Source organism: Camelus ferus, chromosome X, assembly GCF_009834535.1.
Source record: "Camelus ferus isolate YT-003-E chromosome X, BCGSAC_Cfer_1.0, whole genome shotgun sequence".
In the NCBI taxonomy this organism is placed as follows: Eukaryota; Metazoa; Chordata; class Mammalia; order Artiodactyla; family Camelidae; genus Camelus; species Camelus ferus.
Genome location: NC_045732.1, coordinates 57,009,496 through 57,076,407, shown reverse-complemented (window position 1 = coordinate 57,076,407; position 66,912 = coordinate 57,009,496). Strand labels below are relative to the sequence as shown.

The 66,912-nt window shown below is 35.3% G+C and overlaps 1 long non-coding RNA gene across 1 annotated transcript; it reads right to left on the bottom strand.

Moving 5' to 3' along the window:
• Positions 1 to 31,921: 31,921 nt before the first annotated feature.
• LOC116661863 lies at positions 31,922 to 57,914 on the bottom strand. Its single transcript, XR_004317841.1, has 4 exons — positions 57,904 to 57,914; positions 55,054 to 55,060; positions 40,202 to 40,211; positions 31,922 to 32,013 (listed from the first exon to the last, which is right to left on the bottom strand). It is a non-coding gene; the product is annotated as an uncharacterized LOC116661863 (long non-coding RNA).
• Positions 57,915 to 66,912: the final 8,998 nt, after the last annotated feature.

Sequence of the window (66,912 nt, the reverse complement as noted above, 5' to 3'; positions counted from 1 at the left end):
AAAAGCTTGCTCTCAGAAGACAATAATGCACATATTGTTGATGATGATAAAGATGATGTAAGAAAACTAGGAATGTTATTTGGACCAGTATACTTCAGTGTGCTGAATCTCAGTTTTGTCATCTATAAAATGGTAATATGAAAATGGATAAGAATAGCTAATAATTCCCATCATATACAAATATTTATTACTATCTCAGTGTGCACTATCTTTATGTGTGGAATTTTATATTTCACACATCTCTTGATTACAAATATTAATAACCCAAAATTGCAAAAATAAGTGGAAAGTAATTTTAAAGTTTATTCTTATCTCAATAAAATATAATTCTTGCTTCTAGAGGTGGAAAGTTTTGTTGTTTGAGATCCTTTTTTTTTTTTTTCAAAGTAAACAAGTATCATTGCAAAATTCCTTCTTAATACTGCTTTTGCTGTATTCCATAAGTTTCTTTTTGTTCCTTTTTTCATTTTTTGTTTTTTTTGTCACTGGTGGTGGTGTCTTTTTGGGGGGTGGTGATTAGGTTTATTTATTTATATAAATGGAGTTCCTGGGAATTGAACCCAGGACCTCCTGCATACTAAGCATGCACTCTACCACTGAGCTACACTCTCCACCTCATAAGTTTTGGTATGTTGTGTTTTCATTTTCATTTGTTTCAAGATATCTCCTAATTTCCCCTTTGATTTCTTCTTTAGCAAAATGGTTGTTCAAGAGTGTGCTGTTTAATTTCCACATATTTGTGAATTTTTCAGGCTTCCCTCTGCTATTTTTATTTCTAGTTTCATTCCATTATGTTCAGTAAAAATACTTTATATGATTTTTATTTTCTTATCTTAAGACTTGTTTTTTGACCTAACAGGTGATCTATCCTGGAGAATATTCCATGTATGCCTGAGAATAATGTGTATTCTGTTGCTTGGATGGAATGTTCTGTGAAAATGAGTTGATTTTTTCATTCTATAGTGTTGTTCAAGTACACTCCTACCTTACTGATTTTCAGTCTGTGTGTTCTAACCATTATTGATAAGAAGTATTGAAGAATCCTACCATTACTGTTTTATTTCCTTTTTCTCCCTTCAGTTCTCTCAGTGTTTGCTTTTTATATTTAGGTACACTACTATTTGATGAATATACATTTATTTTTTATATATTCCTGCTGAATTGACTCTTCTGTATTATGGAATGGCTGTGTTTGCCTCTTATGACAGTTTTTCACTTAAAATCTACTTTTTCTGATATAAGTGTAGCTACCCTTGCTCTCTTTTGGTTACCATTTCTTTACCTGAAATATCTTTTCAGTTTTTCATTTAAAATCTACTTTTTCTGATATAAGTGTAGCTACCCTTGCTCTCTTTTGGTTACCATTTCTTTACCTGAAATATCTTTTTCTGTCCCTTTACTTTCAGCCTAAATGTGTCCTTAAATCTAAAGCAGTCTCTTGCAGACAGCATATAGTTGGATCATGGTTTTTTTTTTCATTCAGCCTTACTATATTTTTGCATTGGGGAGTTTAATTCATTCAGATTTAAAGTAATTATTGATAGGGACGGGCATACTATGGGCATTTTTAAATTGTTTTCTGTCTGTTCTTTTAGTTCTTTTTCTCTCTCTTCCTTTCTTATTTCTTTAAGTAAGGTTTCTGTCTCTTTTTTTTCTTCTTCTCTGTTTTTCATAATGTATATATTGATTCACTTGATAGTGTTGTGTAAGTCTCTTAGGCTTTCTTCACTCACTTTCGTTCCTTTCCTATTTTTATTCCTTGAAATGTATAATTTCAAATAACCTGTATTCCACTTCACTGACTTTCTTCTGCTTGACCAAATGTGCTGTTGAAGTTTTCTATTGAATTTTTCAGTTCAGTCATTGTATTATTCCTGCTTGGATCTTTTTATGGCTTCTATTTGTTTGTTGTTCTATTAATTTTGTTCATGTATTGTTTTTCTGATTTCTTTTAACTGCCTATCTGTGTTCTCTTGTAGCTCACTAAGCTCCTTTAACACTGTTATTTTGAATTTTTGTCAGGCAAGTTCATAGATCTCCATTTCTTTATGGTCAGTTACTAGAGTTTTATTTTCTTCCTTTTGTAATTTTATGTTTCTCTGATTATTCATGATCCTTGTATCCTTGCATTTGTATCTGCCTATTTGAAGAAGCAGTCACCTCTTCCCATCTTTATAGACTGGCTTCAGCAAGGAAAGCCTTTCGTCAGTCAGCCCAGTCATAGATTCTGAGCAGGCATCTTGGTGGGGTCCACGGTTAAGCCTGCTTCTGTGGTCTGCAGGAAGGCCCATTACTAGGATCTGTGGACAAGCTGTTCAAATCATTGTGCTGGTTGTTGAGAGCCCCTGCCCCTTTTTTTTGGCTCTGAGCTACTCCCAAATGTTCTGTTCATGCTTATTTCCTCAATGTTCTGTGTAACGTGTGACAGAGGCAGACTGTCAGATAGTACCCTGGAGAGTGGTGAAGTTGAATGCTCGCATTTCTCTCTCTTTCCCCCACAGGAACACTTGCAGGTTATGGGAATGTCTCTTGGTGTACTGGCTTGGAGTTGGGACTGTGATGCAAGTAAAGTGAAACTTTTCTCCTTCCACTTTCAATGCAACTTTCTTGTTTCTGTGTTCCACTGGGGTGCTGTAACCTCACACCAGGATTCTGGAGCTCTTATGAAGTTATTCTGTCCAAGAAAAGTTATTAAATTGGAGTTTTCTCTAGGAAAGTAAGAGCTAGAGCTCCTGACCCATCATCTTGCTCCTGTCACTCCCTTAGTAATACACTTAACAAAGGAGGTAAAAGACTTGTATGCTGAAAGCTACAAAACATTAATAAAATAAATTAAGGAAGACAAGTGAAAAGGCATTCTGTGTTCATGGATTGTAATACTTAATGTTGTTAAAATGTCCATGCTACTTAAAGTTATCTAAAGAATCAATGCTATCTCCATCAAAATATTAATGGCATTTTTTACAGACATGGAAAAGCAGTCCTAAAATTCCATGTAACCACAAAACAAGCCCCCAAAATCAAAGCAATCTTGAGAAATAAAACAAATCTGGAGTATCAAGCTTTCTGAATTCAAAATATATTACAAAGCTACAGCAATCAAAAGAGTATAGTACCCTATGTTGTACACCTGAAACTAATACAATATTGTAACTCAACTATACTTCAATTAAAAAAACAATATAGTACTGATATGATGACAGGCATATAGAGAAGCAGAGCAGAATAGAAATTCCAGAAATAAACTCATGCATATACAGTTAACTGATCTTCAACAAGGGAGCCAAAAAAATACAATTAAATTAAAGATCCACAATAAGTTGCAGATACAACAGAGTTTTCATGTAACCTTCATCCAGTTTCCCTTAATGAAATCTTACATAGCTATAGTACCATATCAAAACCAGGAAACTGGCACTGTTACAATGTGGGTGCACCAGTCTATGTCAATTTATTATATGTATAGATTCATGTAACAACCATCATAATAAAGATACAGAAGTATTCTGTTGTCACAAGTGTATGTTGTGATATCCTTTTACAGCCACATCTATCTCAAAGCAAACCCTGGCATTCTCTAACCTCCTCTCCATCTCTATCATTTTGTCATTTTGAGAATGTTATTTAAAGGGAATCATACAATGTGTTACATTTTGAGATTTTTTTTTTCACTTAGCATAATGCCCTTGAGAGCCACCCAAATGTTTGTGTGTATCAACAGTTTGTTCCTTTACATTGCCGACTAATATTCCATTAGATGGATGCATCACAGTTTGTGTCACCATTTACACCGCATTGGACTCTTTAGTTACTTCCAGTTTGGGCCAATACACATAAAGCTCTGTGTACAGGTTTCTATGTGGCTATAACTTTATTCCTGGGAAAAATAGCCAGGAAAGCAATTGTTGGATCATATGGTAAGTGTATGTTTAAAAGTGTATGTTTTCAAGAGTGGTTGTACCATTTTACATTCCCACTGACAATGGATGAGAGATCCAGATACTGCATCTTCACCAGCATTTGGTATTGTCATTTTGCTTTATTTTAGCTGTTCTAATAAGTGTGCAGTAATAGTTCATTATGGCTTTAATCTGCATTTCTCTAATCACTAAACATCTGTCATATACTTACTTCCATGTGTATATCCTCTTCAGTGAAATGTCTCTTCATGTCTTTTGCCCATTTTCCAACTGGATTATTTATTTCTTTGTCTTATGTTTAAGTTTTCAGAGTTTTTTGTAAATTTTATACATGAGTCTCTTATCAGATATATAGTTTGCAAATATTTTCTCCCAGTTTGCTGCATTTATTTTCTGTTCTCTGTAAGACTCTTAACAGGGTGTAACAGAGAAAAAAAGTCTTTAACTTTTGAGGAAGTCCAATTTACCTTTTTTTTTCTTTTATGGATCATTCTTTTGGGGTCATATCTAAATACTTTTTGCTTAGCCCTAAGTCCCAAAGATTTTCTCCTGTGTTTACTTCTGATCATTTTATCCATTTTGAGGTATTTTTGTAAAAGTGATAGCTTTAATTCAAAGTTCTTTTAGCCTACCATTGTACAAATGCTTCATCACCATTTGCTAAAAAGTCTATCCAGCCTTTATTTATTTATTTACTATTGAGGTATAGTTGATTTACAATGTTGTGTTAGTTTCTAGTGTACAGCATAGTGATTCACATATATATTCTTTTTCATATTCTTTTCCATTATAGGTTATTACAAGTTATTTAATACAGTTCCCTGTGCTATACAATAGAATCTTGTTATTTCTGTTGTTTATTTATTTTATTTATAGTAGTTTGTATCTGTTAATCTCAAACTCTTAATTTAACCCTCCCTGCCTTTCGCCTTTGGTAACCACAAGTTTGTTTTCTATGTCTGTGCGTCTGCTTCTGCCTTGTAAATGAGTTAATTTATGTCATATTTTAGATTTCAGACGTAAGTGATATATGATTTTGTCTTTGACTTATTTCACTTAGTATGATAATCTCTAGGTCCATTCACATTGCTTCAAATAGAATTATTTTGTTCTCTGTTATTATCTGTCCTCCGTTGAATCACTGTTGCACTTACATCAAAAATCAAATGGCCATATATATATGTAGTTATATTTCTGTTCTCTCTGTTTGGTTCCATTAATCTATGTGTCTATCCCTCCAACAATAACACACAGTCTTGATTACTGTAGCTATATACATCTTGTAATTAGGGAGAGTGATTCCTCCTTGATTCTTCTTTTTTAAAAATGGTTCCACCAATTCTAATTCTTTTTTCTTTTCCTGTGACTTCCAGAATAATCTTGTCTATACCTATAAAATATTTTGCTGTGGTATCAATAGCATTGTGTTAAACCTATTTATCAATTTAGTAAAAATTGATATCTTTACTATGTTGAGTTTTCCAACCTATAAACATGGTATATATTTCCATTTATTTATACATTATTTGATTTATATCAGCAGTATGTTGTAGTTTTTGGCATACAAGTAAGTACAGTAAGTACACGTTTGGTTAAATTTTCACTTAACCATCTCATTTTTTGAGTGATTTTAAATAATATTATATTCTTAATTTTGGTTTCCCCATGTTCATTGCTAGTGTATACAAATATAATTCATTTCATATTAATTCCATATCCTGTGAGACCTTCTCCTTTGGATTATGTTTGACTCTAGATTCTCAAAGTCCATGTTTTATCACAGAATAATATTCTCTGTGACATCAAGAATGTGGTTAATGCAGCATTATAGTGTTCCCTAATTGTCTCCAAGAATTCACTTGAGACTTTGACAACTATTCTACAAGTTTTATTGCTGGAACTATCTTGATCTAACCAGAGGGTGTAAACAGAAGATTTTAAGTTAACAACAAATTCACATATTCCTACTTGAAAGAGTCCCTAAATGCTTTGTTGTCTGAAATGTTGAGGAGTTCAAGTTGTGCAATCAGTCAGTGAGAATAAGAACTAAGTCACTACGCTTTTCAGCAAGCTTATTCTTTACTGTTAAGATCATGTCTACAAATGCATCAAGAATTAACATCCTTGATGAGTTTCCAAAGGATTCTCAACTTCTTTTCCAGGAGGCTTGCTGCCCATTTTATCTCTCATTCTCTCTTTCTCTAAGTACAAGGGACTCTTTTTCATTTGAGTCAAAACCTCTCCCTTCCTATCTTTGAAACATTCCACTTTGCTTGTGAATTACCTTCCATTAATGGGTGAGGTTTTTGTCAGACAACGTACATAACTCAGTTGAATTTAGTGCCACACAATAAACTGTTGCCAAATTCACACATTTACAGACCATTAGGCAATGAAGCAATGACAAATGCATCACAACTGCCTCATGGTCCTTTGATTATAAGATGTATTATGACTTCAGATTTTAAAATGTGACAGATGTATATCTTACAATCTATGAAACGTTTTAGTAGGAGGAGCTCTTACCAAAAATGTCCCCATTAGAATTTAAGCTCTAAGAGAGCAAGGGTTTTATCATCTCTTATATCACTTTATTCCCAGTACCTAAAACAATGTCTCACATATAGTTAATAACAAATGTATGTTGATACTTTAATTGTAATTAGAATCATAAATATTCAGATTATTCAGCTTCTTCCACATCAACAGCTATTAATCATTTTCCCACTGAGAAATAATTTTCAACTCACAACTCACATTTTGATGTTCACTAACAAACCAATTCAGAACTTACATCTTCTATTTTGAGTAAATTATCACTCACAATTACTTACTTTAATCTTTGATTTCAATGTGATACTCTATAGTAAAATATTTGTATCATCAGAATGGATGTGCAGTTAAGGCTGGCCTAATAATTTGGCCCTGAAATGTTATGTGAAATAATTTAAGATACGGACATAGAAAAGGAAAGAAAAACACCAGATTTTATTATTTCTTCCAGATGGATATGAAATGTGTTTTTTGATGGTTTTATTTTGGGTTTGCAACTTAGATCATTGCTGATACACAAACTCTCAATTAATCATCTTATCATTCAATTGTTTCCATTTCTTTAATTACTAATTATTACATAATCAATAGTCTCATCTGTACAATTGATCTGCACTGTCATGAATTCAGCCAATATTGCTAAAAGATCCTGATTCTGATCCGTTCTTTTTATCTTTGCAATGGTTAAAAAGTGAACACTGACTAATAGCCATAGCAAAAAAAAAAAAAAAAGAAAGGCTAGTGGTTTCATGAGGTTGGAGTTCCATTTCCTCTTCTAATGCCAGGACTAATTAAATAAGAAGCCTTGCCTCAGTTGTAAGTAAAATTAAAATATTTCAATTGCTCCAAAGTTTTCTATTCCCCCATAATGAGACAAATTTTTTTTCTATCCTCATGTGTTAATCAAGCAGAAGACTTTGGTTAATCAAGCTAATTTTAAAAATAAAGAAAAATATAATATGCTAACCTACTACTTGGTGTTTGATTCTAAGTGGATCTAAAGTATTGTGGCTGGTAGATGTAACCAGTCTCCAGGTTCTTGTCCCGTCCTAGAAAGAATTCAGAGATAAGATGCAAAGGTTAAGAAAGTAAAGTGGGGATTTATTAAGGGATGGATAGTACACTCTCAAGGGGAGAGCAGGCAGGCTCAGGTGAGCAGCTGCCCCAAGTTTCTTTGGCAAGTTGGTTACACAGAGTGTAAAACTGAATAGGCAGAATATTCATTAGGGAGGAAAGGGTCTGGGGTCATTATTTCCTGATTTTCAACCCAACTCCACCTTCCCAAAGGAGGAGGTATTTTTGTCCTTATTTAGTCTGCATTGGAAGTGTTATGGTTTCGGTGCATGATGGGTACTTCTAATCTGCAAGGCTAATTTTATTGAAATGAGGGCATAATGAGCAAAAGGTTACATTCAAACACTGGAGATTCCTGCCTTTTCCTACCTTTCTTTGATGGTCTCCAGGCTGCTCATCACCCTAAAATATGTGACCACTTGTCAGCTCAGATGTTCCTGCTTTTCTTTCTCTGCCCAGGGATCCCTGGTGCTTACATGATGTATGATTTCCTGCATTTGGCCTCTGCCCCTCTTTCCTGCGCAGTCCCTGTCATTTGGTCTGCGTCCCCCTTTCTCTGCTCATATCTAGCTCTCTGCCTGCTCTAACAGTATCACTGTTGTATCTGTGACTCAGTCTCTCTTTAATTCATGTGTGTGTGTGTGGTAGGAGCTACTACTGAGTACTCTAGAGAAGCTCTACTCAAAGTTTGGTGCCAGAGCCAGTACAGACCCACCAACTATTATCAGTTGGCAACTAAATAAGCACAGAATTTAAAGGAAGTATTTAAAAATATTTAAAGCAGTCAGACAGTAATTGTATATGTATTGAATCTAATAAGAATATTTGGAATTATATCCTGTATGTTATTTTCTCATTCAATTTGTATCAATTTATTTTTATTTTATTGTACAAAATGTAAGTCTGCAACAAATTGAAAATAATTGGAAATTTTGTTCTTCCACACAGATAGTTTAAGAACTACTCCTCTAGACTTTTGGTGGGTTGTTTCTGTTTTGTTTTGTTTTGTTTTGTTTTTGGCTTGTTTTAAACTAAAGTGCAAAGCCTTCAAATACTAATTTGTTAATAAGTGCTCAGGACAATTAGGTCCTCTTTTTGCAAGCAAATATAATTAAAGATAATTAAATTTGATTGTTTTACATTTATGCTTAAAGCTGAAGAATAGCCAGGAGCTCAATTACAAGACATATTCTCTTAAGGTTTCTTATTGTTTGAAATGTCTGATTCTCTGGCATTTGTTCATAATCTGTCTCTGGCAGTGGTACAGTATCACATCTACATCAGCGTATCCAGTATACTGTTTCATGAAGTCAGTGGTTGAGTGTAATCAAAATGTGTAACATTAAATTACTTCCTGATACTTCTGGACCTAGGAAACTACTAGTGTTTGGAGTCAAATTATAAGCATCTTAAAAGATATATTTCTTCTTTACATATCCTAAGATCTGCTTCATATTTTTAAATTGAACCAAATGAATAATCTACCCTGTTGATTAGATTGTTATTTTGATTTTTATATATTTTTTAAATTAAAATGAGGTGTTTCAATTGATGATGCATATTAGTGGCATTTAATAGACTATGAATATCTGGCATGAGCTATAAAAATTAATGAAAAATAAGCACATGACAAATAATCTTTAACAAATGACAAGATTTACAAATATGATAGTTAAGGTTAGTCATCAGTAAAATTATGAAGTTTGTTGATCATCTCTTTACCCTTTTACTCCCAGATGCCCAGTGCCTGAACAGCCCTCTGTATACCTGGCTGTCTTGTTGTCATCATATATCACCTTTCTTCTACCTCATTCTGTCAGGGCGCTAGTCTCTATTATGAGGCAGTTTAGGTATAGTGGTGAGAATCTTTGGAACCAGACATTTAGGTTTGAATCCCAGTTTCTCTACTTAACTAGGTGGGTGGCCTTGAAAAAAGTATTATTTAGCAATTTTATGCCTGGATTTTGACACTTGTTAAAATGAACATAATTGTAACTTACCTCAAGAGCTTGCTATAAGGATTAAATGAGTTAAATTTTAGTAAAGCACTTATAAGGTGACTGGCACAGAGTAAACAAGGGGTAAATGTCATCACCAGTAAGTAGAAATGAGTTATTCAGGATCATGACTGGCAGTTGACTAAAAAGTAATGTCTTTCAGATAACCCAACTAAGGTGATCAAGCATCTGCTGTGCTCTGAATGCTTGTGTCTACCCGAAATTCATATGTTAAAATACTAATGCCCAAAATGTCACAGTGAGAAGTCCGCAGTCCCAAAGAGGCCCCTCACTCAATCATGCTGGCACCCTAATCTCTGACTTCCAGCCTCCAGAACTGTGAGAAATCAATTTCTGTTGTTTACAAGACACCCAGTCTATGGTATTTTCTCATAACCACACAGATGAAGATACCGTCTTTACCAGGATGTAAAACTCACACACCTACTTTTTCCCACACTCCTACTTTCTAACATCACCCTTATCAAGTGCAAAAAGAAGTCATGGAAACAAATAGTTTTGGCCACAATATCTTTTTGTCAGACAGGACACTTGTATGATGCTATTCTCTCTCCCTATAGATAACACTTTAAATTCTTCCCTCCAAGAAGCTAAAAGGCAAATGATTTTCTGTACACAGATTTGATGTATCTAGCTTTCATCAGGAATAACCAGTTGTGATAGGAACTTTTTTATTGACATACTTTTGATCAAAAAAAAGGAAACAGACTAGTATTAAAGGAGGCTATAAATGGCAGATTTTTGGTTCTACTAACTGAAGTTATCAATAGATAACTCAAATAATGCCTCAATAATTTCTAAGATGAAATTTGTGATAATTTAAACAGAGTATGTGGATATTCACTGCTGAATTGTCTGTGTAAGTGGGAAAACTTAAATTAATTGATTAATTATGAATTGTTTATGAAGCACATTAATTATTGAAGAAATTAATAATTAATCACTTGCAGAGCAAACATGTTTTCAAATGCTTAAGCCTTTATAATTCTAAAATTAACAATGATTCACCATAAATTCATTATAAATTAAAACATGTCTGCTTGGTGTCCATTATTAGTCACATTTTTATTTTTTCTTTCATTTGACTTTGTTATAGAACACTTACTCTGTGTCAAACACCACGCACGAGGCTGGGTGTACAATATCGAGCCAAACCATGCACCATACCTACCCTCAGAGATATTGCAAGTACGTTTAAGAATGATTCTTATTTTAAATTTCTCTCCATTTGACTTCAGTGGTACTGACTTACCTTTCTTTCCTCTCTCATTCATTCAAATTAATGAGATTTGAGTATTTTGATCCAGACTCCCACTCTCTCTGTATCCCACCTCTACTGAAAGAGAATTTGAAATACATTAAAAAGGCTACAAACCATGCATTAATAAAATAATGTTATTATAGAATCTCCAAGTGAAGTTAATCAAAATGGGTTTCCTCAGCCAAGCTTCATTCTCTTGTGCCATATGTTTCCATATAGCATCTGAGAGACCAGCACATTCTCTGCCTTAATGGGAAGTCAAAGCACAGTCAGAAAACTATTCAGTGATCATGGAATCAGAGCAAGGATTTCAGTGTGATCGTTGAAAATGTTTAGTGGTATCACACTCAGATAACCTGAGACAAACATTCCTTAGCATGGCAGAAAGACACTTGATGAAGGGACTGTGGAAACTCTCTAAGTCAAGTCCTTGGACCAGGGCAGTCTCAACATCTTATTAGCGCTTTAGGTACATGAGCAAGTTCTGCCATTGAAGCTCTTCATTTTTCTAATGTGACTATAAGTATCAACTTGTTGGAGAATGATTTCCTCCAGATTGGCCATTCAGAAAAGGAATTGGTGTCATATCAAATCCTGGACAATTGCAAGACTTAGAGCCTACTTACCATAATGTCAGAGGAGGAGCCGGCACTACTCTCTATCAGAACAGGGGAGAAGCCATGTTCTGCCACGCTGCATGGTTATTGGACATCAGCCCCTGATCACACTAGGGACTGGTGCTTCCTTCATTCTTCAGCTTAAAAGTCCCATAGTCTAAGAGTCAGAGTCACTCTCCCAAAAATGTGATATCCATCCCAGCTAGATTTCTATGCATTATTTCTCTCTGGAGTGCAGGCTGACTGGCCATCCACTTTTGTTTGCACCCTGTCTCATTGTTGACTATTTTCCTCCTGCTGCCTGCCTAAACCTCTTCCCTCAGATATGTTAATAACACCAATTTGCTCTGTAAGCCCTTCTATTCATGAAAAGTTACTGTGCGCTTCTCTGTTTTCATCCATTGTGTGTTAAGTTTAACATGAGGCAATTTCTTTCCCCTAATCTCAAGTGTCTGAGGAATTCCACACTGTCTCTCACATGCATACATCTACATGTACCATTAAATAAGTAATATACTCAGGCAAGGGGTTAGGCATATATGATTATCCTTAGGTTTCATGGCCATTTGTAGATAATCTTAATGTCATTTTTCTATTACTTCTTAAGATATCTATAAACTCCTGACTTTAGTGAAAGTAGACCTTTTGCTATACTTCTTGACCATGGACTACTATTATTAAACTTTTCTAAAAAATTAAGAAACTTGAGATATTCATAACTCTGTTACTTTATATAATAACATAAAAACTGATTTTAATAACATAGCTAAAGTTACTATTACACTGACTTGTTTATTAGTTCTGATAAATTTGGTATTTTTCAAGAAATTTATTAATATATATTTAATATATTTGGGACTTAGGAATATAATAATTAGTAATAAATAATGGCTACTTATTTTTTTACAGTATTTTTAGTGTTTTATACATTTTTAGTATTTTCTCATTGATATTCACAAATACTTATGAAATAAGTATCATTAACTCCATTTTTTTCAGGGTTAAGCAAATGGAAGTTTGAGAAAATTAAGTTCATGATCACATAGTAATATTGAAAGTCAAGATTCCAAACCTAGATCGATATGCTTTGATAAAGTAAGTGGGGGAGAAAAGGTCAAAAGGTAATTAATGAGGAAAAAAAATTCCATGTTTCTCAAAGGTATTTTTTAAAGTAACAAACTTTATAACTTATGATCAGATGGTTAGGCCAATAATATTATTGGGGGGGAGATAAAACATGAAGTGAAGAAAAACAGCACATGGACGACTACTAAAAAGCTGTATCATGGCAAAAAAAAATGATAGTAATGAATGTCCAAGACTTATAACAAGTTATACCCATGTTCTAAATTTTAAAAGGTGTCAACTGAAATAAAATCACACAAGGTGAGAGTTGTAGGTTAAGTTTTATTTGGGGCAAAATGAGGGCTATAACCCAAGAGACAGCCTCTCAGATAGCTCTGAGGAAATGCTCTGAAGAGACAGAGGGGAAACCCAGTATTATATATGATTTCAGTGAAGATGGGTACTTGCAGTCAAGCACACATTTAGGCAGAGACTTGCTGCTAGTCATGAGGAACAGATGTCACCATTAATGATTTTAGTGCTTTTCTAAACATGAGGAGATGCAAGGTTTGGGGCTCATAAAATCTTTTCCTGAAAATCTCTAACTCTCCGAAGGTCTGTATTGCTAGTTTTCCCAGAGCACAGAGTGCCTCATTCCTGACCTCCATCCTGAACTCCTTTCAGGGAGTGTTAGAGGTCAGCCACTGCAGTGACTCATGATTTAATTTAAGCAAAAGTAGATGGAAAGTGCCGATGTGATTTAATCTTTGTAGAGGCAGGTGGCAAGTGCCAATTTTTAGTTGACAGAAGACATTAGTGTCTTTAGGGATCTGTATTTTTCTATAGTTGGTTTCTGAGACTGTGGGTATTCCTTATGGTGACTTTGCAGTATCCCAGCCTCTCTTATAGCTAACAGTGGTCACTAGACCTAGTTGTGTCTATTCTGACATAAAGGGAAGTCAGTCTGTGAGATTAATTCTGCTGGCATTTGCCCTTTTTCTCTCTGTTTTCTTTATTTTTTGGAACATGGTTATGTACTGGAGGGAGTTCAGTCATCTAGTGATCATAAAATAAAAAGATGTTTCTAAGGATGGGTAAATGGATAGATGGGGGAGAGGGTATAGCTCAGTAGTAGAGTGTCTGCTTAGCATGCATGAGGTCCTGGGTACAATCCCCGGTACCTCCATCTAAATAAATAAATAAATAAACCTAATTACACCCCCTAAATTTTTTTTTAAAGTTTTTAAAAAATGAATAGATAAGAGGTGCCAGGATCTCTGCTGACACTGTGGTGTTACTGTTTCAGCTCAGGGCCACCTACTTCCAGCCTTCAAATTCTTGCTTTGTAAAGAGCATTGGATCATATGGTTTTGAGCGCGAAGCATGGCTCTGCTGTTTATTAGCTGCAGGACCTTAGGCAAGTTACTGAAACTCTCTGTTCCTCAGTTTCCTGTGTAAAATTGAAAAGAAAAAAAGTACACCTCCCTCAGCATTATTGAGAATATTGGCTAAGTTAATTAAATGAAAACATGTATAATATAGCACCTGGCATGTGGGACGTGATTAATAACTATTAGCTACTATTCTCATTACATGGCAGACACAAAGCCTCTCATTTCTTTAAGTATTTTCATTGTATCTGAGACTTGTAATCAAATGCAATTTTTAAGCGATGTACTCACCATCAAGTTTTCCTTCATCTGACCCTAAACCAGAAAAAAAAATTGCTTTTGTGAAATTAATATAATTTTTAAATTTTTTTGGAGGGAGAGGTAGTTAGGTTTGTTTTTTGTTTGTTTGTTTATTTTAATGGAGTTAATGGGGATTGAAACCAGGTCCCTGTGCATGCTCAGCATGCATTCTACTGCTGAGCTATACCCTCCTCCCAGTATTTTTAAATTATTTATTTCTTGCTACCCTTTCTCTAAGGCAGCATGATGTACAGCACTCCCTAAAGTGTGCTGTTCCAAATACTGGGCCTTGAATGAAGATGATATTGATAATAACAAGAACTAATGTTTTTCAGCTCTCACCATTAGCCAGACATTCTTCTAGGAGCTTTATGTATATCAACTCAATTGATCTTCCAAATAATCTCATGTGGTAGACACTTTTGTTATCCCCATTTACAATGATGAATGTTTAAGGAACAGAAACTGCATTTGTCTGCTTGAGCTGCTAAAACAAAACATGACGGACTGGGTGGCTTAAACAATAGAAATTAATTTTCTCAGAGTTTTTTTGTTTGTTTCTTTGTTTTGCGGGTGGAGTAGTCAGCTTTGTTTTTTGTTATTTTAATGGCTGTACTGGGGGTTGAACCTTGTGCACGCTAAGAACACACTCTACCACCAAACTATTCCTTCTCCCTATTTTCTCAGAGTTCTGAAGACTGAGGAGTCCAAGATCAAGGTGTTGACAAATTTGGTTTCTGTTGAGAGCTCTCTCCCTAGCATGCAGAAGTCCACCTTCTCACACTGTCCTTACATGGACTTGTTTTGGTGCATGTGCGTGAAGAAAGTGGGAATAAGCAAGTGCTCTGATGTCTCTTCTTATAAGGACACTAATTCTATGGGAACCCCATCTTGATAAGTTCTTTTAACCCTAATTACTTACTTAAGGGTTCCACCTCCATATGCAGTCACACTGGGGGTTAGGGCATCAACATATACATTTTGAGGGGATACAAACATTCAGTCTGTTACCGAAACCCAGCCTCTGGACACTGATAGCCAAACTGAAACTTGGAGCTAAAGTTTTGGGTGAAGTAGAAGAAAAGATTTCTTTGCTAGGCAAAGAGTTTACAATAGGCTAGTGCCTTAAAGAATGTGAGCTTCCTTGGGGAAGGGTGGTAAGGTGATTTATAGCAAATGTCCAAGGAACAGTGATTCTGATAAGAATCCGAGTATACACAAGGATGCATTTTTTTTTTGGTCTCCTGACACAGCTGCATCGACATCAAGGAAATCTGGTGACAAGTCCTCCTGCTCCTGAGGTTACAGACCATGTCCTCCTCCTCCATCAGGCTGGGGTCTGGTGTTTGTTTCCTGTTCTGGGAGTCCATGAACCATATCTTTTCATATCCCTGTGCCTACAACAAAGCGTGCTCAGGGACGGGGACTGTGACTTGTGTTCTAAGGGAAGGAAAAACACATGCAGTTTAAAATCAAGCTAGTGTGTGCTTTAGCCTGAGGAAAGCCATTTTAGGTTAGCACTATGCAGTTACAAATATTATGCAGTTACAAATTCCCCATTGTTAATCTATTCCTTCCATTTGGTGACGGTTTTTAGCATCTGAAAAGCTCAGGAAATATGCATGAGATACCATTACCAGGGTACTTCAGGGAGGAGCTACAGCAGAGGATGTGGGGGAGGGGTCTGTCCTGGGAACAGGACATAGGGTTCTGCTCGGTTACAAGTCTACAGAAGGAACACTAAATATCTTGTCTAAAGTTATTTTACTGGTAAATAGAGGAGTCAAGACTTAAACACGTTTGTCCACGCCTAAGAACAAACGTTTAAGCATTACATATTAGAACTCTCTCTTGAAAGTTCGTAATGTATATGAACACATGAAAAGCTTTTAAAGGTCTTTTTTAAAGGCTCTAAAAAAAGTCAAACACAGTGTTTTATAAACTGACATAATCAGGGGGGAAAGGAGTTTCATTTATTCAAAAATTATTGAGCAACCACTTTGTGGCAGGCAGTGTGCTAGGCATTGGTAATATGGTGGTGACAAAGACAAATGTTATCTTTGCACCTTTGCTTTGTGGGGTTGTTTCCAGTCTACTAGAGGGAGACACAGAAAATAAAGTAAATGTAAAAAGAGTTCAATAAGATTGATATGGGATAAAGGAATAGAAAGTGTTTGGAGAAAGGTGACCTACTTTATATTGAAAGATCAGTCAAAGCCTCTCTGCAGAGGTGGTATTTGGGCTAAGTACTAAGTGATGTGAAGGATCCAGACACCTGCCCTAAGAAGATCTGAAGGAAGAATATTCCACACAGGAAGAAGATTAAAGACAAACTATTTGAAGCTGTACTGAACCTGGCTCATTAGAGGAAAACAAAGGAGAATGAGCTGATTTGTTAATTCTATAAATATTTACCGGACATCAATTACGTGCCGGGTTCTGTTTTAAGCAATGGTAAGTGCCAGGGATCAAAACAGACAAACATTTGAAGAGGTAGTCTGTGAGATTTTTCTACCATTGAATAAAGATTTGATTCTCATATGAGAATAAAATACATGAGTTCTCAGTTGATTCTCAGGATCAGAATTTTGAGTAGAATAAATGAAACCAGATATCCACTCTGCAGTTACACTACAATAAATAATACATTGGCAGTGAAAAAATGGAAAAAGTGAAAAATAAAATAACTAATAGGTTAAAGAGAAAAATCATAAGAGAAATTGAAAAATACTTAAAATTAACCAATAACACATGTATCCGATATCAAAATTTGTAACATGAACAAAAATGATACTTAAAGCAAAATTTTATATGAATGGACATAAAAATAGGAATAACTATACTAACCTCAAATAGTTGTTTTGATGATTAAGTTAGTTATTTAGTGATAGTTCCTAAATCATCCAAGTGTCAGGTTTCCCTGTGTAGCAATGCACATAACCTAGTTGATTTACTTCTTCCACACATAAATTGGTCTTTTATGCTTCTGCATTCCATTATTTACATCTCAATACAATTATATGTCAGGGAGTGCTGTAATTCATATGACATCCTCTTCCTTGTTTACTTTCTCAGTTTATTTCCTCAAATATAATATGAGATCCTTCGAATCAAGTATGATCTTGTCAATTTTGCATCTGTATACACTGCTTGGCACTGTGTAGGTTAAAACAAATTGTGTGTGTATATGTGTGTGTCTGCATATGTGTGATTAGTGCCTTCACTGAGAGTAGTGTTCTAGTCCAAGTTTTTTTGTTAACTGTTACCTAATGCACGTTCATGTGCCAGTGCACTGAGAGGCCAAAGAAACCAAAATGTTGGAGTCTGGAGCAGAGAAAGGTCATTGTAGGCCAAGCAAGGAGGACGGGGTGGCTCATGACCAAGAAAACCACAAACTCTGAAGGGTTTCAGCAAAGCATATTTAAAGGCCATGTAAGGGAGGTGGGGGATCACAGGGTACATGATCAGCTCATGCACAGTGCTCTGTTGACTGATGTGGAGTCAACACTATCAACCCCTAGGCGCCAGAACGTCTGGTGGCCACATGCCCTTGATCATCAACTAGTTAATTTCTTCTCTTTGGTGGTGGTTTTTACCATCTGAAAAACTCAGGAAATATACATGAGATGCTATTATCTGGCTACTTCAAAGAGGAGCTACAGCAGAGGAGATGGGGGAGGGGTCTGAACCTGGAAGGCCCCACAGCGTCCTGCTCGGTTATGTAACTAGCTGTGTGTTGCAAGGCAAGACATTTTATTTATCAAGACTTAGTTTTCAGATATGTTTTTAAAGAGGATAGTTTTTTTATTTCTAAAATCTTGATGTTTATTTTATGTATCTAAATTATTCTTCTGGTTTTTGATAATTTAGGGCTGCTGTCTGAAACCTCAGTGAAAATAAACTAAGGAACTCCTAAAGTCTGACCCTTCATCAAAGCAAATAAAAAAACTACCAAAACCATCAGGAATCAAATGTTTCAGAAGTCTGGAAACTAACCAAAACTTTGGAGCAACTTAGGAAGCACTCATTCAAGAAAAAATGGCTGCATCTAAGTAAGAGAAGCTAACTTTCTGTTTGTTTTGTTTTTTGGTTTTCTTTTTTTGTGACTTGTGCTAGTCCCTCCCCAATACCCCAGCTCAGTGATTGCCTTAAATATAACAGCCGGCTTTTCTGGTACCATTATTAGAGGCAGCAGAAAGGAATTCATTTACCAAGGCTTATCCTTGGTTATTATACCTAGTGGGTTTCTAGAAGATCTGCCCTGTTTGCTCTATCTTGCTGACTCAGAACTTGACCAATCCTAAAGGTGCTGGCTAGGGAGTGTTTGCCGAAAGCCTTTACAGGAAGTTAGTTTAATCTGTGTTGCCTGAGACAATGAAAGATAGTTTTGGCAAATAATAGACCAACCAATTAGCTTGGAAATAAAGATTGAGTGCTATGCCATTGAGATCAGGAACAAGACAAGGATGTCCATGCTCCAGACTTCCATTCAACATTGTACTGGAGGCTCTACTCAGAGTAATTAGATTAAAAAGTAAAAAGTATCCAGATTGGAAAGAAAGGAGTAAAACTATATTTGCAGATGACATCACTTTATACAGAGAAAATTCTGAGGGATTTGCTAAAAAACTACCCAAACTAATGAATGAGTTCACCAAAGTTGCAAGATACAGTATCAACATAAAAAAATCAGTTGTATTCTATGTAATGGCAATGAACAATCTGACAATAAAAATGTGAAAAAACATTTACATTTTCAATAATATCAAAAATGCTAGAAATCGATATAGTCAGGGAAATGCAAGACTTGTATATTGAAAACTACAAAACATTGTTGAAAGAAATTTAAACAGATTGAAATAAATGAAGACATTCCATGTTCATGCATTAAAAGATTCAATATTATTAAGTGTTAATACTCCCTAAATTGATCACGACTCAATTCCATCCTTATTAAAATGCCGACTGTCATTTTTCTTTTGCAGAAATAGATAAGCTGACCCTAAAATTCCCACAGAAATGGACCTCCAAAAGTGCCCCCAAAACCATGAAAAAGACAAGTAAAACAAAACGAGTAAGATATATATTATTTACTTATTATGATGAATTAGCTCACATGATTAGGGAGGCTGAGAAATCCCATGATCTGCCATCTGCAAGCTGGAGACCCAGGGAAGCCGATGGTATAATTTGACCTGAGTTGGAAGCCTGAGAACCATGAGAACTGATATAAATCCAAGTCTGATGGCCAGAGAAGATGAGACAAGGTGTCTCAGCTCAAGGAATGAGGCAGAAGAGAAATGAATTCCTTTTACCTCCACCATTTGGTTTGTCTTAGATCCTTCATGCACTGAATAATGCTCACCCACACTGGAGAGGGGACTCCACTTTATTGAACCAATTGATCCAAATGCTAATCTCTCCTTGAAGCAGCCTCACAGACACATTTAGAAATGTTTAATTTGGTCACCCCATAGCAAGTCAAGTTGATACATGAAATTAACCATCATGTTTAGCTATCAAAGAAAAGAAGTACTGATATATGCTACAACATAGCTGAATTTTGAAAACCTGCTAAGTGAAAGAAGCCAGATAAAAGAGGCCATATGTGGCATGAGTACATTTTTAAGAAATATCCAGAATAAGTATATCCATAGAGACAGAATATAGATCATTTTCTAGGGTGGACAGAGAGGTGATTATGAGTTATGGGATTTCTTTCTGGAACATAGAAATATTGTGGAATCATATGGGGGGGATGGTTGCAAAACTAGTGAATATAATAAAAAAAAATCACTGAATTGAACATGTCAAAATTATTAAAATGGTGACTTTTATGTTATGTGAATTTCATTTTAATACAATTTTTTGGAGGTGCTGTCTCTCAAAGCCTCATTTTTGTACTAGGAAGTTATACCAAAGTTAAATAAAATTGTCTCTGATATAATAACAAATGTATCTTGATAATCTGTGGCATGATGAATTTGGTCTCAGATTCCTCAATTATAGAATGAAGTAGTTAAATAACAAGATCACCAACATCCTTTTTCAATCTAACATACTCTTGACCCTATATTGTAATCTGCCTAGAAAAATATGGACTTGTGTTGTTACAAGAGAATCCTCTGGGAATAAAACTAAAGCAATAATGATGTAATAATATTGATTTTTGCTTCCATTTTCATAGTCTCAATGTAATTTAAAATTCAAGTTTACATCAATGATAACATTCTAACTGTTCTAATTAGCTGGTGACAGGACAGATGAAATATATTCAAATACATCAAGCTTAAGGGCAATCCTGTTCCCTAATCCAAATTTTATTTATTCTAAATGCATGCTTTTATATGGTGATTTTTTGCAGTTAAAATATGCCATTATCTTCTTTGATCTTAAGCATAGGTGCAATAGCATAGACAGGTGAAAAACATTTCTCTAATGAAAAGAGAAACCTCAAATCATTCAGTCGGATGACTGTTTTCAGTCCTGGATCCAAGAAAGCATTTGCTTCAGGCTGCTCAAAGCATATGCTCACAGGGAACAATCCATGCACAAAAAAGACAAGTGGATACAAAAAAATTTAACCTCTTTTCTTTTATTCAAGAAGTTTTAACATCCTCTCTTAATGCATTCAAAACTTTACCCTATATTGAGTGTATCTTCCAAGCCATATCACAGCTCCTCCTTGATAAGAATGGAGTGAACCAGTGAACCTGGGCATATACCTGGAGAAAACGCTAATTCAAAAAGACACATACATGCCAATGTTCACAGCAGGACTATTTACAATAGCCAAGACATGGAAGCAGCCTAAATGTCCATCGACAGATGACTGGATAAAGAATTTGTGGTATATTTATACAAAGGAATACTACTCAGCCATAAAAAATAATAAAATAATGCCATTTGCAGCAACATGGTTGGACCTGGAGAATGTCATTCTAAGTGAAGTAAGCCAGGAAGAGAAAGAATAATACTATATGATATCATTTACATGTGAATCTAAAAAAAAAAAAAAGAACTTATTTACAAAACAGAAACAGACTCATAGACATAGAGAATAAACTTATAGTTACGGGGTGGGGGAAAGGGGTGGGAAGGGATAAATAGGGAGTTCAAGATTTGCAGATACAACTATATATAAAATAGATATACAACAAGTTTTTTTTCTGTATGACACAGGGAAGTATATTCAGTACATTGTAGTAACCTATAATGAAAAAGAATATAAAAAGAAATATATGGATGTACATGTACGATTGAAACATTATGCTATACACTAGAAATTGGCCCTTTGTAAACTGACCATAATTCAGTAAAAAAAAAAAAAAAACACCAAAAAATGGTTGAAAAAATAAATAAAATGGAGAAAAGAAAAAGAATAGAGTGAAGTGGTAATGCGTTTGAAAAAGTGGAAAAAGCCTTTGAACACCAGCTACAGACTGGAGAGTTACCACTAACAAGAAGTACCATATAAATACAATGGAATTAAAAAAAAAAACTTTGTTTCCAGTGGAATAAAAAGAGCCAGACTAATTGCTGTTTTTCACTTAGATGCTTAAGAAATTGAGTGCAGTATATTAGTCTTTAAAAGGAGCCAATAGCAATACAGTTTAGTCCTGACTGATTTTCTGCCTGCTGGATTTGTCAGTTATTGATAGAGGGGTGTCAAAATCTCCAGCATAAATAATGTATTCATCTATTTCTCCTTGCAGTTTTATTAGTTTCTGCCTCACATATTTTGACAATCTGTTCTTAGGCACATAAATATTAAGGATTATTATGTGTTCTTGGAGAATTGACCCCTTTATCATTATACAGCACCCCACTTTATCTGATAATTTTCCTTGCTCTGAAGTCTGCTCTGTCTGAAACTAATATAGCTCCTCCAGCTTTCTTTTGATTAGTGTTAGCATGGTATATCTTTTTCCATCCTATTATTTTTAATCTCTATGTGTATTCATATTTAAACTGGATTTCTTGTACATAACATATACTTAGGCCTTGTTTATTTACTGACTGACAGTCTGTCACTTTTAATTGATTTATATAAACCATTGACATTTAAAGTGTTACCAATATAGTTGGAGTAATATTTAACATATGTGTTACTATTTTTTGTCGCCCTTGTTCTTTGTTTCTTTTTTTGTCTTCCACTCTTTTTCTGCCTTTTGTGATTTTAATTGAGCATTTTATATGATTCCATTTTTTTCTCTCCTTTTAGTGGGTCAATTATACTTTTTTTAACCCCTTTTAGTGCTTGCCCTTGCATTTGAAATACACACTTACAACTAATTCAAGTCCACTTTCAAGTAACACTGTACCACTAGACAGACAGCACAACTACCTTATAACAAGATATTCTCAATTCTTCCCTCTCATCCTTTATAACATTGCTGTCAATTATTTCATTTGTTCAAAAGCTATAATCACTGAATACATTGTTACTATTATTTTGAACAAACTGCTGTATATTAGAGCAATTAAGAATAAAAGAAATAAAAGATTTTCTTACCTTTATTTATTCCTTCTCTAATTCTTTTCCTTTATTTAAGTAGATCTGAGTTTCTGACCTATATAATTTTCTTTCTCTGTGAATAACTTTGAACACTTCTTGCAAGAATGCCCTACAGTTGACAAATTTCCTGTATTTTTGTTGTCTGAGAAAATCCTTATTTCTCCTTCAGTTTTTTGCTTGTTTGTTTGTTTTGGGGGGGTAATTAGATTTATTTATTTATTCATTCATTCATTCATTTATTTATTCATTTATTTATTCATTTATTTTAATGGCGGTACTGGGGATTGAACCCAAAACCTCATCTGTGCTAAGCATGTGTTCTACCACTGAGCTATATACCCTCCCCCCTCCTTCAGTTTTGAAGGATAATTTTACAAAATAATGAATTCTAGGTTGGTGATTCTTTTTAACACTTTAAGTATTTCACTCCACTTTCTTCTTGCTTGCATGGTTTCTGAAGAGATCCCCTCTGTAGGTAAGTGCTGGGTTTTTTGGTTTTTTTTTCATTTTTTTCTTGTGGGTTGCTGGAGTAATCATCTCCTTAAAGATTTAATTGAAAATTTGCATCACCTACCATCTCATGTGTAGTAGAAAACTCCGTATCCTTATTTTCAGGAAACCTGAGGTTCTCACAATATTCCTCAACATCCTTAGCTCTGAGTTCTAACTTCCACTGAATTTTCAATCTCCTCTTTGCATTTTACCTCACATGCATATCCTGATGGACACCTCCGAAATTTATTCATTCTCAAAATACCACTGACTTAAGCCTGTGTGTGTAGCAGACTTTGCTAAATGTTGTAAGCAAAGTATATATTACATTCTAGAATAATGCAAAAATAAAGTTGAATTATGATAAAATCTGAAAGAGACTTAAATGGGAACTTCACAAAATAGGATATCCAAAAGAGAAGTAAAAATACCAAAAGATGCTCAAATTTATTATTTATCAAATCATAAAAGTGCAAAATAAAGCTACTATGAGATACCACTAAACTCCAAAGAGTGGCAATTTTTAATGACAATAGCAAGTACTGGAGAAGCTAATGAAACAACTGGAACTCATATACACTGCTAACAGAATTATAAATAAATGCAATCTCTCTGGGAAACTATTTGGTAGTATCTGCTAAAGGTGGATATTTGTGTACCACACTACTGAACATTCCATTCCTAAATACATAACCAACGTAAGTGTGTATATATGAGTTCCAAAAATCTAGAAATAACTGTTGCTGCATTACATATCACCTCAAAATACTTAGTATCCTACAACAACAATTACTTACTTAGCTCCCAATTCATAGGTCAACTGGATGGTTTTTCTAGTTAGGGTTTGATCAGTAGACACTGGCTAAGATCACTCATGTGTCTATAGTCTCCTGCCTGGAAGTCTAGAATGATGTCTTAGACTGCTTGGGATGCCGTAAGAAAATACCATAGACTGGGTGGATTACACAACAAAAATTTGTTTCCTCACAGTCCTAGATCTTGGTGTCCAGAAGTCCAAAATCAAAGGGCTGCCATTTTTAGTTTCTGGTAAGTGCTCTCCTCCCAGACAACTTGTCTTTCTTCAGTGCATTTGGAAAGGAAAAAAGAGAGAGAGAAAGAAGCAAGCTCTATGGTGTCTCTTCTTAAAAGGACACTAATGTTATTGGATCTTAATTATTTCCGTATAGGCATATTGGAGGTTGGGGCTTCAACATGTGAATGTGGGGGAAACAAACATTCAGTCCATAACAGTCAGCCTCACCTACAGGTCTGAGAGTTGACTGGTTGTTAAACAGTGTGACTGGGGGCACGGAACCATGTGTCATTCATAATTCAATAATCTCTCAGGGGCTTCTTCACTTGGCAGTCACAGGATTCCAAGAGTTCAGGAATATAAACCGCAAACACTATTAAGGCCTAGGCTTCGAAATCAGACAATGTCACTTCCAATCCGGATTCACGTGGTAAAGGAAACAATTACACTTCTTGAAAAAATGACATTAAAAACATTGTGGCCAATTTTCAAATCTACATACAATCCAAACATCAATCAGCAGGGCATGAATAAATACACTGTGCTATATTCAAACAATGGAAAACTATATAGCAATAAAAGTGAGCAAATCACTGCTACATGCAACAACTTGGATTAAGTCTGAGAAACAATGTTGAACAAAAGAAGGTAATCATAAAAATATATATATCTGAATGATTCCATTTATATAAATTTCACTTTTGGGGGCATGAAGGGCTTTTTGCATATTGGTAAAATTCTATTTCTTCATCTATGTTTTGATTACATGGATATGTTCAATTTGTTGCTGTATATTTAGGATTTGTGCAGTTTGCTATATATAATTATTAGGCAGTCAGATAGAAATGAGCACCAGGAGAGGGGAGGGAGCAACCCAGAAAATAACAGTACACCTGCACTCAGAATAAGGGGCTCCCCCAATTTTTTACTTTCTATAAATGAGGGCCAGCAAAGAAGCCAGCTAGGATCGAATGCTGCTGATGCATAGTAGAGAGAAGGCTTAACTTGACCCAATTCTCCTTACAACGTAATTAACATTGCAGTTTGAGCCCCCTCCCATAGGTTTCTCCATGTGCATCATGGGCAAAAATGGGAAAACATGCGCAAAAGAGATGGGTGTGCCTGAGCACAAGGAAGCTGAGCTGTCAATCAATCAGCCTGAGCACTCAAAGAACATAGCCATCAATTAATCAATCAATCACGAAAGCACCCCCTAAGCCAGGATGTAAGAACAGGAAAAACAAGGGAGTGGCACCATTTTTCCTCTCTTGGGTTGGCCTACCCTCAGTTCTCAGAAGTGTACTATATTTTACCACCTTTTTACTTTACTAATAAAATCTTCTGTTTATATCACTCTTCCTGTCTCTTGTTAGAAATTCATTCTTTTTTTCCAGTGATGAAGAACCAAGGTAACTTTTGCCCCTCCTGGTAACATAGCATAAAGTTTAAAAAGTGAATATTATAAATCAGTGGTCTCGGTATTTCTCAGATAGTCTTATGAGTGGGACTCTTCCACTGGTTGACTTCCCTTGTAGATACTAAGCTATGTTGTTTCTGATGAAACTCAGAATTATTTTGTACTATTACTCAAATATATTAATTATCGCTGTTTCATTTATAGTCTATTATAGCTTTGTCCTGCATGCCATAATTTTATAACCAAATTGGTTTATTAAAATGTTTTTCCAAACTGACTATTCTCTCCCTAAAAGAAATGCTATTGCCATGACTTAAACAGATATGATTTTCAGTGAAACAGTTATTGCTATTGTTCTGTTGCCTTTTTTTTTTTTTTTCCCCAGCTCTGGGGCAGTTTCTAAAGGCAGCTCTTTTGCCGAAAGTGTAAGGGGATGGCAGTACAGCAAAAGGTGGGCTGCTAATGAATAGTCTGCGAATGGTAATATCAGGTCACCAGATACAGCTGGTAAGGACATAGAGCAGGTAATTCAGCTGCCTAGTCTTAGACCTCTAGCTCTCTGTGCCACAGCAAGGCAAGCCTGGTCAATAAGTGTATGCATGGCAGAATTTACAAACTAGTGACAGTGGCTGCTTAGCATAATTTAAGTAGTCGTCTACATACTCAAGTCACCTAAAATATCTCTGTCATCTCTCCGCCTAAGCTATTTGAAATTCCCCTAAGAGCAGTTCAATCTTCAGGATTAAGGTGTTAATATTCCTAAGAATCTGCTTAAATTGCCAATACTTTGGGGAATAAAAACACCTGAAGCCATTATCCTTGCCTAAATTGGTTTATCAGATTTGCTAGCCAATCATTAACAATACCCTCAGTTAACCAGACATAGGACATAGAAGTTTTGATGGAGTTGGTGGATTTGGGAAAGCCTGGAGTTTGAAGCAATAGAGTGAGAATAACAGATAAAATGAGGAGTGTTACTTTCTGATCTCTTCAACTGGTAAACTCGCTGAAAAGCAATATTCAATGCAGAAAGGCTTATGTCATTAAAAAATAATTATATGTTTCCTTTGGTCATAGCCATCCTCAAAGTTTTATTGAATATCTAAGATCAGTCATAGCCTTCCTGAAACCTTTCTGGAATATCTAAGATGTATCAGAAACTGTGCTGGACACTGACGTTGCTAGGATGAATGAGACATGGTTCCGATTCAAGGTACTTACAGTCCAGTGGAGGAGACAGAAAACGAAATGCATAGTACAATTCCCACAAGAATGAATCTACAGGATGATAAAGGAGGGATTAAAGTCCAGCTTGGAGGGATAAGGATGACTGCACAAAAAAGGTAACCCCATTTGAACTGTGTCTGGATGGAGGAAAAGAATTTCAAGGATTAGAGCGAAGAGAAGATCATTTCAGGCAAGAGCATGCTCAGAATCCTGGGGTGGAAAAGTGGAAAAGCTTCTCCTTATCAAGCACTCACCAGTCATGAGTGTGAACTTCGTAGGCTCTGGAGTTAGACTAGACAGCCTATGTTTGAATCTCAGTCCCATCATCTGCTTAACTCTATGATCTTAGGCATGTCCCTGCAGCTCCTTTTGCCTCAGTTTCATCATCTATTGTTACCAAAAATTAGCCTCTGTACCCCAAAAGATGAATTCAAACTCAGAGACAGAGTTCTTGGGAGCAAAAGAGTAGCTTTATTGTTTTGCCCTGCAAAGGGGACCACAGCAGGCTAAAGCCTCAAAGACTATAAACCCATCTTGGGGTTGTGGCTTGGTGATTATATAGACAAACAGGTTGGAGCATAAAGATGATGACATGGGTCTGTGGTGAAACTTTCTGCTAAATCTTGATGAGTCATCTGGCATCATGGGACCTTCTGGTGGTTTGGAAGGTCATCAGCCCGCGATCCTCTTTATCTGGTCAGATTCATCTGTTGCCATGGAGAAACTCTGGAGGGTCTGGTCATTCTCCTGAGTTTATCGTTCTGTGACTCTTATCTTGAAACACAGCTCCCAGGTTAAGGGACAAGTTATTTAGGGCAAGGTACAATCATGGGGATGGGGTTGCTAAGCATGTAGGCAGTTAAGTGGGTAAAAGAATGACAGGGCCATAGGAGAGCAAGAGGGAAAACAAGTTAGAGTGGATCATGCAGAGGGAACTATTTAGCAGTCTTAGCATTAGGGAAGCCATTTTGTCAGTTAGATTTTTCACTCTTGCACTATAAAATAGTGACACCTCATTAAGTTGTCATGAGGATTAAACAAAATAATTCATGTCAAACATACAAGATGGTACCTGGCACACTGTAAGTACTCAATAGGTACTATTATCACTACTCCTCACAACCACCCTGTTTGAGAGATGCAATACATTAATATTTCTGATATGTAGATATGAAAATTCTGAGACTCAGAGAGGATGAATGATTTTCCAGCCAATGAATTTGTGACAAATCCAGGACTGGAGCCCAAGTTTCCTGACTCATATCTAGCACAGAGCTCTTCTCTATAACACACAGGCTTACATCCCCAACTGCCTTCACACATCATTTCAGTTCTTTTATTTGTGCCAAGACAAGATCAGCTCCATTAAACCACAATGTTAAAAAGCCCTATCAAAATGCAAAAAAAAGAAATAATTTTGTTCATGCTGACAGGTAACAAGACATTAGTTTCAAGCATGCTTTTTCTTCCTACTCATTCCAGGAGAAGTAAAAGGAAAAGAAAACATATCTTTATACCATTCTGGAGCTATTCTGAATGCCTTGTCTTTGAAAGTGTTTGGAGTTAAAATATTTTATGTTAAACAACTCCAGTATTTAGGTATATTCTGTTCATCCTTAAAAAATGAAGGAAAACATTGCTATATTGTCTCAGTAGTGAAGTCCAATCCCCTCAATGCAAAGCCACATTACTTTTTTTTTTTTTTTCTATTCTTAGAACATTTCCTGCTTCAAAAGACATTTCACATACACTGGAATTCCAAGGATAGGCTGTGAGACTCAGAATCACCATTGTCAGAATAATAGCTCAGGGCACAATTATGTGTTAAATATCATCAATGGAAGCACATTAGCATTTAAGTTAACAAATCTAAAATAGCTACTTTGAAAGGTCTTCTCGGTGAGATTCATAAATGTATTCAAAGTGACATTAATGTTTAATTTATATTTTAACTCAATGTTTATATCAAAATGTCTTATACCATCATATGTATAAAATGATATTAACCATTCAGTTGAATATATTCTTAAAATTAGGATAAAATTGCCAATGACACTTCCTGTGTCTTTTTTTAAGTCCCCTCTTCTATTGCTGACACATTTTTCTAAGTCTGTTCATTCATGCTTTGACTCATTCAACAGAGATGGGACAATGGATGTTTGCTTTGAATTGTACCAGAGGCTGGAGATACAAAGATGAACAGACTCTATGCCTTCCTTCAAAAACCTCAATCTAGTACCAATTCCAGGTGTGACCAATATGTCATAGTGGTGCATGGTACTTCAGAGCACCACCTGTTAGCACCACATCCAAATACACCTTGCTTAGTTCCAGAATCATTTTATCCCATTCTTCCTACCCCACTTACCCTCTTCAAAACACTTGTTCTATGGATAAACTGATAAAATAAAAATAAATAAATTCACTTTAATATGTTAATGGCCACTAAATGAAGACTTGTGTCACAACACCATTTGCAATTAACAGATTTCTAGACTTAGAATTTTAAAAAATGGTTCTAACTATGAAAATTCAATAGTATCTAGAATGTATAAGAGTAAGGTAACATTTCTATAACACACAAATAAAATCAAACCATGTGAAGTGACCACTTACCTCTCCCTCTCCGAATCAGTCCTGTTTAATATCTTATTTTGCCAATTCATAAGTTATAATGAAAATATTATCAGCAGTTACCTACTATTTTTCTTTACTCATACCTCTTGTGGTTCTATGGAATTTTGATAAATGTCGTGATACAAAGTTTTGTTATAAAAGAATCTATAAACATTTATACTGTTAGCTATAACTGTTTCAAGTTTGATTTCATGTTTTATAGTTAAGGATTTTTTTTTTTAATTTCTAACTTTAACATGTTGAAATATTCAAAGATTTCTAAAATGAACTAATAAAGGGGTGGCCAAGATGGTGGAGCAAGAAGCTCAGAGCTCATCTTCTCCCATGAGCACACCAAAATTACAACTACTTACAGAGCAACTATCAGTGAGAAGGAACTGAAGACTAACAGTAAAGATTTTCCACAATTAAAGATACAAAGAAGGAACCACAATGAAAGAGACTTTGCTCTTACAAAGAGCACAAAATCTCATACATTCCAAGATCCAGTTCAGAGGCAATAATTTGCAAGGACCCACTGCTCATCTGGAGAGTCTCCCAGAGAGGCACGAGGCAACCAGAACTGCTCCTGGGGACACAGACCCTGATGGTAACCATTTTGGGGAGCTCATTCTACCATGAAACTAATAGATACGGAGAACAAACAGGTGGTTGCCAGATAGGAGGGGGTGGGGGACATGAGTTAAATCTGTGAGAGAGATTAAGAGGTACAAAGTTTCAGTTACAAAATAAATGAGTCACAGGGATAAAATGTACAGCATGGGGAATATAGTCAATTATATTGTAATAACTTTTTATGATGACAGATGGCACCTAGACTTATTGTGGTGATCATTTTGTAATATTTAGCTATGTTGTGCACCTGGGACTAACATAGCTTTGTAGGTCAATTATATTTCAATTTAAAAAAAACATAAAAATTATATAAAGATAATTAAAACTTTAAAAAGAAAGAAAGAATAAGACTGACCATGAATAAAGTTCTGTAACATAACAAATCAGAAAAAAATTTAATAAAATTTCAACTCTCAAAAAATAAATAAAATAGACTAATACTGAAAATGACAAAATGTATACATTTATAAAGGTATGTTAATTAGATACAGTTAAGAAATCTAAAACTTCTTGTTCAATTGTTTTTTAATAATTTTTAATTGAAGTGTAGTTGTTGTACAGTATTACATAAGTTACTGCTGGACAAGTGGTTTTGAAATAGCAAGAGTGCCAAAGTAGAAACAGCCATTAGAGAAGAGACTTGTTGGAATCATTCATTAATTCATTAATATTTATTGAATGCCTACTAAGGCTAGGTAGTACACTTGGTCTTGGTAATTTTCACACACAAAAAATAACATACCCCACACATTTAGGAATTTTTGTTCAGTGAGAAATTCTATACAAGAGGATACAGCAATTTAGATTGGGGAGTTTGGGAAAGGTCTCTTGATTGAGTTAATACTTGTACAAATTCAAAGGTAAGTAAGGACTGAGATGAGAGCCATATTGGCAAAGGAGGTCATATGGGTTTTGATTCTAGGAATTCTAAAGAAATCCAGGGGAAGGGTATACCTCACTGGTAGAGTGCGTGCTTAGTATGCACAGGGTCCTGGGTTCAATCCCCAGCACTTCTTCTATTTAAATAAATAGATAGATAGATAGATAGATAGATAGATAGATAGATAGATAGATAGATAGACAGACCTAATTATCTCCCCCCAAAACAAATAAATAAATAATTTTAAATAATATAAAACTAACTAAAATCCCCACAATTTAAAAAGACACAATTCAATATGTATAAAGAATTGGCAATGAAAAGTGATGAATCTGGAAATGTTAGTTTCCTTTATTTTATTTTTTTATTCCAGTTTTGTTGATATATAATTGACATGCAGCCCTGTATAAGTTTAAGGTGTACAGCATAATGATTTGATTTATATGCAGCATAAAATTATTACCACAGGAAGTTTAGTGAACATCCATCATCTCATATAGATACAAAATAAATTAAAAATGAAAAAAAAATGTTTTCTTTGTGATGGGAAGTCTCAGGATTTACTCTCTTAACTTTCATATGTAACATACAAGAGTGTTAATGATATTAATAATGTTGTGCATTATACCCCTAGTACTTATTATCTTATAACTGGAAGTTTTAAACTTTTAACCACCTTCTGCCAATTCCCCCTCCTTCCATCTCCCACCACTAGTAACCACAAATATGACTTCTTTTTCTATGAGTTTGTTTGTTTATTGAAGTATAAATAACCCACACCACTATGTTTGTTAGTTCCTGGTATACAACAGTTATTCAATATCTCTATACATTACAAAGTGATCACCATGAGAAGCCTAGTTACCGTTTGTTCACACAAATATATCACATTATTATTGACTGTATTTTCCACACTATACATCTCATCCCTGTGACTCATTTACTTTTTAACTAGAACTTTGTACCACTTAATCTCCCTCACTGATTTTACTCATCTCCTCCATCCTCCTTCCCTTTGTTTGTTCTCTGTATCTATAACTCTGTTTTTGTTTTGTTATGTTTGCTCATTTGTTTTGTTTTGTTTAGATTCCATATATAAGAGAAATCATATGGTATTTATCTTTCTCTGTCTGATTTATTACACATAGCATAATATCCTCTAGGTCCATCCATGTTGTTGCAAATGGCAAGATTTCGATTTTTATGGGTGAGTAATATTCCATTGTATACATATACAACATTTTTATTCACTCACTTATCTATCAATGGGCACTTAGGTTGCTTCCATATCTTGGCTATTGTCAATAATGCCACAATGAACATAGGGGTACATATATGTATTTTTGAAATCGTGTTTTTTTTCCAGAAAAATACCCAGAAGTGAAATTACTGTATTGTATGGTAGTTCTATTTTTAATTTCTTGAGGAACCCCCTTACTGTTTTCCATAGTATCTGCACCCATTGACATTTCGAACAACAGTGGACAAGGGTTCCCTTTTCTCCACATCCTCACCAACATTTGTTATTTGTGGTCTTTTTGATAATAGCCATTCTGACAGATGTGTGGTGATATCTCATTGTAGTTTTGATTTGCATTTCCTGATGATTAATGATGTTGAGCATCTTTTCATGTGTCTGTTGGCCATCTGTAGGTCTTCTTTGGAAAAATGTCTATTCAGGTCTTCTGCCCATTTTTAAAATGGGTTTGTTTTTTTTTTTTTTTTAAATGTTGAGTTGTATAGCTCTTCATGTATTTTGGATATTAACCACTTCTCAGATATATTATTTGCTCTTACAGAGACCATGCATTGTAAAAGCTTGTTAGCAATATTTGAGGAGCTCGTAATTTGAGCTTTGAAGAGTGTATTTCCTCAGGGTTTTCCAGAGAAACAGTATACACACACACATATGAGAAAGAGATTGGCTCGTGCAGTTATAGAGGATGAGAAATCCCACAATCTGCTGTCTGCAAGCTGGAGGCAAAGGAAAGCCAATGATGTAGGTGTAATTCATTCCAAGCCAAATCCAAAAGCCTGAACCAGAGGAGCCAATGAAGTGAATTCCAGTCTGAGGGCAGGAGAAAATGTGATGGGATGCCCTAGCACAGTGAGGCCAAAAAAAAAAAAAAAAAAAAAAAAAAAAAGTGTGAATTTCTCCTTCCATCACTTTTTCTTCTATTCAGACCCTCAGCAGATTAAATGATGCCCAACCACATTGTGAAGGGCTATTTACTGAGTCTACTGATTCAAACTCTAATCTCGTCTTGAAACACCTTCTCAGACACAGCCAGAAACACTGTTCAACCTGAGTACCCCTGGCCCATGTAAAATTAATCATCAAAAGGAGCCATTGAAAGGTTTTAAGTAAAGAGGTTTGTCATGATTATATTTTCCTTTTAAAAAGGTAACTCTTGTTTTGGAGAGTGAAAAATAAAATGTCAGAGAATAACTGTTGAATTTATTTCACTGGCGATGGTAGAACACTGGTCGAGAATAACAGCATAAAGAATTGTGAAAAGGGGGTGAATTTGAGAGGTGTTTTAGAAACAAAATTGGCACAGCCTACTGACTGATTGGCTGTGAGGAAGGAAATAAGTCAAGGATGATGTTTGTGCAACTAGTTATATCATAATGCAAATGATTTACATGGTAATCATTAGAGGACAAAAATCAAGTTTAGGAAGCAGCAAGGAGAGTTCAGTGAGTTTGAGGTGTCCTTGGGACAGCCAAGTCTTCTAGCAGTTTGTTATACACAACAGAAGCCCAGAAGAGAGTTTTGGGCTGGCGGTATCTAGCCCCATAGTAGGTGATCAACAGTTTTTTCATTGATTAAGTAAGTGAATTAAGGAGCAATGACACTGTGATAATAATAATAAAAGTCAATGTTGATTGAGCACTTTCCATCTGCCATGTGCAATTCTAGATGCTAAATATACAGAGTATTATCTCAGTAAACACTGATAAAAATATTTTGACATAGATACTATCCCCGTTTTACATATGTGGAAACAGACAGAGAAGGGTTAAAGATACAGACATAAATATATAGATATAAATCCAGTGTTCCTTGAGACTGAGGGAGATCACCCAGAGAAAGCATATAAAACAATCGTTCTCAAGTGGGAGAGACAAATCTCTCCTCCTTCTGCCTAGGAAATTTTGATACTCAGACCTGAGCTAGGGCAATATATATATATATTCAATATATATATTGAAAAAGCCTTCTCGCCTTAAGATTCTTCTGTTTTGGTCTTTGTCTCAGTCTCTCTCTCTCGCTCTCACACACACACACACACACACACACACACAAGCACAGATACAACACTCATCTCGAAATGAAACCCAGGGGAATTTTTTTTTAGAAAAAATAATAGGTCATTATACTTTCTTGAATATTCACTCAAGTTTCAATTTAAGATTTCAACTTCCATTTTCAAATAAATAAAAACACTGTGTCTTATAGCTAGGATGCAAGGTCTTGCTTATCCTTGTTGGAGTAATTGTTCTCCTCTATCTGGGGAAGTCACTCTCTACAGTTATAGCTATTTATCAGTCACCACCAGACAATTATTGTGGCTAGAATTCCAGAAATGGTGAATATAGGGTCATCTATGTGGCCTTCATGGATTATACCATTCTGGTTAACAGCTGATTCTAAAAATGATGGTTAAAGTTTCAAGGTCTTCATTCTTTAAATGTAATTCTTTAAGCAGGGTGGCTATAAACTGTGCAAACATCACATTTTCTTGAGGATGCTTCTGAATGCCAAGAATCGGGGTCAGCAAAGACAGCAACACCAAAGCAATTAAGGTCCACTCTGCAGGTTTGTGTATAATATTTCTATTTTTTAATCTGAAAGTTTGGACAAGATTTTTAACTTGTGTGTAAATATCACCTAATGTAATCTGAAGAGGCCCCAAAAGTCCAGGCAATACTTTACTCAATTTTTTAAGTATGATGCGTTTTCTAATCTGGTTCTGAGAACTTAAATCTATCAGTGGAAAGGTGGGCGCATGCTCTTCTGAGGGAACCCAGGGGAATATTATTATCTATGGTAAGTATTAGGAGGAGGGGAGACTGGAAATGAGACCAAGTTAGAGTTAATGGGGGTGGGGGGACTGATGCGTCAAAACCAGGAACAACAAAAGTCACTGATGCTAAAGAAAGGGTAAGTGGTGGTCAACAGTATGTGGAGAAATAGTATTAAGTCAAGGTCCGGCAAAATGACACTGAGCTAAATCCTTAAAAATCTGCCAGTGTGAAACACCAACAGATTATCAACTGCTCTCACCTCAGCTGCTTCCTGAAAAGTCAACCTACCGTCACTACTCTGGTCTTCCTTCCCCTCCCAGTCCTACTCTGCATCACCACACCCTGCTACCGAAATTAGTCTCCCTCTGGCCCTTATTAATTTGTCACTGCTTAAGCTGTCTCTCTCCTCTTTGTGCCTGGACCTTCTTGCTGGTGGGACCTGCCCCTACCTCAGGGAATCCACCTGGCTTTTCAAATACCTGAGTGAGTTATAAACATTTAAATTAATTTTGATGACTGGCTTTGGGGTGGTCTGTTTTACCTGCATGCACTTTAGAAAGGGGTGTGAGGGGTACATCCATGGCCATTGGGTGGTATCCTAACAAGTATCTCATACATCAGAGAGCACTCAAGTCAGATTAGACTGAGAAATCACCCATTGGCTTTAGCAACAAAGAGGTGTACAGTGACCTCGCTCATAACATAATTAAATATGCATCAACTTACATGTGTTCTATACCCACTGTTAGAGTTAAAATTATATACAGTATACCCTCATTTATCTGACATTATTAGGCAACGGAATGTTGTAGTAAATAAAATATTGTTGTCAACGATTCCCGTGAGTGATCTAGAAGAGTATCTGTCACAGACTAGACACTTAATAAATATTTCTGGAATAAATAAATGACCCACATAAGATCATCAATATTTATAGAAGTAGAAGATGAAAGTACATCTCCTATCAAAACCATACTGACTCGGTTTAATTCAATTAGTTTTCTTTCACCAGAATCAGACTCCCCCAGAAAGATCATACTATATAAGCAAGGATATTCAGCATTTAATTAGCATACCTGAGACATGCTGGTTAATGGAAAGTAATACATCCAGTGGTTTTTGATCCTATTACTTTTTGTTGTTGTTGGTTAGTGGGGGAGGGTTAAAGAAAAGGCCATAATTTATCATGCAAACTAAAGATTAAACACCGATTTCTGAAGGCACAGATATCTCTGCCCCAGTTATAAATAAGAACACGACCAATTTCCTGGATGAAAGTGTCTGAAGACATATTTTTAAACTTGGTTAATCTCCTTTCATATCCGTATCTTGGATTCTCTTTTAGGTAATGGCATTTTAGTAATTTGAATTTTCACAGCTATAGACACTCGTAGAGACAATAAAACAGTACTATTTGATGGAGAGCTGTGGTTGGTAAGGTGCTCTATAGCATAGTTTCCTCTGCTAAGGAGTGAAGGAGAATTGAGGACAGCAAACTAACAATTTTTGAGGACGGTCATGGAGCAAGGATGATTTCCATCACACACATACACACTCATAGACACAGATTTAACTCACAAAATTGAAACTAAAACTGTTGCCCTCTTGACACATCTTTCAACCAGCCAAAATGTGTAAGTCCACTCTACCTTACCTCCAGTCACACTATTTGATGCTGTAGAAAAATGGTAGTGTTAAATGCCACTAAAAGCTAGGGTATAACATCTAAATCTTTGTACAACTCTAATATATAGTAATATTTTCCTTATGAGTATTTCTGTGCTTAATTTCCTTTTAGAAACCCATTGATATTCTGAATCAAAACCACATTGACATTCTGAACTGAAAGCAATTTAATTACTTGCTTATTATCGAACTTTGTCTTTAACCCAAGGGGAAAATTAGAAAGGAAAGCAATAAAATGATGTGGCCTTCAAGTGACAAGTGAAGATGAAACATTAAAGATATAATTAAATCATGCTTTTTGGCATTCATACACCACTTGTGTAATTACTTATGTAAAGAGGTGTCATAACAATACACAGGAGCCTGGCTACCTGATTGTCTACTCTAGTAGGGAATTCAGTACAAAGCAAAAGCAGTCAAAGTTTATTCACCTCATAACCAAGACCCCAAGGACACCATGATAGCCAGGATCTAAGGTATTTTGCATTTACACAATTCTTTCTTAGCCCTTCAGAGGAAAGTCACTTCATGTGAATTCTTTGAGAGTCTCTTCTTAGTCTTGAGAAACTCTGTCTCAATCTTTTTTCAGGTTCTCTCCTGTAGAGGACACTTGCTTGCCTGGACAATTCCAATTATTTTATTCCAACCTCTGAGACCGTCATAGAAAAAATGATCACAGTTCAATAGTAGTACTGCTTATCTGATCTCGGGAAAATTCACGTTCAGTTGGCTTTGTACCTAAAAGAACACTGGGGTGCAGAAGTTGGGGCAGACATGGCCAGCTTAAAACAAAACTAGGAAACAGAATTTATTTTTGCCCACCCTCTTCCCTTTAGTGATTCTCTTACTCTATTTAGTATCCCTGCTGATTAAACTACACTCACTTTCCTTTAATATTTCTTAGCTTACCTTTTTCCTTCTGTGTCCTCATTCTGATGAACAGGATGTCTGGTTTCACTTTGGTGGCAATGTCACTTCCAAATTTTCTAGAATAATTCTGACTCTAATACTCTTCTGATCTCTGCTCTCTTAATTTATTTATATGATGAAAACTCAGTACTCATACTAGACCTAGAGATTTGCTACCCAAGCAAGTGATCTTTATGGAAAGATTTTAGCTTCTACAGCAGTCTGATAAGAGAGATATTTGGAAGCACATAGGCATGTCAGAACCTCTCACAACTCATAACACAGGCATTCATTCATTATCAATATAGGTAAGGTATGCTTGGAATTTAGTATTATGTTCAGTCATGTGAATTCATAGAACACACTCCTCAGGACAGCTGAGATACTAATCCAGGATTTCTTTTTCTTTTTCTTTTTTAAAATAATATCACTTTATTTTATTTTTATTTTATTATTTTTTGATGAGGGGGGAGGTAATTAGGCTTATTTATCTTCTTTAGTGGAGGTGCTAGGAATTGAACTAAACCCAGGACCTCGTGCACTACCACTGAGATGTACCCCCCACCCCAATCCAGGATTTCTGAATCATAATATAATACATTCATTAATAATAACATTAGATTATATTTCTATTTTGAAAACCACAGACCAGTGAACCTGATACCATTTCTTGGCAATACTGCTGAATATCTAGTTAAAGATATGCTCACTAATCACAGCAACTGATATAATTGAGCATTTATTACATACCAAGCACTTGACAAATACTATCTCACTTAATCTTCAAAACAACCTTATAGAGTAGGTTCTTATTATGTTCTCCACTGAAAACAATGAAATGGAGGTGCAAAGAGGTTAAGTAATTGTTATGGACTTAATGTTTTTATCCCCTCAAAATTCGTAGTTGAAACTCCACTGCCTAAGGAGTTGAGGCCTTTGGAAGGTAATTAAAATTAGGTTAAGATCATGAGGGCAGAGCCCTCATAAATGGAATCTGTGCCCTTATAAAAGCCATGAGAACTTATGTCCTCTCTCTGCTCCCTGTCATGTGAAGATACAAAAGAAGTGAACAGTCTGCAACTTGGAATCAGACCCTAACCAGAACCAGACTGTGTTTGCACCCTGGTCTCAGACTTCTAGCCTCCAGGACTGTGAGAAATAAATTGCTACTGTTTATAAGCCACCAGTTTACGATATTGTGTTATAGAAGCCTGAGATGACTAAGAAAGTAACTCTTCTAATATGAGACAGATGGTGGGCAATGGAATAGGAATTGAATCCAAATCCATCTGACCAGAGTCTGTGCATAGCCCCAACATGACACTGCTTCCATGATGGTGATTAGGATGAATTCACTAAGTACGTATCTCATAAGTACAAGTTCATTTCCTTATTAAATCACATAACTAGGTACAAAATAAATACATTTATATCTGGACTTCAGCAACACATATGACTGTTTCCTCTCATAATATTCCTGTAAAGAAAAAATATACTGGTTTACAAATGTTGGACAAGACAGGTAGGTTTGTAACTATTGAAACATTTCACCTAGAAGATCTAAAGGAGGTTGACTTTGGCCCTTTCCTCAAGAACACTGTAGAGAATTGTATGGAAACTATAAACAAGAAGTCATAAGTTGATGCCACACAGGCTAAATCTGACCCCCACATATTGTTTATTTGGCCTATGCAATATTATGAATATTTTGAATCTTTACTGGGCTTATTTCCCCTAACAAACTAATAGCCCTAGGTAATGCTTAATCTCACAATAGCTCAGGCTGGCTTGTTTCAGCCCACCTTATCAGAGTCATAAACCCCACCGCCCTTCACAGACCCTAAACCTCTTACCTCACCTACCACCAATCAGAGACTTGTGCACAAGCCGATCAGGCACCTTGCAACCCTACCTCATAAAAGACCCCAACAACCGGCCCTCAGTACTCATGCATGCCCCCCTCACCTCTGTGACCACTGTTGTCTATGACAGTGAACCCTAACAAGCTCCTTTCTATTCTTAATCTCTGGTCAATTATTTTACCAACCTGCACATCACCATGTCACAGGCAGCCCCCTTGTGGCACACAACACATCATACCATTGCTTTGCTGCCTCTGTAAGTTTTAGTATATTATGTTAATTTTTATTCATCTCTTTGTATTTTCTAATTTCCCTGCAACTTCTTTGACTCATTTCTTGTTTAAAAGTGTGCTATGTGATTTCCACATATTTGTGAGTATTCCAGTTTTTCTTCTGCTAATAATTTCAGTTTCATTCAATTGTGATCAGAAATACTACTTTGCATGATTTCAATCTATTAAAAGTCATTAGGACTTGTTTTCTACTGTAATACTGTAATACGTAGTCTATCCTGGAGAATGTCCTACATGTACTGGAGAAGAATGTGCATTCAGCTGCTGTTGCCTAGAGTGTTTTAAAGATGTCTGCGAGGTCTAGTTGGTTTATAGTGTTGTTCAAGCCCTCTTTTCCTTATTGATCTTCTGTCTGGTTGTATATATATTATTGAAAGTGGTGTATTGATGTCCCTGACTACCATTTAAGAACTATTTCCCTTCAATTTTGTCAATTTTTGTTTCCTATATTTTTGGAGAGCTCTCATTAGATGCGTATATGTTTACAAGTTCAATATCATCTTGATGGATTGTCGTTTTTATCAATATGTAATTTCCTACTTTTCTCTTGTAGTATTTTTTACCTAAAATCTGTTTTTATAATAATATAGTCATCCTAGGTCTCCTCTCTTTCTATTTGCATAGAATATTTTTCTCCATCATTTCACTTTTAATCTCTTTTTGTCCTTGTAATTAAAATAACAAATGCTCTTATAGACAGCATACAAATGGATCATGTTTATCTATTATGCCAATTTCTTCCCTTTACTTGGAAAGTTGAATCTATTTACAATTAAATACTTACTGATAATGAATGACTTACTTCTGCCACTTTACTATTTTTGTTCCTCAGTTCCTCTATTAGTGCTTTTTTTTTAGTATTTAGCTAATTTTTTTGTACTGTACTACTTTGATTCATTTCTTTTTTTCTTTCTGTACATGTTTAGTTGCTTTCTTAAAGATTACCTTGAAGATTATAATTAACATCAAACTTATAACAACCCAATTTGAATAATACCAATTTGGTTTCAATAATATACCTGCTCTGCTCCTAAAAAACCGTGACCCCATTTGTATTGCCACAGATTATTTATTTATACATTATGTGCTCATTAACATAGATTTATATAATTATTGTTTTATCCATTTTTTATTTAAATCATAAGAGAAAGAAGAGGAATTACAAACCAAAATAATACTGGCTTTATATTTATTTATTTACTTGCATTCTTTATCGTATAGCTTCAGGTTACTATACTGTCCAGCCTGAAGGAGTCCCTTTACCATTTTTTATAAGGCAGATCTACTGACAAAGACACTTTCCTTTGTTTATGAATTTATTAACTAAACTTCTGAGAAGTATAGTTAACTGATATATTTAGATTGGGCTACTTAGTCAGTCACTTACAGTGAATTTCTTATTTTTATTCAAAATAGAATTCTTTATTCAGTAGATCAGTATGGACTTACATTCCAGCTGAGACAGGAGGGAAGAGGGCAGGGCACAGTCATTCAAGGAATGACACAGTATTTAACACCAAAATGGTGGAAGATTCAACTCCCAGTAGGCCTTGAGGCTCAAGATGGCAGGAGATTTGACTTCTAATAGACCTTGAGTTTCATTATATGCTCATTGTAATATACTAGCATAGTGAATAACATGCCCATGGGCGCTATGACAGTTTTAAGATTAGCCACAAAAGGTCAAAGTAGGCAATGGCCCAATTTCTGGGAATCCCAGCCCCTTCCCCAGGGTAGTTGGAATGGTCTTCCCACTTATTAGCATATGAAACTACCAAGCCCATAAAAACTGGCAACACTATGCCTTATGGCCGCCTCTTTCACTCCCTCATCTTCAGAGATGGCCTGCACTCTGTCTATGGAGTGTGTATCTATTTTTACTTTAACCTGAGCACTCACCCCCACACCTCGTGGCCTTTCTCTCACCTTCTGAAACAGCCTGCACTCTATGTAGTATGTATCTCTCTAAATAAGTCTACGTTTACTCAACTATGGCTCACTCTTGAATTCTTTCCTTCATGAAGCAAAGGACCCACACCTGGTGGGGCACATCCCAGGGGCTCAACCGAGACCTGGGACATGGCCCTCGTCACACCCCACATTCATTTTTCCTATATCACAGCCATGATAAAGTAACAGGACCAGGTTTACCCTTTCGCCTTAAACAACTAGAAAACAGGACAGCATATATTAAACAATGGTTTTCAAACATTGAAAATTAGACATCACAAAAGAATCATTCCTGAGAGAACAGAAAGGAATGAGGTGAGTCATTATTGCCTCAGCTTACTGTGCAGAGAGAACTCCCAATGTACAGTGCAAGAGGGGGAACTCACATAAAGACCAATGGTATAACTCCACTGAGGAGTCAAAATCCAGCTTTCAGTGAATCCAGGGTGGTTAAAACTCATTGCAGAATACCCAAGAAGAGCAGGTGACACATAAAGAACACTCCAGGAATCTGTAGAAGCATATCTTAGAGTTTGTCTGGGGCTGATTCACAAACGATTAGAGGAAGGTACCTAAAGACTAGGAAATAATCATTGCAAAAGAGTCGGTTGAAAAATTCCTGGAGCCAACACAGAACTTGTTTGTAATAGTTTGTATTCTATCCAGAGAGAATTGGGTGGGGAGCTCTTAATATTCAGGACTTCACATAAGTCTCAAAAAAAATGTATGAATCTTGGTAGTGGGCTAACTTAAACCTAGAATAAAGGCTGCTCTGAATCTGCCATAACTAAACTTAAGATCAAAGTTTGAAAGGATCAAACTGATTACAAGTAACTTAACTGGATCATATGGTAAGTCTATTTTTAGTTTTTTGAGGAATCTCCATCCTGTTTTCCATAATGGCTGCACCAAACTACATTCCCACCAACAGTATAGGAGGGTTCCTTTTTCTCCACTCCCTCTCCAGCATTTATCATTTGTGGACTTTTGAATGCTGGCCATTCTCACTGGTGTGAGGTGATACCTCATTACCATATGATCCAGCAATCCCATACCTGGGCGTATATCTTGAAGGAATTCTAATTTGAAAAGATACATGCACCCCAATGTTCATAGCAGCACTACATACAATAGCCAAGACATGGAAATAACTTAAATGTCCATCAACAGATGACTTTATAAAGAAGTTGCAGTATATTTATACAATGGAATACACTGAGCCATGAAAAAGAATAAAACAATGCCATTTGCAGCAACAGGGATGGACCTAGAGATCATCATTCTAAGTGAAGTAAGCCAGAAAGAGAAAGAAAAATACCATATGATATCACTCATATGTGGAATCTAAAAGAAAAAAGAAAAAAAGGACACTATGGACTCATCTACAAAACAGAAACAGACTCGCAGACATAGTAAATAATTTAATGGTTACTGGGGGAAAGGGGGTGGGAAAGGATAAATTTGGGAGTTTTAGATTTGTAAATGTTAGCCACTATATATAAAAATAGATTTTTTAAAAGTTTCTTCTGTATAGCACAGGAAGCTATATTCAATATCTTGTAATAAGCTTTAATGAAAACGAATATATGTATGTATATGCATGACTGGGACATTGTGCTGTACACCAGAAATTGGCGCATTGTAACTGACTGTACTTCAATTAAAAAAAAGTAACTTAATTGCATCCCAGAACAAAACTAAATATTTAAAGAAATATACTGAAATTCAGCACACATTATTGTAAAATTTAAGATGTCAGGTTGCAAACAAAAATTATCAGGCATACAAAGAAGCAGGAATAATGATCTAGTACCAGGAGAAAATTCTATCAGTGGAAACACTGAGAAATGACATAGATGATGGAATTAGCAGACAAGGATATTAAAAGAACTACTATAAATATATTTCATATTTTTAAAATGATATAGAAAAATTTTAACATATAGAAGAGCTAAATGGTAAATATAAAAAAGACCTAAGTAAAACCTCTGGAAGTGAAATTTAGTAACTGAAATGAAAATATATCCAATAACAATAAAAGATGATACACCTTAGAAAAATATATTAATAAAATTATAACAAGAGAAACTATCCAAAATAAAACATAGAGAAAAGAAAAAAACAAAGCAAAAAAATGAACATAGCATAAGTGACTTGTGGACTGACATAATTGTCTATTTAGAAAATCCTAAAGGATTTCCAAATAGACTATCAGAATTAATAAGTGAATTTAGCAAGTAAATAGGATGCAAAGTCAATATACAAAAATCAATTGCATTTATAAATACTATCAACAAACAACTGGAAATGAAATAAACTAACATTTACAAAAGGATCAAAAGTACAAAGTACTTAGGAATAATTTTAACAAAACATGTATAAGAACCTGCATACTAAAAACCAAAAAACATTGCTCCAAGTACTAAAGCAGATTTTTAAAAATGGAGATGTATTCCAAGTTCATGGATTGAAGACTCAATATTTTTCAAATGTCCCTATACCTAAATTGATCCAGATATTCAAAATAATCCCAATCAAAATTCCATTAGGCATTTTTATAGAAATAGATGATCTGATTTTAAAATTTATATGGAAGTGCAAATGACTTAGAAAAAATAATTTTGTCAAAGAAGAAAAAAGCCAGATAATTTACATTACTTATTCTCAAGGCTAACTATAAAACCAAAATAAACAAGACAGTGCTATTGGCATAAAGACAGATATATAGATCAAAAGAACAGAATAAACTATTATAATTAGAATTTAATTTTATATTTTCTTTCCATGTATATAAACAAAGAAAACTTTTTGTTTATTCACCTCATTTTTGAGGTAAAAAGGTCCACAATTTATATTTAGCCACCCTTATTTGAAATTACATGCCTATATGCTCCCTACAATATATCCACAAAAATTATGCGTAATCCTTTTTAGTTGTTTGTAAAGCATTACTCTTTGATTTCATTATTTTTTCTTATTACAAAATAATGCATGGATATATGTTCCTTGTAAAATATTTTAAAAATACATATTTGTCACAAGCAAAGTATAACAATCTTCCTTATCACCACCCTCCAATCCTATTCTCACTTCCAAAGGAAACCACTGTCAGTAATTTATGAGTATCCTCACAGTTCCTTTTTCATGCATTTTTCTTTTGTTTCAGTTTGGATTAAGTTTGGTTGTATATAATAGATATAGTGGCTTAAACATAATTGAAGTTTATTTCTCTATTCTGTAAATTAAATCCTGTGGTATATTTTTCAGAGTATTTCGGGCAGTTGAACAATCCCAAGGAACTCAGGATCTTTCTCCTCCACCATTCAACCACTGTTTCCATTCTCAAGGTCACCTCATGTGCTGTGATAGAAGTTGGTTACCTACTTAATTACATGTACATTATAAGTTAAAGGAAAAATGGTGGGAAAAGAAAAGAAAAGAATCTTTCCCAATTATCTATTTTTCTTTCAGGAAAGCTCCTGAGTGTTCCTTCCAAAGATTCTGCTCACATATTTTGTTGTATCAGAATTTTATTTTATGGCCACTTACTGGCTGCAGACAAAGCCAAAAAACATCTTTTAGCTGGACAGATCATCACCCTTAACATTAAATGTGTATGTAAATTTATGCACCATGCAAGGTTTGTACAAGTAGAGTTGCTGAGTTAAATGAAATATTTATTTTTAGTTTTCACATATATAGATATATAGATAGCAAAATTGCCCTTCAAAGAGGTTGTACAACTTAAATTTCCAATAACGTTGTATAAAAATGCCTGTTCTCTCATTCCCTCACAGAGTAATTTTATTTGAATCTTTCTTTTGTTTTCTGCCTCTGCCAATGTGATAAGTGAAAATGTATCTTGCTAGTGTTTTAATATATATTATGAGTGCACTCTAAGCCCTTCCTATTACTTTTTCTGTGATCTGCCTGTTCACATAGTTCTTTTCTATCATACCAAATATATTTCTAAAGACATTTCAAAGAGAGTGGTAGATTAAGAGTCTGGTAAACTACTTCTTTTTGCAAATTCAGTTGAGAACAAATCAAATCCAGAGAGACACAAGTTTTATTGGATACATTACATATAGCTGTACACTCTAACTCTCCCTTTCTACCCCCCCTATATCTTCCTCCATTCACTTTGTTCAAGGGTATCTTCCAGACAGTTTGACCTAGACACTGTTATGCTTTGATAATCAAGCAGCTATAAATATACAAGTACTGAAGACTCCCTCAGGTGACTAAAGGGAAAGCAGAGCATGGATCTTGTTTCTATTGATCTAACTCAGGACTCAAAAATCCAAGTATCTATAGGGGTCGAAAAGATAATAAATTGTCATAAAGAGGGAAGGATGGAGAATATGGCAAATTAGAGACTACAATTAAGCCACTACTTAACTCTAATTCTTGCCATGAAAAAATATAGACCCATTTTGCCAGATCTTCTATTTTTCATGAGAATCCAGAAATCAAGATTTTAATGTAACATCTCTCTTTTTTAATGTCTCTATTTTTGCAAAATACTAGATTAACTAGACAAACACATCCATTGGCAAAATCTAGTCCACAAGCTAAGATTTTCCAGTCTCTAAACTATCCCTGGTATGTACTTTAATGATTTTTATCTACATGGAAATTTAATGCTTATGTGGTTATGTTAATAATAATAATTCATTGTTGAAACAGAACATTTGCAATTTCCCAGGCACTGTGCTAGGTACTTAGCATACTTTATCTCATTTAATATTCCCAACAAAACCTTTGAGGTAAGTATTATTATTCATATTTTACAGATGAGTGAAGTAAGGCCTAGGTAGGTCAAATGACTTGTTACGAGCAGAATTACTATTTATACCCCTAGCTGTCTGAAATCAAAGTTTGTGCTCTTAAACACTTATCATGTATGTTTTACAGTGAGATTTATTTTATGTATTATATGATAACTCTGACCCTTAAAGTTGCAATAAGTATTATAATGTCTAAGGACATGGAAGACATTAAATATAGGAGGTAAAATACAGAGACAAAATTACCCTATTTTGAAACATAATTTTGGCATAATTTTTATGTCCTTTATCTTCTTGGAGTAAGTGTACAAAACTCTTAAAAATGGTCTGAGAATTTAAAACATAATGAATGTAAACCACTTAACATCATGACTAAATCATAGTAACTGCTCAATAAAGTATCATTATGTATATTTTTACAACCTAGATTTATATTTTTGCTATGTCCATTTTTGAAAGACTAATTTCACAATTTCCTCTATAGATAAAATGGCTTTACTAAACATGAAAGAAATTGTCTAAGGATCAAATAAATGTTAATAGCAGTCATTTATGTTATTTGCCATAACAACTGCTATTTTGGCAATTCTCTTCCATTTATAAATAAAATTTGTGATAATCAGTATAGAAAAATAAGAAACAAAAAACAAGACTATAAAAACTGTCAGATGCTTGTACTACTTTAAAAAAAAAAAGGGATTGAACCCTTTAATACCAAACAACTTTTTTTCCTTCTCTTTGTTATCTAAATTTAGCAAATTCCCTGACAATTGTTGCAGAATTCATTAGGATTAGCAGAAAAACAAAGACCTGTTTATGGACTGATTCCAAAGCTTTCTAATCTAAAGGAATCACATTTCATTGGCTCATATAGATAAGATTTATTTTTTGATAAAAGATTTCACTTTGTCTAAACTAACTCAAAAATCTTCCAGAGCTGTGTATTTACCATGATTGATGATGGTAAGAGGAAAAGCATCTTTCCATTTGATCTCACTAACAATGTCAGAACATTCATGAGTTTGGCCTTCTGTTGTAGTTTACCTAAACTATCCATTAAGTGGTTGTTTTTTTTTTCCATCTTCCTAAAATCCACATTGCTACAGTTAAGATTTATGTTTCTCTAAGGTCTCAGAGATTCAAAATATTCATTGCATCATTTTCTTTTCTGAAAAATATTGCCATCAAAATAACTCGTATTTAATAAAATACAATTGTAGACTCACAGAGTATTTTGCAATCGGGTATGAAACTGAAGTATTTTCATATTTAGAAGGAAAACACCAAACTCTAAACATTGATAGTAAGTTTCTCTGAAAGTGGATTATGTACAATTCTTCGTATTCAAAATCCAAATGGGGATCAAGATGGTGGAGTAAGAAGACATGGAGCTCGCCCCATCCCCAAAAACACATTAAAAACACATCTACATGTGCAAAAAGTCTCATTGGAAACAAACTGGAGACTGACAGAAGGACTCCTGTACAATCGAGGTTGAAAGAAAGATGCACACATAATCAGGAAGGGAGGTAAGAAAAGCAATCAGATGGAGAAATGTGCCCCAGGGAAGGGACTCAGAAGAAAAGGGAGGACATACAGGTGGACGTCTACCCTGGGGGGTGAGCAATTCAAGCCACAGACTGGGCACCTCAGTCCTGGGGTCCTACTCAGAGAAGAAAAGCCCCCTCGGCTGGTTGGAGGACCAATGTAGCAAATACAAGGGCTGTGGGGGGCCTGAACTCTACTTAGGAGGAGTGCATGCATTAGCTAACACCTGAGGAGGGCTTAGGGAGGTCTGCCTTAGTGGCTGCTAGGCTTTCCACAACTGTCTCGCTGTGTGCCCCTGCCTAAGTCAAGTGAACACTCTGGAATCACTCACTCACTCTATATCACCACGTGACACTGGATCTGCTGTGATCATAACTAGAAAAATGACTTGACTGTGGGACTCAGAGGCAACCTGGTCCTGGGGCAAAGCCTGATGGGGTGGTGATGGCCATTGTTGGTACTTACTCAGCAGTGCCTTAGAAGCCCCCCAAATCTCTGACAGCAGTTGCTACACCACAGTTCACCCTCAAATACATGTTGAGAGCCCACGTGGGCCCTGACTTCCCTGCCCAGCAGTTCCACAACAGGGTGGGAATATCAGCGGCTGAGGGCAATGATCAGCTGTGAGGGAAAAAGAGGGCGTGCACCTGCGGCTGCATCTGAGCGGAGCAGCAGGCCCCTGCACAGTGTATTAGGCCTTTGTTTGGGCATGAGTACAACTTATTTCAACACACTCTCCCCCGGGGCAAGGGTCCCAGTGTGAGGAGAGGGAAAAACATACACCCAAAGGGAACAGAACAAGCTTGGGAACCACCCTCAGGGGTTCCGCTCCAGTAATTTGGGATTAGACTCTATTGCCAATAGGGCAGTGACAGCCACTGGGCAGAGGGCAAGTCTTGCCTCATACCTGGGGCCAGCTGTAGCCATTTCTTCTCCAGCCCTAACTTATACCAAGGTGATAGCTTCCAGCACACTGTGAGGAGATGCAATGTGTCTGTGTCAAATCAAGCTCGCACCAAAGGCACGGGGCACAAGTGCTCTGTATAGGGAACTCACAATAAGAACACCCCTTCAAGACTGCAGTTAGTAACTGTCCCACCTAAATTCATAGAGTCAAAGAAAGTTGAGCAAAATGAAAAGGTAGAGGAACCACTCTCAACTGAAAGAGAAAGAGAAAAAGGCCTCTGAAAAAATCAATAATAAAACCAAAATGAACAGTTTACAAAATAAAGAATTCAAAACACTGGTAATAAAAATATTAACTGAATTAGGGGAAAATGGATATAAACAATGAACACTTTAACAAGGAACTAGAAAATATAAAAATGGCCAAAAAAAAAAAATGGCCCAATCAGAAATGAAGAATTAAATGGCTGAAGTAAAAAGCAGACTAGAGGGAATGAAAAGCAGACTAAGTGATAGGCATGAGTGATCTGGAAGATAGAATAATCAAAATCACCCAATCAGAACAGCTAAAGAAAGACAATTCTTAAAAAAATGAAAGCAATTTAAGAGACCACTGAGATAACTTTAAGTGTACCAACATTCACATTATAGGGGTCCCACAATGAGAAAAGAGAGAGAAGGGGATTGAAAATGTATTTGAAGAAATTAAGGCTGAAAACTTCCCACACCTGAAAAAGGAAATAAATATCCAAGCACAGGAAGCACAGAGGGTCCCAAACAAGATGAACCCAAACAAACTCACACCAAGACATATCAAAATTAAAATGGCAAAAGTTAAAGGTAAAGAGAGAATTCTAAAGGCAACAAGGGAAAAAGAAACAGTTATATACAAGGGAATTCCCCTAAGGCTATGAGCTGATTTTTCTGCAGAAACTTTGCAGGCCAGAAGGGAGTGACATGATCTATTCAAAGTGCAGAAAGGGAAAAGCCTAGGAAGCTCTACCCAGCGAGATCAACATTTAGAATAAAAGGAGAGAGAAAGAACTTCTCAGGCAAGCGAAAACTAAAGGAGTTCATCAATACTAAATATACCCTAGTAAGAAGCATTAAAGTCTTCTTTAAGTAGGAGCGAAGAAAGAAGATATAGGAAAGGGAAAATCCCATTAGGAAAGTCAAACATATAAGAAGGATTGAGTATCAACCACTTAAATAAGCCAATACACAGATTAAAAAGCAAAAAAAAAAAAAAAAAAAAAGTAAAAGCAATAATAACTACAGTAAAGTTAAGGGATAAACATGATGATGCAAAATATGATATCAAAAACACAAGATGTAGAGGAGGAGGGGATTAAAATATGTAGATCATTTAGAATGTGTTTGATTTAAATGACTATCAGTTTAAAACAAGTAGACATAGTTATATGACTACTTGTATGAAACCCATGGTGACCACAAATTGAAAACCTATAATAGATACACAAAAACTAGAAAGTAACACAGGCGTATTACTAAATAAAATCATCACATCACAAGGGAAGAAAGAAAAAGAACAAATGAAGAGAGAAGAACTACAAAAACGATCTGAAAAGAAGTAACAAAATGGCAATAATTACTTACCTATAAATAATTATTTTCAATGTCAATGGACTAAGTACTCTGGTCAAAAGACATAGGGTGGCTGACTGGATTTAAAAAAAGAAAGACCCTTTGATATGCTGCCTACAAAAGACTCACTTCAGAGCTAAAGATACTCACAGACTGAAAGTGAGGGTATGGAAAAAGATACTTCATGCAAATGGAAATGACAAGGAAAAGGAGTAGCAATACTCATATCAGACAAAACAGACAGTAAAACAAAGGCTATAACAAAAGACAAAGAAGGGCATTACAGGATAAAGGGATCAATACACAAACAGGATATTACACTCATTAACAAATGTGATCCAGGTACAGGATGACCTAAATATATAAAGCAAATACTAAAAGACATAAAAGGAGAAACTGACACTAATACAATAATACTAGGGGACTTTAACACCCCTCTTACATGAATAGACATATCCAGACGGAAAATCAGTAAGGTAACAGTGCTCTTAAATGATACAACAGACCATTTGGACTTAAAAGATAACTACAAGACATTCCATCCAAAAAAGCAGAATGTACATTCTTTTCAAGTGCACATTGAACATTCTCCAGGATAGATCACATACAAGGCCACCAAAAAAGTCTCAACAAATTTAAGAGGATGAATTCAATCAAGCATTTTCCCCAATCACAACAGTATGAAACTAGAAACCAATTACAGAAAAAAAAAAAATGGGAAAAGAACAAACATGTGGAGACTAAACACCATGCTACAAAAAGCCAATGGGTCATTAAAGAAAACGAGGAAATCTGAAAATACCTCAAAACAAATGAAAATGGAAACACAACACTTCAAAATCTATCAGAAGCAGCTAAAGGAGTTACAGGCCTTCCCCAAGAAACAAGAAAAATCTCTTTTCAGATTTTTTTTGTATATGGTGTTATAATTTCATTCTTTTAGACCTAAATGTTAGACTGGACCATAGAATTTCAGAGGAAAACATAGACAGAACACTCAGTCATAAAAAAGAATAAAATTCTGTCATTTGCAGCAACATGGATGGACCTAGAGAATATTAGAATTATGAAATAAGTCAGACAGAGAAAAAAAGTACTGTAAGATGTCACTTATAAGTAGAATTAAAAAATAATACAAACTAGGTATATAACAAATCAGAAACAGACTCACAGATATAGAAAACAAACTAGTGCTTACCAGTGGAGAGAGGGAAGAGGGGAGAGACGCATTAGAGGTATGGGATTAACAGATAGAAACTTGTATGTATAAAATAGATAAGCAACAAGGGTATACTGTATAGCACAGGGAATTATAGCCATTATCTTGTAATAACTTTTAATGAGCCATAATCTGTAAAAATGCTGAATCTGTATGCTGTATACCTAAATCTAATACTGTAAATAAAATATACTTCAATAAAAAATAGACTCCTGAATATACTAAATACTTCAAATGATACTGTTCCTTTTTCACAATGAAATATTATAATATATTGTGAATCTTTGCATTATTGTCTTAGCACTTTTTAAGGGACTAATAACAAAAAAGTGCTTAACTTATGCGCAAGTAGAGGAAGTTATCATAGACTTAGAAAATATAGGCAGAATACCCTTTGACATAAATTTTAGCCATATTTTTTTGGATGTGTCTCCTAAAGCAAAGGAAATAAAAGCAAAGGATTTTGGAAAATCAGATAATCATTTTTTTATTCATGAAAGTTAAACTTGTAACACCATAATATATACTTAAGGTTACATCAAATATGAAAAATAACTTCTATGGAATTCAGTTATAGTTATGATTCCATTCCTATTACTGACCATCCATCCACTAATCCAGTCATCAACCACCTTCTTCATACTAAACACTTTGTTAGACACTGAGCACACAAATAGAGATATTAATATAACACAGGTTTTCTTCCAATAAGATCACAGTCTAGTATGGAGACATATAAAATCATATGCTCTATAGTTTATAGGCACAGCAGAGTCTTGAAATTTGAAGGTTTTCCCATGGCATTTAGAGGAGTCATCAGCAGTCAATTCAGAGGCATAAAAAGGGAATTTGACTTGTTCAAAAACTTGGGTTCTAAATGGCTAGAGCTTCAGGTGCAATGGGAGAAAAAGGCCAGATCTTGGAAAGCACCACACATCACACAAAGGAGTTTGATATTTATGTTATGGGCAATGTGTTTTAAGCAGAGGAAAGATTCACATTCTAGAAGAGACACTGGTAAAATTTAAATTCAAGACAATCAGCTTTTTATCTGGGGAAAATTATTTGATCTTTTTATTCTGTTTCCTCAGGAGTAAAGTGGAAATAATAATAAAAGCTAATCATTATTAACTGTTAATTATGTTCCAGGTACTACAGGCCTTTGTATGAATAATACCTAACTCATAGAGTCTATTGAAAACATATAAATACAGTATGCAGCATACTGATTGGCACCAAGTAGGACCCTGATAATGGTTATCCCACTACGACACCCACTTAAAGGCTTGCATTTCCAATTTTTCTTGGCAAGACAATAGAAAATGATACAACCTCAAGTCATTTCAAACTTTTTCTTGCACGTAGTTGAATAAAGTTGGCAACTAGGACACTCAATTTAATAAAAGATGCAGCTGGAAATTTGAATGTTTCCCAGAAAAATCTCCTAGCATGATAATGAGAATAGCAGAAAAGTTGAGGCTTGAAAATAATCACGAGTCAAGTGTCACATCTTTGGAAATAGCCACTAGCCTGGGGTCAATCAAAAAGTTCTCTGCATGAGGAGAAAAGTATGCTGATTCTATTCATTTTATTGCCTGTTCACTTCTCAGTAATCCTAGGGGGTCGCTGATCATTTTTTGCCACTCAGCCAACGGAGTTCTAATACTTATAATAAGCTTTGGCATTGAATACAGCTTCTGAGTTCCTGAAAGCATATAATTTAACACTTTAGTAAAATAATCCCTGACAATTATTAGATTTCATTTTCCTATCACTGCCTCCTAAAGATCATGAAAACTAGGTCCATCAGGAAAGATTTTTCAGCTTCCCCTTATAAGAAAAGCAATTTAGGTAGCCTAGAGCAAGCTAATCTTCCTTCAGAAATAAGTACCTGGGTGGGCTATGGGGGAGTTTCATTGTATTCAACATGAAGAAAGTAGGTAAAAATTCAATACGTGTAAAACTCAATTATGTGGTCAAAAATATGTTTTCCTTTTGGACAATAAGTGCAAAAATCTATCACCTACACAATCAACTCAAACAGCTAACAATCTGCCTCCCATGCTCCCTTGAGCCTGAAAATAACAATGTGAATATATTTTGAGTTTCTTAAGCTTAGCCTTTATTTATACTAACAAATCAACACATAGCCTCTTAACTTTCCTTTTTTTTTAAATTGAGGTATAGTTGATTTACAATGTTGTGTTAGTTTCTGGTGTACAGCATAGTGATCCAGTTATACATACATATTTTTTCATATTCTTTTTCATTAGACGTTATTACAAGATATTGAATGCAGTTCCCTGTTCTATACAGCACGACTTTGGTGTTTATCTATTTTATAGATAGTATTTTGTATCTGCTAATCCCAAACTCCTAATTAATCTCTCCCTCCACCTCCCCCTGGGTAACCATAAGTTTGTTTTCTATGTTTATGAGTCTCTTTCTGTTATTTACAACATCCAAGACATGGAAGCAACCTAAGTGTCCATTGACAAATGAATGGATGAAGAAGATGTATATATATGTGTGTGTAATGGAACATTACTCAGCCTTAAAACAGAATGAAATAATGCCATTTGCAGTAACATGGATAGACCTAGAAATTATCATACTAAGTGAAGTAAGTCCAACAGAGAAAGACAAATATCATATGATTACCACTTTCATGTGGAATCTAAAAAAAAAATACAAAATTGACTTTACTTTTAAAAAATGCCTTACTTTAAGGGATTTAAAATCAGTCCTGGAGCTGAAATGTCTGCATCTTTCTCTTCATCACTTCCACTAGGCATGTGGAAGATAGAAACCAATTGATTTTTTCATTTTTTTCGGATTTTAGGTTATTACCTAATAGGTAATTGGAGGATGTTAGTTACAGTGAGGGAGAGCAAAAGTTGTAATAGGATCCCTCCCCTAGGATCAAGGCAGAATGCCTGTATCTTTTTGAAAAATACCCCTGGAAGTTGCTGAGGGAACTTACGAAGTGTGAACATAGTTGCCAAAAGACTATGGTGTGATTGTCATAAAGATACTAAAACAGATAGAAAAAGAATAAATGTATGTGTGTGAGCTTTAGCTAAGGTCAATACTTTATCCAGATTCCCTTACTTTCACCTTAATGCACTTTTTTGATTCCAACATCCCATCAAGGATATTAGATTACATTTAATCACCTTGTATTTTTAAGCTCATTGTGGTTGTGACGTATCAGACTTTCCTTCTTGTTGATGACTTTGACACTTGTGAGGAGTACTGGCCAAGTATTTCATAGAATTTCCCACAACTAGGTTATGTTTAATGTTTGTTGTAGCTGTAGACACCAGACGTTTCAAAGTCCTTTAGTATTCCCATTTTTTTCTCCCATGTTGCTTTGGGCTTTCCCTAATAACTCCTTTTGAATTAGAGTCTGCTTTGCCGCCTTTTCGGCTGTAATCTACTGTTATTATATTGGAGGCTTTTGAGTGTGGTTATATGATGTCAGAGAGAGAAGCATTCTACAATATTCCAAGTCTCAGTCTTTAGTCTTTTAGTCTCAGGGCTACGATTTTCACAAATATTTTTGCCCCTCCCTCTGTGGTATTACTTTTTTTCCCCTCTACCTCCTACTCCATTCCTTGGCTGCAACAGTCACAATCTATTTTCTTGAAACCTGTTCTCTGTTAACTATGCTATTTTTTCTCCCTTAGATGAGCCAGAAAAGATGGAGGAGGCTAGAATGGGGGTGGGGATTCCATTCTCCCAGATGAGTAAAGGCTTCAAAATTGTTCTCTGGCATATTCTTTGCCCTTGAGAGTAGCTCTTTTTTTAATGCAGAAGGCTCTGGGTGTGTTTCACAATGGTCAATCTTCCCTCCCCCTGCGAAGGCCATGAGGATATCTATCTCAGATTCTAACTGTGAGAATCCCGTGGTATTCCTGGGGGAAAATCTCAGGAAAGTATAGATCCCCTTTTAGACTGTAGCTCCCAGGATTTTCTCAATCTCATTCAGCCTCCAGCCATTATGAAAATTACCATTTAAGTATTCCTAACAGTTTGTGTTTCCAGCGGCTTCTGTTCCAGGTAAGCAGATCTGATGTGTGTCTCCCTGGATTCACCTTTCTCTTCCAGTGTTGGATAGTGATTTGCCCTGTGACCTCAATTCTCTACTAGGTCCAAGAAAAGTAGTTGATTCGCAGTTGGCCCAACTTTGGGTTGAAAGAATGTGACAATGTCTTATCTGTTTACATACTGGTACTGAGATGCAAAAGCTCCTCCATCCAAAAGGTCATGTCGCAAAGAATGAGGCTATCTAGTATTCTAGTACAGGTATGGGATTTCATGGAATTCGAAAATCCCAAAAGGGTCTCTATTTACTCAGAAGAGGTAAAAATTCCACCAGGCTTAACATGCTTGCAATATCAAGTTCCCTGGAGGTGTTTATTCTTATATTATTCCCTTTCCATTTCCAAGGTTATTTGGGTGGGTGGGAGAGAGCTCTGGAACCATGACAGAGCCCTTGAAGCTTTAGATACCAATCACTATTCCTTGTCTTCAATAATAACATAATGTAACAATACAGCTCTCCTCATAATAATTCTATTCCTTCGTCTTTATCAGTCCAGAAAATGGTACTAACTACCTCCAACACATTTCTCAGTATTTACCATGAGGCTGGTTGAATAGAAGGTCAAATGCTCAAACATCCTCGATTTCTTAAGAGTAGTCTTTCAAAGAGTACATTAGGCCTATTTATACAATGCAGAGTTAATATTTCTATATTGGATCTGAATTTCTAAAGATTCAAACTAGTATACCTAGCTATGTAGCTAGCTAGCTCTCTACCTACATCTATCTACAGATGAACTAGTACATATCGACTGTATATGTTAGTCTATAATTAACCTAACTTTGGGAAACAATTTTATTTTAGTTTTTAAAGTATCGGTCATTGTCTAGACTGAGTAATGATCATTTATGTGTGTGTGTGTATGTGTTTGTGTGTGTGTGTGTGTGTGCGTGCATGCACACGTGCATGTGTGTGTGTTGTCCATTGGAATTTATGATTTGGGCAGTGTGGTTCCAGAAATTTTTATTTTTATTAAGGATTCCCTAGATAATTCTTATAGCAAGGATTCTTACAACAAGTTTGGGAAATTCTGAGCTAAGTAATTCCTACAAACAAATCAAATTGACCGTAGAAGTATAGTATCTAAAAGAACTCAAAGAGGAAAAGAGAAAGAAAATATACTTAGAAAACTTACTAATATTTATCATTCATCAGTCATCTCTTACTCTCCCTCTGACTATCTTGCATCCCTAAGAACATGCCCTTCTCCTGCATGAGGCATTGGGCTTTGTCCAGAAAGAGGACTCTCTGCCTGGGTCAACCTTCTATTTTCATGTAATATAAGGCTCTAGAGTGTGTTTGTCTGTATATTTGTGTGTCTGTATCTGTATTGGTCTTGGTTGGAAGATAGACAGATATGGTCCATCCTGTGTGAAGGGAACAACCTAGAAGTATATATGTGTGGATGGGAAGGGCTATGTGGGAACTCTGTATTTTCTGCTCAATTCTGTTGTGAACCTGAAACTGCTCTAAAAGAATAAAGTCTATTAAAAAAAAACATATATTAGGTACACATACAATCTAAATAAAAGAACACCGGGCAGAATAAACTCACCTAGAGAAATTGTTAGAAATACAGCTCACTGATCCCTATCCCCAGAGATTCTGATGAATTAGGTATTAATAATAAACCGCTGTGTGGTTTATTTTGGTCTCTAACTTCCATTCATTCAGGGCTGACTTTCCCTCTAGTTGTGTCAACCCAGATCAACTCCCTTCCCTTGAAGTCTTCTCAGGTTAAGACTTCTTTCTGGGTGGGAGATGGCAGCTGTAATTGAAAGAGAAGCTTAAACACCCAGGGCAAAAACTGCTCTCTTCAGTCTACTGTAGAATTAGGATTGGGGCAAGCATAACAAAGTTCAAGTCAGTCAGATTCTAGATCTTTCAGAATCATGATAAAAATGTGTATCTAACAGGAGAAAGATACTTAAGGTACTCTTGCCTGGTTTGCAATTCTGAAGTTTGGTGACCTGTAACTGTATGAACTTATTCAGAGGGAAATATTTTGTAGCTACCACACAGGATTTTAAAATATTGATTCTTTGCTGAATTAATGGCTTATAAAAAAGCCCACTGATTATTCTATGTAGTTAACACAGCATCCCAGAGTAAAACTAGAGTGGAAAACAGGGGTAATCACCTTCAAATGCAAAAAGTAGAGCTACCCGAGGTAGAAGGAAGATAAAATTAAACAACAGCTTAATGAAGCCTAAAGTCTTCCAAATGCACCTAAAATCCTGTAGCTATATGGAAACACATAAAACTAATGGTATATTTGGAAGTACACAGACTTAATTAGTTTTAGGGAAAAAAATTACTCATAACTGCTTTTCCTTTTCAAACCATTAACATTTGAAATTTCTCTGGTTCACCAAAGACCAATTATTTACATAGCTCAAGCCTTTCTTCTCCTCATCCTTCCATCTTTCCTTCCTTTCTCCATCTATCTTACCTTCCCTTTCTATTTCCTTTTCTTTCTTCTTCCTTTGTATATAAATACTAAGAATTTGGTACATGATCACAGACAGGGCAATAAAAATAATTTTTGAAAAAGTAAATAAATGAATGGGTTACTACAACAGAATTAGGTCCAATTAAAAAGGAAAAGATAAGCCAAATAAATATCTTACCGTATAATCAGAACATAGAATAATATAATCATATGTAATAATAATATGAGTTAAATGAAAAGAGAGCTTTAAATCATGCATATGAAGTTTTAGACAACTGTGTAGGCAGGAATAATAACTTCTATCAATCACCCAGGTCTGAGAAGCCTTCAAAAAGTAGGTACCATTTGGATTGGATCTTACCGAGGAGAAAGGTATTAATAGGTAAGATACATGAACTGTGTACTGCTCAGATTCCTTTCTTGTCCCTGATCTGCATGTGTTCTGAGCAGTGCAGGAACCTGAAGCAGGGATCCAACATCTCAGGAAAACTTTCACTCTCACTTGGTTACCTACTGTACAGGGGAGGGAGCCAGGTACACCAGGTCTCAGGCAAGTCCAGCCAGTTACATCAGAAGGAACTTCATGAAAGCCTGGAACTCAGGATACACTTCCCACGACGATGGAATTATCTGTTGTCTCCACATTCTCTTCCCTTATCCTAAGTATTTCCCCCACTCTCAGTGCCAGCACTGCTCCCACTCTGCATCTTATGCCCTCAACAGCACATAGTCGTGTACAAATGTGTGAATTCTTTGAACATAAATATGAACATCAAAACTTGGCATTCTAAACGTCCTTATCCATTAGAGTACATGTAGAGATGCCCAATCAGCAGGCAACCATCCCATGAAAATTTACTCAACCCAGTACCGAAGCAATAAGTTCTGAGCCTACCCAACTGCCATCTCATGACTAACTCCTCCCCTTTACTGAAATACTCACTCCTTCTGATGGGAAAGCATGCATTCAATTTGGAGCGCTTTTACATGTGTTCAATAAGGTTTTTACCAATTCCTTTGTGGTAAAAATATAAATATCTTCCTCTGTATAGCTGTCCTCCTTCATATACGTGTGTACACATATATAACTATATATAGTTACTAATATATATGTGTGTGTGTGTGTGTGTGTATATATATATATATATATATATAGTTACCAGAATTTGCTCCTTTTGGTCATTTTTTCACAAATTCCTTGTCCCCAGCCTGATTTTGGCTATCAGTCATCCTCAACCTTGTTGTTACGTGGTTGGGATTAACTGCACTGAATCAATCACAGAATTGCTTCCAGCTATTTGGTTGTGTTTGTTCAGATGCTGTTTGTATAGACACCTCAATTCAAAAGGACTAGAATGCATACAAAAATCTCAAAGAAAACTTCTACAACAACATAGTTCTTTCATTCCAATTCACACAATACCACCCAGTAACCCACTAGAGCCAGCAAGAGCACTACAAAACCTCAATCTCTATGTCAACTTTTATCCCTCCCTCTTAACTAGATTGTCTCTTCTCATAATCTTCTGCGATAGAAAAAAAAAAAACTTGATTCTTTTGAGCTAAAGAAATAGATACCACAATGATATATGTTCCCTAAGATGTTAGTCAATTCCTACATTTTAAGGCCTTAAAATTTCCCCTCACTATCAACATCCTTCTCGCGTTCATTACTTACTACATACACTTCACTTTTCTCCAATCTTCTGTTTCTGTCCTAACTTTGGCTGTAGAATCATCATTCTCAAAAATATTTATTATGTGGTTAGGATTTTTTGCTGTAAAGCACTCAGAGGCACGATGTCATCTACTTCCTTCCCAGTGGAGTCAATTCAAAGTCTTGTTCAGTTACTTCATCCATCTAATCCATGTTGGAAGTAACCACTGTTTCACATTGGTCAAAATGCTCCTCATGGTCTGCACCTGTGGATTAAAAAGCCAGATTATCTGACCCGTATACACCTGAGATACAATATGCTGGGACAAGATATTGTACAATTAAAAATTCCTAGAGGTGAACATGGATTTTTGTGAGAATGGATTTTGGTGATGTGAGTCTCTAGGAAAGAATTTCTTCTAAGATGCTAGGTATTTTAATACCTCTATTAATTATCACAGCTCCTTAAGTAATAAGATGTGCTAGTTTGTCATTTTAATGTTTCTCAATTTAAGATGTGTCTTTAAGTTAATGTGTCACTATTTCTCTGCCCCCTTCCACTTACTGGAAAAGCTAAGGTTAAATTCTTGATATAAGGAAATTATAATTCTCAGCCTCTTCTGCACCAGAAACCTCTTCAAAGTTATCAATAAAGACTTCATTGTTTAATTTGCATTGGAATGTTTGTAGTTATGAAAAAAATCAACAAAGTCAACATCTCTTGAGAGTCTGTACAGTTGGCATGATATTTTCTTAGTTAGTGTGGAGGCCAAGGTATGATAGGTTATACTACAGTTTCAAACAACCCTAAGATTTTAGGGATTTATAACAAGTGTTTATTTCCACAGATTGGGTGGGCACACTGTTCCACATTTTCCAGGCTAACAAAACAAGCATTTTCTTGCTTTCTTGAATATTGATGGTTGCCATCCTATAGGGAAAGAGAACTTGGAAGGGTCTCACTCTTCTATGAAATGCTCTGGTCTCAAGGTGAGTATGTTATGCTTCCACAGCAACTACTGGCCAGGACCAGTCACAAGGTCCCACTCAATCACAAGGATAGCAGGAATTACAATTCTGCCTTATGTCTTGGACTCAGAGAACTGGAAATATTTAGTGAACACCAATAATGAGTTCTATACTTTTATTATATTATTTTATGAAAATTCTTCAAAATCTGTTCCTATTCACGTCAACAACTTTGCATTTTCAAATCAGAGGGAAACTTGCCGGCAAATTGCTTAACAAAATTTCTAACAAAGAAGGGCTTCTTTTTACAGGCTATCTTCTACCTTTTACATCAGGGAATAGCCTCTCTCTTTGCCTTCCTCCTCATACTCAGCCTTCCAAGCTAATTGGATGGCCTCCTTCTGGTTACCTCCTGTAGGACTATCCCCATTCACTGTAGGACAGTTTTTTCCTACCTCCAGGACTCAAGGAAATGCACATCTTTACATTTGTAAGAACTTGAAAAGGAGCCCTCCAGAGTGTTTCATTATCACCTGTCAGTAGAAAGGACTTCCATACAGAAGATCTATGCCTTTGTGGCTTGGCAGTATCTTCTACCTTCATGGGAAGCTCAGAAATTGAACTAGGCCCCTCCATTGCTGATAACTTAAGCTATCAGTTCAGCTTTAAATTAAACTGAATCTCTAGCAGTGATATTCTTATCAAAAGTTTGAGAAACTAAAGTGACTACAGATTATTAGCAATTCTAAAGTTATTGCAGAAGCCTCCTACCACTCACAAGGATATTGTAATTAAAGAATCATGTACTTCTTAAGTTAAAAGCCTCTTGAAAGACGATCCATTCCGACCCTCTTTATTATAGATAAGAAAACTAAGACCCAGTTTCAGAAAGTTAGATAAAGTGCTGACTATAAAGTCCCAGACAGCTTCCATTTTTTGACTGCTTGTAGAAACTTGACTTTTATTTTATGAGGACTTTCATATTTGAGGAGACTGCATATTAATCTAAAATATGTCATGTAGACTGGGATATTAGATGTCAATATTCATGTGTGTGGGTCTCTTGAATTCTAAGGTTGTAAACTGCCTTGATTTAGGATGCCATTAGCCCAGAATAGTTTGGGATAAATAGAACACTGTAAAGGAGTATGCCAACCATCTCTGTATCATTCTAACTTTAGGGAGTAAGCTGCTAGAAAGGGATATTTACCTATTTGTAAGGGTCCACAACACAATTTTTTGCTGACCATTGCTAACTCGAAACATTTTGTTGGGCCATTGAAACCTTCTGCAGTCTGGTGAAGACTACAGGTCCCTTTTAAGAATAATATTTTTAAATGCATAAAACAAAACACATAAGATTACTAAATGACCCAACTATATTGAGGTACAGTTATGAACTATTTCAAAATACAAGCAAATAATACATGTGCTAGCTTAGTAATATTTAGCATCAAATATTATTACTACTATAGTTTTAACATAGTGATTAATCTAAATGATATTGTGAGATTAGTGCAACAACTGTACTATGATTTTAAAATAGCTGTCATTTCTAATGATGAAACAGATGCTAATACCACTGTGTCTAATTACCTACATTTGTAGTTTTGAAGGAAATGCTGAATTTTAGTTACAGATTAGTGAAAATAAATAATTATTTCCCAGTCCAATTATGTGAACAGACTGAATTATATCCATATATCTGTGGACCCAAGTTAAGAAGCATTACTTAAGCTCATGTATTAGAAAGGGTAAATAAAGTTTAAGGAATCCGTATTTCAAAAACAATTTAGTAGACAATGTTTAGATTGTTTTTTTAATGTTTAGATTGTTCTATTCCATTTTATTTGAAGAAGACAAATGCATTCTATTATGTATTCTATTTGTTATTATTAATATTAATCTTTTTTCAAACTGTCTCGATGTGTTTACTCAATCATACAAAAAACCTTCTATTGAAATCTGTACTCTCCTTCCAATAGTCTGAACTCAAATATAACTAGAGAAAAAGCTCTGATGTTTTGAATAAATAATGGACAGAATAAGACACTCATTTTAGAGGATTAAAATACACCACATCAATATGATATTAAAGCTTTTTTTCTCCAACCAAATATCTATGAATTAGATGCCACAGAGCTACTCATCCATGTTGTTAAATACACTGACTTATGATCAACTAATGATGAAATGACAACTCAAAAAATACTGTCCCGTTAATTCGTTCAGAAGATTAAAGTATGCTAAACCTGTACTATATACATGCTTAAATAGATACACTGTAACATTTATGACATGTACAATAATTTCTCTTGTGTTCCAAATCATTCATTTTTGCTTCCCCATGTAGTGCTTAGCAAAAACATTATCTCAAGTTTCAGAAGCTAACAAATGAGCCATTGCATGCTCAGTATAAAGCCTTCATTTGGGAAACTGTTCTCCTGGGTACAAAAAATGTCCTGAATCTCAGAAGATGATTAGGATCAGTTCTAAAAACTATCAAGTTATCAAGCGTTTCTTTGCTTCACTTCTTCCCAGAAATAGCAAGGAAAGGCATCACTATTTTCTTCCATTCAATTAATGTGCCTTAAAAGGAAGTAAGAGAGAGACAAAGAAAAGGAAGGAAAAAAGAAAAAGAAAGAAAGAGAAGTTGAGGGAAGAAGAAAGAAAATATAAAGGGAAAGAGCATTTAAAAAAAAAGAAGACTCATGGCTAGAAAAAAGGACGCAGTAATCAGGAATCTTAAATTTACATTTTCACACTCAAAAAAGTCATTAGCTTTCTGATAATGAGTCAGCATACTATGGCCCACAGTCCAAGTCCAGCATGCTGGCTTATTTTGTTCAACTCATGAGCTAAGAATGGTTTTCACATTTTTAAGTGGTTGAGAAAAATCTTAAAAAGATTTTGTGCCTTATGAAAATTAAGTGAAATTCAAATTTCAGACCACGTAAATGAAATGTTATTTATGCACACTCATTTGTTTCTATATTATCTTTGGCTACTTTTGCATTACAGAGGCAGAGAAGAGTAGATGTGACAGAGAACCAATAGCAGGTAGAGCTGAAAATATTTACTAACCAGCTTTTTATAGAAAACAAACAAAAAAAAAATGCCAACCTCTGCTCTACATGCTGCAAAATGCACTTCTTAAAATAAAGATGTTTTCTATTAAGTATTCATTATTTAAATTGAAAATATATTTCTAGACTAAAATAAGATTTTTAATACCGAATTCATTCTGGACTGATTTGTAGATATCCACACCAGCTTTAGCTGAAATGCCTCATCCACTTATGAAAATGCAACTGTTTTCCTAATTCTTATTGGCTTAGGGAATTATCAGATGATAAAAAGTTGGTACAAATAATATTTTTTCAGGCTCAGCCCCTATACATAGATTGTGGGAACTGCAGCCCCAATATTTCATTTCTGATAAGATGTCTCACAAGTATTTGCTTTTTAAAACATATTTTATTTATTATTGTATTATTTAATTTTTTTATTTTGGTGGCAGGGGGATAGATAATTAGGTTTGTTTATTAATTTTTTTAGAGGAAGTATTAGGGATTGAACCCAGGACCTCATGCATGCTAAGCATATGCTCTACCACTGAACTATACCCTCCACCCCTCACAAGAATTTGTGATTACAGCTGTTCTTTCATAGGGCAGCGTCTTCCTCTGTTGCCCCTGATGCTGACTGTAGAAGTCTCAGGACATGTATTCCACCATTATTGAGTGGTGCCTACCAAGTGCCAGACATTCTGCTAGATTGTGGGGATAGAGTGGACAGGAAAATAGCCTGTATATGCATCGGGTTCACTTGTGGTCCTAGAATGCTCCTGTCTTGCGTTACTCCCGCTCAAGTTTCTTTGGTTGACCCGTCACTTCTGATACTGTTCACTTTGGATTCCTTGGTGATCACTAGGCTGAGATATAATGTTGCCTTAGAGATTTAATATACACCTATTCCTGCATTCTTCTCTTCCCATGGCTCTTTCACATTGTCTATGGAAGGATGAAAACAAAGGGAAAGGACAAATTAAGAAGCACATTTTTTTGGCTTTGACTACAAATTATTTCACTTGGATCAAGTTTATCTGTTCAGGTTCTCTTTAACTTTGGGTAAGTGTCTTTAGAAAAGGTACTTGTCTTTCATACAAATAGACATGCAAATATATTCCTTCCACCCTTTAAACGTATCTATGCATTTCTGACTCCAGGGGATGCTCAGAGTTGAGGCTATGAAGTACTGTTACATTAAAAAATTAGGTTTTTTTAAAATTTCAGAATGCTATTTACACTAGAGAGTTTTATGGGCATAATGAATCATTTACTAATAAACAATACTTCCTTGTTACATTAATATGAAAATTATATCTAATAGTGTATATTAAAGTCATATATAAATGTAAGTATCAAATAATCTGAGTGCTGTCACATTTCTTCATTTCTTCACTTAAATATCTATTAAACACTACCATAAATGAAGCTATGACCTCCCACTATATACCAAACCTCACTAAGCTACCAAGCTTAATGTAGACTTTGCTGGACAATCTACCATCTGGTTATGTCCTGCCTTGTACTGTACCCCATGTGGGGATATGAATTTTTCTTGCCTCCCCAAAGATATTTTAAGTTTCATGCATTTAAAAACCATATCTTATATCTACTATAGTATACAATAATCAATGCTAGGCATTCAGTAGGTATTCAATAAACATATACTGTTTGATAATTTCAATTATAATTAAATATACTTTATTCATAAGTCTATAACATAGTATATTTTTTTTCAATGCAAAAGGATGACTGACTAAAGGTGCCCATACCAATATGATTATCTTAACAGATTATTTGGTATTTAGTAGATAATCTATAAATGTTTAATGAATACTTGCTGAATATTTAAATTTTTACTCAAATGAATTTAAATTTATGTTGAGTAATGATGAATTTATATTTCTCTTAAGGTTATAAAGACAATTTAGGATTTTTAAAAAGATTTCTCTGCGCCAAAATTGTATCAACCTAGCAAGCTAAGTAATTTTGGGGAACTATTAACTGATAGGGGTGTATCGATATGCATTTCATAAATGAGATTTATTTGCATTATGAATGAATATATTAAAATCACCAACTCATATGAAACCAATTAAAGAGGAACCAAGCTAATCTAGGTTTTTTTCTTTTACATATTACCCCTGTATATTTTACTCTAGTTGTTTTCAATGATAAAATGCATTTCAGCTTTAATTGCCTGGCTACCTATCTAAAAACAGATGTATATTTTTTATCTAGTCAGTGTTTATTCAGCAACAGGAACTGATTTCCCTGTGTTGACATTTAATGTAGTCTAAATCATCTTAAACATTGGCACTGAACTTTCCAATCTCGCCAGAAAAAAATAGGCATTTACGTTTTTATTTAGAACAACTTATCTTTACATGTGTAGACAAATTAATCTACATTAGCACACATGAGGAGAGAAGAAAGTAGGATCAAGGAAGCCACGACCAAAACAAGATGACTCCAAAAGAGAAGCATCCTAATTTTTTCTCTCCATTCCATGACTTACAAATGTAGAATCAATGCCAAAAATACTAACAGAATTAATAAAAACTCCAAAGAACTCCCAAATGTAGGGGACAGCAAGCTACTTTTAGAAAGAGATATTTCAGAAGTCTCCTAAAAGTAATTGGAGAACAATCACTTCAGTGAAAGATACTGTTATTCATAATAACTATGAAAACCTGAAATTTCTCTGAAAAGCAATGGATGTAATTGAATAAAAGTTTCAAAAGCTTTTATTTCATTTCCTATAAGAAAAGTCCTAGAGTTTTCTCTCTTGGTTCTAAAGGTAAGAGTTTCTTCAGAAGATTGTGGGTTCAGGCAAGAAT